The 71070-nt window shown below is 36.3% G+C and overlaps 6 protein-coding genes across 13 annotated transcripts; 4 read left to right on the forward strand and 2 right to left on the reverse strand.

The window, feature by feature from the left end:
- Positions 1-8131: 8131 nt before the first annotated feature.
- Positions 8132-21532, forward strand: Naxd (NAD(P)HX dehydratase). Its single transcript, XM_066405399.1, is given in 14 exon segments — positions 8132-9822; positions 10277-10486; positions 12579-12833; positions 13687-13915; positions 13963-14133; positions 14135-14319; positions 14374-14515; positions 14569-14787; positions 15075-15284; positions 15341-15406; positions 15486-15686; positions 18879-19113; positions 19170-19492; positions 20753-21532. Coding segments are annotated over 14 exon segments (2868 nt in total). The 5' UTR covers positions 8132-9649; the 3' UTR covers positions 21002-21532.
- Positions 19540-20592, reverse strand: Kdsr (3-ketodihydrosphingosine reductase). The gene has a single exon (XM_066405395.1). The coding sequence runs from the start codon at positions 20572-20574 to the stop codon at positions 19612-19614; it is 963 nt and encodes a 320-aa protein (XP_066261492.1). The 5' UTR covers positions 20575-20592; the 3' UTR covers positions 19540-19611.
- A 2059-nt stretch (positions 21533-23591) lies between the features above and the next one.
- Positions 23592-33287, forward strand: LOC136419512 (uncharacterized). 2 transcript variants are annotated; one of them, XM_066405904.1, is made up of 16 exons: positions 23592-23972; positions 25806-25905; positions 25961-26092; positions 26150-26323; positions 26380-26718; positions 26942-26996; positions 27046-27196; positions 27255-27440; positions 28016-28146; positions 28209-28330; positions 28630-28867; positions 28922-29999; positions 30117-31026; positions 31376-31657; positions 31714-31806; positions 32835-33287. In XM_066405904.1, exons 1-16 carry the CDS (start codon positions 23944-23946, stop codon positions 32955-32957), a joined length of 4143 nt encoding a protein of 1380 aa, XP_066262001.1. In that variant the 5' UTR covers positions 23592-23943; the 3' UTR covers positions 32958-33287. The 2 variants fall into 2 exon arrangements, with proteins under 2 accessions (XP_066262001.1, XP_066262002.1); XM_066405905.1 differs by having other exon boundaries at positions 32820-32956.
- An 802-nt stretch (positions 33288-34089) lies between these two features.
- On the forward strand, positions 34090-36257 carry Rad9 (cell cycle checkpoint control protein Rad9). The gene is made up of 6 exons (XM_066405489.1): positions 34090-34246; positions 34308-34558; positions 34614-34884; positions 34932-35112; positions 35166-35289; positions 35783-36257. The coding sequence occupies exons 1-6, from the start codon at positions 34213-34215 to the stop codon at positions 36167-36169; spliced, it is 1248 nt and encodes a 415-aa protein (XP_066261586.1). The 5' UTR covers positions 34090-34212; the 3' UTR covers positions 36170-36257.
- An 811-nt stretch (positions 36258-37068) lies between these two features.
- Positions 37069-38587, forward strand: LOC136417170 (uncharacterized). Its single transcript, XM_066402720.1, has 6 exons — positions 37069-37193; positions 37263-37381; positions 37475-37709; positions 37762-37911; positions 37961-38196; positions 38250-38587. Exons 1-6 carry the CDS (start codon positions 37140-37142, stop codon positions 38545-38547), a joined length of 1092 nt encoding a protein of 363 aa, XP_066258817.1. The 5' UTR covers positions 37069-37139; the 3' UTR covers positions 38548-38587.
- Positions 38588-39584: 997 nt separating this feature from the next.
- LOC136416742 (uncharacterized) lies at positions 39585-49753 on the reverse strand. 7 transcript variants are annotated; one of them, XM_066402112.1, is made up of 8 exons: positions 49541-49753; positions 48607-48720; positions 46152-46290; positions 44075-44493; positions 43767-44020; positions 41412-41712; positions 40963-41362; positions 39585-40856 (listed from the first exon to the last, which is right to left on the reverse strand). In XM_066402112.1, exons 2-8 carry the CDS (start codon positions 48627-48629, stop codon positions 40494-40496), a joined length of 1899 nt encoding a protein of 632 aa, XP_066258209.1. In that variant the 5' UTR covers positions 48630-48720; positions 49541-49753; the 3' UTR covers positions 39585-40493. The 7 variants fall into 7 exon arrangements, with proteins under 7 accessions (XP_066258209.1, XP_066258204.1, XP_066258173.1 ...); XM_066402107.1 differs by having other exon boundaries at positions 49537-49753; XM_066402076.1 differs by lacking the exons at positions 48607-48720; positions 49541-49753 and adding an exon at positions 49068-49156.
- Positions 49754-71070: the final 21317 nt, after the last annotated feature.

Below are 71070 nucleotides of genomic sequence, written 5' to 3' on the forward strand. Positions count from 1 at the left end.
ACAGCCGTTATTTCTGTCCGGGAATTTTTCATGTCATACCACAGAAAAGCTATTTCCTCAAGCTTTTCGTATACCTAGTCCTGTCATATAACAAGTGCTTCATTACTTTCACCCACGTGAAAATATTCGGGAAAAGTCACTATTGTCTTAAATTGTCCGTTCATAATAATTTTTGAGTGCACTCACACATAGAGGGAAAAGCTGGTCCTCCTTGAACAGCATATGTTATTGTGAGAATTGAAAGCTACAACGGTCCATTAAATTTTCAATCTTCCGTGCCTTTTCAGGTGCTGCAGCCCCCCTTTTCAATCCCCAACTTGCTTTTAATGTAATCATAAAAAATGCAGCAATTTTATATTTCCCTATAAAATCCCTAGGGACTATAATATTCACTTCATTTTGAAATTTTACCCCAAAACTTCACTTGTATAAGGAATAAACATAATGCATACTTCAAATATCGCTCTTGTTTGTTGGGCAAACAAACTGAAAGTTAATTTTATTGTTTTGGGGAACATGCCACTATATGGGTAAGCTCGAGGGGATGAAATGTTTCAGCTTAATATGATTTACATCCCCCTAATGTATGCCGCATTTACAATGTATGAGGACGATATTAAAAACGCTCCTCCTGGGGGTTGGAGACGAACAGAAATTTAATATCAAACGCTAATACTGCGAACAAATATTATGTATATGAGTCCATAAATAAATCCCACGGCTAATTTAAATCTAAATTGCGATATGTATTAAATTCCCCAATCAGTGCAGAGTTGTGTATTCTGATGTGGAATTATCATCAATAATGATGGGGTATAATAAATACTATTAAATACCGTTCGTTGGGGATGTGTGTAGCTAATAACGAGAATTTGGTATTTTTACAAAATTTGAACTCATCCATCAAGCCTCTTGATTAAATATGCAATATTTAGCTAATTAAAGGAGCCATACAACTAGCTTGCGTATATAATTAATGACTGGTATGCTTAGTGCCATTAAGTCAAAATTAATGTAGCCCGTTCATTTGTTAAAATTTTCAATGAGAGGTTAAGAAATCCGTTCTAAAATTATTCTACTCAGAAGAACAGCATCAGTACGATCTAATACATGATATTCCCGTCAGGTAATTTCCAGGAAAACCTGCAAAATTTCCCAGAAAGAATGGCGTACAATTTATCCTTCACAGTCGAGAAAATTGCAACTAACACGCTGAAAAGTTTCCAGCCAGCAATTTCCCATTTCCCGTTGTTACGTAACACAAAAATAGACGTTTACGACCCTAGACTGGCATCACAAATTTTTATTGGAAAATCAATGTTCCATTCTTCTCCCATTACTTCCCATAATTTATTAAGAGTAGTGGCGCCATCTGATACTTAGTAGCAGAAGGTGTGTTAAGATCGAAAATTAATGGGCAAGTTTCTATAGCAGCTCAATCAGTAGTACGTGCCATGGGTGAGAGATGATGACAGTCTTCAATAAATTAAAATTTAAGGGCAGATTTAAAATCGTGATTAATTATGTACCCATACAGGGTGCCCTGAATTGTAGTTGCCAAAATTCGCCCACTTATTTTAGATCAAAAAATAATACCAGTTTGCTACATAAACCATTTTCGAAAGACACTCTGTTACTGAAATAGAAGTTGTCAAAGTTTGGCTTAAAAAAATCCAATTTATTAATTGTTGTCCAACGGCTAGAGACATTTGGACGAAAATGCCAACGACGAAGCATGTTGGGCAATAAAAAACATATTTTTGTTTTGCCGGAGGGCGTCTGTACTAGCACGTCACTGTAAATATTTGAAGGGAAAATTGATACGCCACTGCTTTTTCATGAAATTAAAACCAGTTTTAGATTCCCCTTTCAATTTGAAAGAAGTTCGATTGGTTGATTTTGGAGGTGGATTAGCGGAATTAGTTATTTTTGTAATCAGTCTTAGTGCAATCGGTTTTGTTGTTTATATACATATACTGTTTAGTTTTTCCCTTGCATTTGCCCTCACTACGTGACCATACCCTAATAATGGTCCGCAGATGAACTTGTATATTTTTATTGCAGTTTTTGTACTGATTTCTTTATGTTTATACGTCAGCAATCGAGAAGGTTTTGTCCGTTTAGTAATTTCTATTCTCATATTTCGACCGTGTTAATGAGTTCCAGTTTTTTGTCGATTCTTACTCGCAGGTATTTCATGTGGCTTTTTGGTTTAATTGTGTGCCCGTCTGCTATTAATGTTAAGGATTGTGCTTTAATATGGTGATTTAAGAGTAAATGTGGATTTTTGGTGACGTTTGGCGTTAGCCTCCATTTAGTAAATCAGATCATTGTATTGTTCTTCAGTATCTGAAGTCTTTCTTCTGTTTTTCAGCCGTTTGTGTACCTTAACATTCTGCCTCAACTGCCTTGAATACTACTCTAAAACTGCACACGACGGTAATCCATTAGTCGCTGGTATGTGGTTAGATGGCCTGTTATTAGTGGTATCAAGAATGTTGGTGTTCTTCTATGTCTGAAAACAAGTCTTTTACAGAGTCTGATTTGGAAACGCAGCTCTTCCAGATGCTTTAAAAACCAGTCCTAACTTATGTGTAGGTCAACCCTCGTGGTTACAACTGAGTAACATGATCATATCCCACGATCTGAGTTAGTTTTGTATTGTAACCGTGTTGAGGCCTAATTTTTTTCTCTGTGAGCAATAACAGCGTTTCAATAGTTTTGGTCTCGTGGATGGTTTTAGACAAAAATCTCGTCTCCGGCTAAATGATTATGAAAAGAAATGGAAAAACTTAATTCGAAGAACATGGATGCTGTCTGGATTACGATCTTCTCATTTGAGAGAAAACTAGACTCTCATGGCGACTGTAATGATGTTGAACCTCTAGGAAAATTATGAATATAGCTGTTGTAGTATCCTTTCCATTGTTTTTGTTATTGTCTTGGTAGTCGCTTCGTAAGCTTTGAGCAAATCCAACGTTAGTCTTTTTTTCGTTGGTTTCCTTCTTCTTCTCCTTCTTTTGGGCGTTTGCAAGCTAGGAGGTTTGGCCCCATTCGGGTACTTGGGAGTTCCCAAGATACATCTTTCTTTTCAAAGGACCCCTATATTTATCGCCAAAGCAACGAAATGTTTCCTACAAATTCTCCGAATTCTTTTAGTCTTATAGACACGAAGCGATAGTTTTAATACACGCTCTGTAGATACGTGTTATCTGCACCGAAGTGGCTACAAGACTCCTTTGAATATAATTTACGTTGCAAACAAGTATTTATTTTTCGATTTCGTGGTTAAATTGTCGCAAGTAGAAATCGAGACACCCTGCAGCGTACCGATACGCTTCCTCAAATCAGCTGTTAATTGTGTCTTCAAACTAAAAGTCTTTTCTTCTAACGAATAGTGAGTATCCAACTATCTCTGTACCTCTACCTACCTCATCTTACGGTGACGTCAGTGTGGTAGACAATAATCCCAACACGAGGGTGCAAGTTTTACGGGGTGTTATTGTACGGCATCTGCTCTAGCTCGCCTCGCCCTTATCATCCCTTTAATAAGTACCAAATTCGTTAAAAGAATCTGCGGAGGGTGGTGGAAGCTATGCCAAGCTTTTTCGGGTTAACGGGGTCCAATACAGGGACAAACTTGATCACTTTTTGAATTCAACTCTTGAAATATCTCGTCAGAAACTACCAAAAGTTTTCATAAAAAAGTGAATTATTTAATTTGTGTGAATTATTAACTCTAAAGAGATGGGATGCGAATAAGTGGTGACTGAGGGAAATTTTCGTGATTTTATCTAGTCCGTCCCTGCATTCTGTTGCATCCCTTGCAGGTCTCAAAATTTGCAGTTGTAGTATTTGGGCCGAAAGAAATAGATTCATCACTATTGCTTCGAACTTATTTGTTTGCACTTTAAAAAGAATCCAAAATATTCAAACTTTCGAATGCGCTTTAGTGACTCAAAGGGATCTAGAAGTGAGTTTGAAATTCACGCGGCCAGTGAAAAATAAAATAAGGTTTTTTTAAATCGCCTGTGAACGTAGAAGTTTCTTGTATTGAAAAACTATAAATGATTCAAAATTTCTTCTGAACAGTGTTTTCGTTAGTAAATAATTACAGGGTGGCTCAAATAACTGACCAAAGGATTTTGACGACACCGTAAGTAGATAATTGTGTTTATGCTAAAGGAGTGAGTAAATAGATAGAACGATTTTTGGAACATTTGTCTAGCGAATATAACTCGACCTCATGTTTTATCCGATTTTGTCTGTGTGTTAATTTAAACATTGTTACCTAGCAAAAGCATTTAACATTTTAGAAAACAAAATTAAGGTGCTCGAATTATGTTTTCCTAATCTTCCAGGAGAATCATATGTGAGCTGCTCTGTATAGAAAAGGATTAAATTTCCCGATCTGAAGAGAAGACCGTAGTAAATCTTCCTGTTTCTTGAACTTTAAAACTTAGAATATGCCGCAATGCTACGTAGAATCCTGTGGAAATTATTACGAGAAAACCAGAGGTAGCAAAACCATCATCTACCACATGCTCCCTGCAGATCCAGTCATGGCCCTGAAATGGGTACGTGCATGCGGGAAGAAGGAGCAAAAACTGCCGTACTATGCCCGGGTTTGCAGTGAGCACTTTTCTGATAAATGCTATCAGAGAGACTTGCAGCACGAGCTTTTAGGTAGTATAAGAGTAAGATAGTTTTTTGAGGCCTGGTTATATGAGGAAATTTTTCAGGGTTGCCATTGAGACGAAAGCTCAAAGCAGGAGCTGTACCTGATAAAAACTTGCATAAACCCAAGTCCAAATCCACTTGTGGTATCGTGACGAAAGTCCCCACTCAATTAAAAAAAAAAAACCCTTCTGCATCCAATAGTACTAACAAATCAGCAGCAGAAAAAATCATTGTAATAGATGATGATAGTCCAGAACCAAAGCTTAGTAGTCCATCAAAACCCAAAATCTACAATTTCCTCAAAGAACAATCAAAAAAAGAGCGTGTGACAAAAATAAGCAAAGTTCCAATGAGGTCCAGTTACAGGATAGCGAAAAAGAAGTCGATAGAGTCCTTGAGTGACTCCTTTACGGAAAAAGTGAATAATAAATCTCAAGACCACAATGGACGTGAAAAGTTCAGTGATAAGTTGAAATTCATGGCGAAAATGCAGCTAAAATTCGAGAGGAGGATGGATATGGTGCCTTTGCCAAAATATGGGCTGGAGAAGTCTGTGGAAAAAATTACGAAGAAGGAAGGATTTCACAGGTAACTGAATATTTATACATATTAGGCCAAATTATTGAAATTTAACACGGAAATAAAGTTTTGGTTAATTCCGAAATAATTGCTTTGTTGCCATGTACTATTTGCATGTTATAGTTACATACAATGCAATTATTTAGCACTTAAAACGTTGTTTCGTGTGTTTTTACATTTTGTTTCTTGTGAGATTGGAAAAATTAAAAGAGATCCGTTTCCTCATCTGACTATGAATGTGAATTATCTGACGAGAAACCATTAGATCTAGCTCACTCTTGAAATTTCACCATCTGTCATGTGGCACGGACAGAATTTTTAGGCTTTCTTAATCAAATGGTGAAGGTAAATTATGTTCATTAACATTACTATTGAAACGTTGAAAGCCCAGGGCCATTTACAGTAAAACTGCAGTTTAACTTTGAAAACGGAACCAATACAATCAATTGTGATGTGTTCTGTTGTTTAAAGTATGTGAATATTGTTGATTCTAAATTAATTTTATAGTTTTCAACCCTGTAGAATAGGAAAAATTTTGTGCGTTTCTTGATCCGATGGTGAAGGAACGTGTATGCAATATCGTTATTCGTTATAGTAAGGTTATAGGAAAACAATTAAGAACGATTGATATTATCAGTCAGGTCAACAGGACAGGTCAATAATGCAAAATTTGTGTTGTTTGATCGTGACTTGACCATGTGTACTAATGTATGTTACAATATTCTACCTGACCGATGGTATGATTCGTCTTTAATGGTATTGAAATGCTACAAAATACTTAAGGGTCACATTCATTATTTGCTGCAATTTAATCTTTCCAAAGTAAACTGTGAGTGTGTGAATCTTGTTGATTTCAATATGTCTTTACCGGTCTATCTAAGAGCAAGGTTTCAGACGAAAGGTTTCTATAATATGATTCAATGTTAGTTTTTACTGTCTATCAAATTCATATAGGCAGAATTTCTTCATTTAGTATGACTTTAGATCGATTTGCTATCCTCCTCAAATTAGTTAAAAAAAAATACTTATGGTGCGATACAAAATCGTTTCATCAAGACCGGATATCAATTCTCGTTTACCTCACTGTAGGTGGAGTAATGCCACTATTTCAACAAATCTATACATTTAATTTGTTATCAAAAACAATGTGCATGCGGTCGTCACAGCAGCAAAGTCACGTAGAGGTCAGACTAGGCCTGAGCCTCGTACTACTTTGGCCTGGGTTCAAGGATTAGTCCGGCCGAAGCGAAATTATTTTGGTTTCTGGGTTCGCGTTTTAGCTGGAAGACTATTCGTACGATCAGCCATTAAAATACCAACTTTATTGGCAGGGCGACTACTACATTCTCTTACCGCGAAATGTAACGAAAGATATCTGGAATTGCGTCACACAGACGTGCATCAGTCACCTCTATCTAAAACACATATTACTAATCGGTGCATGAATGTGGTACACTGTTACACAACTAACATATTGTAATCGCGGTTCTGAGAGCTCTTGACTGAGTCAGTCAGTAATGAAGTGTAAAAAGAAAGCAGTTCTACAGTACCACCCTCATATGAATTCCGCGTAAACGACAAGAGTGTTACCAATAAAGTAAAAATTGTTCCTGATCGTTTGGTTAAAAAGTTTTCAAACAGATTAATTCCCAGTTCGTTCCTTCAAGCTTAAAAGGGATCGTCCTCGGCTTTTCATCCTCACAATATCGATCGTTCGGTCCAGGCTGCCAGACAAATCATCATTAATATTAAGGGCCACGTATGGTGCAACTACAAGAGACCCCTTCGTAAATATTTCATCAGTTGCGAAAATTGATTATCGATGAAGAGGCCTTTTAAGGGCCCTTTGAGGTCAAAGGTGATTAACGAATTTCAATAAATGCTGAAATTTTTGGGGAAATCTTTGGATTTTCTTAAGACAATCGTACTGTTGCAGTATGGCAAAAATCGATCTTCGAATTCAAGCCGCACCCGTGACGTCAGCGGTGCTCAAGTTAATGATAGAATATCAAGGCCAGACGAGACGGTCCCGGAATGGCTGCGTTCCAGAATGGAAATTGGAAATTATGGAGAATTTCAAGTTATTAAAATCGCGGTGGGGAGAAACTATGGTTGCCTCTATTTGTCTAAAATTAAATTAACATAGAATGGCGCTTTAAAACGCATTTCGAGGGCTGTAGGAACTTTTGAGTTATGGATAACTCATTCGTGTGTTATCTAGGGTCAATCCAGATGAGTCAATTAATGTGAAATACAGCACAAAACTTCTAAATTTTCCTTAAAATTTCCAAAAAGGCTTCCCCTCTTTTTACCAGCTTTGGGTCTCTTCAAAAATTTGAGCGCCGGCTTCTCGGGAACTCGTAAAGAAATTTGCTTTAAAAATAGCTCAAATTAATCGTCGAAATAAGTCCTATAAACCGCAGCATAAAACGGGTTGCAATTTCTGTTTTAGTTTCTGAGACATCATCACAAAGAGTTTATATAAATACTTTCTTCTTGATATTGAATTTGAACCGTGAAAAATCTGAATTTTTGTTCATATATGTACAAAGTATATGCGTGGGTACCAAAGTATACGGTTGATATTCGACTAATTACGAACAAAATGTATTATTACAGAGAAATTTATTGTTGTCTAACAAACGAAACTTTTAACATGGTACCTCAAATTTCTCATTTTTCTCTAAGAGCTTCTGAGAATAAATTCTCTGGGACCCTTTCAGAACCAAGTTCATAAGCAACGTCTCATTCATTCTGTTTTACTCAAAAACCTTCCAATTTCCTGTCAACCGATTAACGCAAGCAGCAAATCTAAAAAAGATCCTGGAACGCACTCCCATCCAGGATCGCTGCTGACTTTACTGGATGTCTGGTAAGGACCAAAGCAGAGCCGCAGAGCGTTATTGGAGGTTCACCAACGACGTATGTTGCATATTCCAACCGGGAAAAACAATTTAAACTGTATGTGAATCACTTCTGCATAGCCCAATATTCTTCGCTGGCATTCGCATCGTGCGGTGGTACCGAAGTAGCAATCGAACGCGCAACTTTGACGTGGTTTGGTGCTCGACTCGCACATGAGAAGGTACCAGTCAGTGTTATCGTCTTATCGCCTTTGAATAAAGATCGCGATCCTGTACTGTTTTAGTGTAGATAATCAGTGTGTGTGCGGGCGGATGTGGTTAATGGTTTAAGTGCTCAAGTCGGGTGGTACTATAGTGGCACCGTGTGCTGGTACTAGGAAAAGAAGAAGTACTTTTTACGTAATCGTTGTTAGTTAGACAACAAAGACTGCTGTGGGTAAAGGTAAATCAAAGCCGAGATAAAATTATTATCAAGTTGAGTCACTTATCTCTCTTTTGCTGGTGTATGGGTTAATTGTAATAAATAGGTAGAGATTTTTTTTGCAAGGTGCAGCCCTTTTTTGAAAGGGGCTTATCAGTGCAAATATGTGCACTGATAAGTCCTTTTACTTCTTAGGAACTTAATAATGTATCCCCTGACGAACAATAAAAGGAAACTACAGAGGTGGACGCCCAGTACCCACCTGAGACCTCACATTATCAAACAAAATAATTAGACTACAATACTATTCAAGGATGATCACCTCAATACACGCAGGTATAGTGGCGACTACAATAAACGTGTGATTGTGATCGTGACCTTATTTTATTATCTATACTGCTGCATTGCTGCTATATGGCAAAACAGGTTATTACACTATAATCGGCTTCTTTACACAAAGACCGCAATTAATTAGCCCTTATCAAAAATGCCTACGCGCAGCTGCAGCAGCCTTGAAGAATTCCCAACTACATCGATTCTTAATTAGATGAATTTGCTGAATTCAAAGTCTCTTAAGTGACATCAACCTTTCGGATTCGTCTGCAAAACAATTCAAGGTCGGTAGAAATGATCAGGTACGACCATGAACTATGTACTGTACAATGGTACCAGCTGGAGTGAAAACGGGGCACCTTCTTAGACCTTGGGAGAGCCGTTTGGTGATAACAAAATTGCTTTAGAGGTTGTCAGTAATTACTTGTTTGATTTGGGTCCGATGGTTGTGGGCTGCATATTGAGTTGCTGCTACCAGAAAATCAAAATCATGACACCTTGATTTCAGGTCACATCTCCTTATGGGAGTAAACCTTAAAGAGCGGGTAGTGCCTTTGAATATTTTTAATTAAATTGAATTAGTTTACATCGTTCTCTTGGTGAGCAGATATTCATTTTCCACCAGTTTAATTGACAGGAGCAAAAAGAGGTACATGACTCAACTTCACCCAAAACTAGTTAACTGTGCGAACTTTTATGAAAAAACTCAGTGAAACTGTGAATGAACAATTGCAAGAAAAACTAATGCAGACATCCAAATGTCACAATCAACATGCCTCAGTGTGCTGTAGTGGGTTGCAATAACACCCACCGAAGAACCAAAGGGGGTTCCGTCAAGTACCACCGTTTCCCTGGTGATATTGGGACCAGGAACCAGTGGTTGAAAGCCTGCGGAAAGAACCTTAACAATTGCTCCACTGCAAGAATTTGTTCCAGACATTTTAGGTGAGTTTTTTGAGAGAGCATGACTGACGAAGAGAGTCGTACTGTGATTCTTTTCTGGATAGTGGTGCATTAGATTTGAAACGGCAAAAAACTTGATTTTCACCATTAAGATTTAAGTTTCTCCTAATCAAAGTTGTCAAACAAAAGGCCGCTGTAACCAAAAGTCACTGTCAATGTCAATGTTCATTCTTTTTTGACACTTATTGGTCTATTTTTCTCAATTTTAACTACCAATGGGGTATTGGGAAATATAAACAATTATGGAAAACTTGTCAAACTACTACTACTAAAACTGATTGGCTTGAAAAAGCTTGAAACTCAATTCATATTTTTCCCAGCACATGGCCACTGGAATATTCAATTTGTTGCTTGGAAATCACATTGACAGTATTTCTTTAGTTTCTTTTTCTGATTTACTTGTGTGGTCGCTCCATTTTTGACAATGAGTTTTCAGCCAAGGGAGTTACGAAAGAGATGTTCAGCATGAGCTTCTCGGTCTGCCCACCAGGTGTCGCCTGAAGCGAGGAGCTATCCCCGATAGAAACCTCCCTAGCGATTTTTTCAAAGAAGACAAACCAGTCGATAGCGCTATTGCTATTTTGCTGGCCGTAGGGCTAGTTCCTGCTGCGAAACAAAGTGGGAACAGCGGTGGTCTTCCAGAGGAGTAAGTAACTGAGAAAAAATGAGAATAAAAGCAAATTTGACTGAGAAAAATGCTCAATTTAACCCCTTTCAATCACTCCCCACCAAGTAAATACACCAAAGGTAAATTTCAGTGAAGCTCATGTAATGAAACATCAAATAGGCGTTCACAGCGCATATGCATAATGCGTTCCTTTGGTTTCATGTATTATGATGATGAAAGATCCCCTTTTCCCCCTCTTTACGGTTCGTTCGCCCACAGGTCCGTGACCCCCCGGCCACCCGACCTATTTTCCAACGCGGAGAGCTTAAGCGATGTTGTCAAGAGTATTAAAAAAAATCCTTAATTTTATGAGGAATGTAAATCAAATCAAAACTCTAAAGTTGACAAAAAAGTGAAAAGCCTTGGATACCCAAACTGCTCTAGTAAGACTACTCCACCTGAGAGATGTTCTAAGTACTTGTTATTCGTCGTAGGTGTTTTTTTGTAAGTGACGTCAGGTTTACTCATATCGATGCATGAACCCCGCCCTACTAGGACTTCTCCATCTAACGAGTGTTTTCAAGTTCAGTATCAAGATTACTTTATTATCCTCAAAAGGTGTTAACAACGTATTTCTAGCTGCATTTATCGATAAAGTGTTTATTAGTAAATGACGCCACTCTTTGCCAACGTTGATATGCACACTCCACTTTTCTAGGATTGCACCATCTAGGGAAAGTTTTCAGTACCTAAAACTACTGTGTGCGTTGGTACTTTTTAGGTGCGCTTTTAATTGAGGCTTTTCCCCATAGCTGGAGACACACTTACGGAAACCCCGGCGGAACGGGATGAGATTTGGGGGCGCTGTACTGAGATTGACCAATTTTTTATTGTTTTAAGAAGGCGCTGCGCGTAATTATTGAGGACTACTTTTTTTGCGCTGTTTTTCCTGAAAATTCGTCTATTCTGATATAAGCGACAACGTTGCAAAAAGCGCCAACTACGATGCATATTATTGTACACGGGCAAATAGCGCCGAACGCCGTCGATCCGTTTCTCCCACGTCGGCGGCGCTCAGTTGTTTTAACGTCGCGACGACATACAGAGGAGATACGTGCGCGCATTCTCTATTTATTCTTGTTTATTGTTGTCCCGCATGTCGACCGATCGTGTACGTGACATTTGCGGACGCATGCCTGTAACGAGCACGTGGCTGGGCCATCGTAGTGGTTAATTTTCGATTTTTGCGTCGGTAGAAGGGACTTTTTGCGCCGGATTCATCAAGGTATTGTTTACGCGTTGATAGAAAAAAAAAAAAAGTTTTGCGCATATGATTTGAATGCGCACTTTTGCGATTTTTTGCGCCATACGCATGCTTTGTTATGTACACGGGGTGTTTGACTGCACCAGATTTAAAGTGTCTTGAGAGTGGACGGCTTTTAGACCGTTTTGCAGCCTCCAAAGTGGTTCAACAACATTAAACTTTTTGATAAAATATTACAGAAATACTCTGCTCAGTTCACTTCCAGACATACAAACATTTTAAGCCTCCCTGTATATCAATATCTTCATCAGAAAGTGGCTTGACTTTGACGCCCAATTAAACCATCCTGTACACGCGGATATAATGTTTCTTTAAAGCGAAACAACGTGTGTGTTTCTTCAATACTGATATTTCTACGATACTGCTCCATCCTGTATTTCATACCTTTTTGCAGAATTTGTTTGGTTTGATTCACATCGTAGAGTTCCGGGCGCCAATACAGAGAAACGTGGCCTATTTAACCGCATTATTACACATCCGCAATCATTAATTACTAACAAAACTGATTACACAAAATCAAAATAAACATCACGACTTCGTTTCAAACCAACTGAACCCAAAATAAAAACGAGCAATGAACCATTAGCCAAACTAGGTCGCTTATGAAATCACTCCATGGACGAGACCCAAAAAGCTAATCTGATGGTATTTCCGTTGGGCTTTTATAAGTTTATTTACTCACTTCGGATTTGTTATGTAGGTACTTAAAAACTCTAATTGGGTCAAAACTCAAAACGTAATATCACACATAAGATTAAGCTTGATTTAGCCTTGAGAATTATCTCAGATATAAATATACCGTTCCAGTCTCAACAAAATGCAGATAATGGAGGACGTAAGGGAAGGGTGCGACGCGAATCCTCCCTCATCCCCTGGACATGCGGAGCAAGCCAAGTGCTCCTCTGAGGACAAGAAATCCTCACATCCTGACGTAGTTACCGAAAACGGGATCGTTGAGCCTCAAGAGGAGGAAGTGCAGGTTAAGCAGGAAGAAGAAGAGGAGGAGAAGAGGAGTGTTAATGAGGCTGAGGCTGAGGCTGACGAGAAGCAGGAGGAAAATAGGTGAGAGTTTTTAACAAAGCAAATATGAGTAAAGGGGGGAAAGTTGCGAAACTAATTTATGGATTTGAGATACAGAGGGGAGAAAAGTCATTTAAAATTCAAGGGGCGACGGCTTTTCCCATTCCAAGGGACGAATGTTTCAGGGGTGAAAACCTTTTTACCAGAAAAATACATTACTATTATCAACTTGCACAGCAAGCAAACGAATGACACGATCCTTGCAAATGTAAATTAGAAATACTAACTTAGAACGAAATAATGATTGAAGGCCGCTCTTTTAACATTGACACAATTTTATGCTCCGTGTTTTTTTTTTAATAGATTCACACTTGTTACAATTTGTTATTATGAGTTCAATTTAGAGGAGTTTAACTATTATACTGTAAACGTATGTAATCTCACGTGCATATTGCCTTAGGTTGATGCTAATGACAGTTGATAAGAGTATAGAAATTCTTCTAGAGGGTCACATGAGGTATTTGACCTAAAGAAATTCATGTGTTTTTTAAATAAAAGTTTTATGATTTTTGCGGTTTTCTAGAAATTTATGGGTTTCATGTATAGATTTGTAATGGGGTAAAACATGCGACCCATTTTCTTAAAGCCAATTCTTTGGCTTTCAGTCAGTATATAGTAAATGTTACGTGCAAACGAGTTAGAAATCCACAAATCTGAAATTGTACCTTAGGAGCTACAAATCTTGAAGTTCTGGGCCGATCCGAATTCACTTCGGGTTGATGAATACTAAGACAACTTCTGGGCGTAGGGGGCAACCAAATCTGAAACAAATAAATACAATTTTCCAAATGTTCATTTTCAATTTTCATTACTTTAATTTACAATTTTTCGTCAGCAACCACAGCTCGTCCTCGTCAGAACCTATCAAAAGGAAAATAGACGAGGAAACCTGCAATCCCATTAAGAAACTGAAGACTGATATAGAAAACCACTTCCTGGATCGGGACAAAGTAATGAGCGAATTTGTCGAGCTTGCAGACTGCAACAACCTGGAGCAAATTCAATCCTTCAGCGAACAAGTTTTAAGCGAAATCAAGGTTTTGAACGAAATGGCTAAAGAAAAGGTAAAACGCATATTTTCTAGGAATAAAATAAAAACAAATTATTTAAGGAGCGTGAATGGAACCAGCTGCTTCACATGAAGAAATTCAAGGAGGAGCTCTTGATTCGCCTTCAAAGGAAAAGACAAGTGCTGATTATCAATGAAAGTGACCTCAATGAATTCCAGCCAGAAACCAATGGCAAGAAAAGCTTCATAATATATATAATAATACATAAAACCCTGCCAATTACCTAATATATTCTTAGGTCAACAAAGCTTATTGAAATGCAACCAAAAATTGAATATGTTGAGGGAATTGCGAGCTGCCAATTTAGAGAAACTGAAGCAACGAAACAGCCTGCTTCAAAACTCCCCCTTCAAGCAGAAGCCAATGCTAGACGTCCAGTCGATTATTGCTGATTACAGGTAAAAATTATCTTTCAGTCGCAAAAATTAGCAAGTTTTTGTGCTTTTGTACAGGCAAAGACACCCAGAAACAGTCCCCAGACGAGGTAGGCGCATAAGACATTCACAGATTGAAAAAAGTAGTATCTTAGGCGTTTCAGGTGGGAGTATGGTTGCTGGATTGGAGAACAATGACTGTGGGTATACGGTTAATGGGGTAAGTTTTTAATGAAGAAAAAAACATTTAATTCAGAACTGGACTCCCCACAGAGTTCCTCAAACAACCGTCAAGAGGATGTTAAGTCATACAAGGACATATTAGTGCAATTTGCCAAGTTGTCTCAAGCAGAGAGATCAGAATTGCAAGCGCAATTACAAAATTCTGGAAAACCTCCTCCTCCTCCATATCCTGAGGTTACAGTACATCCGGTTACTAGTACTAGTTCAGTGGCGCCTACTAATTCTTTGCTACATGGCATTTTGACAAAGGTAACTTCGAGATAATGTCCAGAATCTAGTAACCTGGCGAGTTACATTAATTTGTTTAGTTCTTCTTACATATATTTACCAAAATTTTCATTTCAATAAAAATGACTAAAATGGCCTTAAAGCATCTTTATCCAAAGGGAAGTTAGAATGAATGTCAAAAAATCTATTTGTATCAGTCTTACCCAGTAAATGCTTTGCGAGATATTCTGAGATTTTCATATATTTTTACGCGCTACATATTTAGATAAGTTTTTTTAGAAATGCTAAATTTTTATCTGAAACTTTAGGGTCCCGCACGACACTCTTCCAACACTGCAAACGGCAGCAATGCCCCTCCCAACGGAAGCAAGAGCTCCTTCAGTCCCACCTTGGCTAGATTGTTGACAGCCCCAGAAAAATCGGGAGGGAACCCCCTTACTTCCACCCCCACTATACTGGGAGCCAGTTTATTGAGTGCTGGAAATATGTCCTTGTCCGAGATCTTCTCTGGGGCTAAGGTGAATTTGATCCCTGAAACTTTCTCTATATCTAAACTAATATTGCCATTCTTTAGGTAAGAAACGAAATCACAATTACACCTGTAGGAAGCCACTATGAAATTTCAACGAAAACAGATCCGGTCAGTACTCTACTATTTTTCATTATAAAATGAAAATTATGCGCAAAGAAAAACTTTAAAAACACTTTTTTGTTCTTAGATGGAGGATGAATCTGAAGACCAACCAGATAGACTTATAATCGACGAAACGTCGGATAACTCCAGTAACATGAAAAGTAAGGAAGACAATAGATCGGAAGATGGTGAGGAGGTGCCCCAATGCCAAGGATGTAACCGAAAGTTTGCACAGTTTGTGTGTGCCGGTTGCGGGAATCAGTGGTATTGCAGTAGAGAATGCCAGGTGAAAATAGGAGAAAATATGTGTGTCTATTTTTAACAGAAGAATATTTTGGTATATAGGTAGCATCGTGGGATGACCATTCAGAAGTATGTTCCGGATAAATAAAGGTTCTGTGTGGTCAACTTTGGGATATTTCATTCTTTGAAGATCCTTCAAACTCTCTCAAAGTAACATGATGACATTCCAGTGATCTGACAAAGTTTTAGTGCGTTAAATATGTGCGTCTCAAGTTTGAATTAGGTCGATAAACTCTTGTTAATAGTCCAATGTATTATTTTTAATCGCAGCCGTAAAACCTAAACAAAGTAGTTCCTTTTGCCTGTCGCATGTCCTTTTTACGTATTCACCAAAGACATTTCAGTAACTAAGTTTGAATCTATGGATCTTTTTGAGACCTAATTTTTATAATTTATCCAATAATATTTATCTCAGGATTAGGATTTCTTAGTTATGTGTATTACCATTATTCCTAGTCATCAATTTATTCGTTAAGTTGCAAATTACCCCATTAGTTTGTCGTTCATGTAAATTCTGTAGAAGCATTTGTTAATATTTAAGACCCAAATGTGATGGTCATTTTTGTGTTCTTTCTTTATTAAGAGACTCTAGAATTAATCATACTAAATGAGGAGACTCCAAGAATGTAAAGAGTACCTAAGTATCTAAAAAATTCTTGTACAGAGTTCCATTAGATAAAGTACTTACGTACGAAATTAGCTCTAAAATGGAAACTGCAATTTTTGCTAATAGAGACTAGAAAAATGTGTCAATATTGTGTAGGTAATTTGGACTACTTTAATTTTAATTAAACAAATTTTATATTAGGACATATGGACAGTGCCATGTATAGAGTTACTGTAAGTTCATAATTGTGTACATGTATTTCTATTGGGAAGAATTTTTTCCAGCAACGCTCGCAATACATTTTAAGATTCAATATATTTTCTCAAATAAATCAATATTGCAGGAATCATCGTCGTCGAAGCTTATAGTTCTAAGCACTAATTATCGTTTAAGATAAAGTTCTGTGATATCCTTTTCAGGATCTACCATAATAGAAAGCATGAAATAAAGTATCTTTTGTATTTGCGGATAAATCAAAATGTATTTTTATTTTAAGGTAAAATTAAAATAATATTGTTTAACAGATAGTGACATATTTTCTGTAGGGATTTTACTCAGTATACTTTTCAGCAGACGTAATATTGCGCCAATTCTAGTAACAAAAAGGGACTTTTTAGCGAATAAAGGAGTGTTTTTTATATACATGTATAAACGCAGCAATGTATACGCAAACGAAAACCTTGCATAGTTTACAGCTCTTAATTTACAGTCTTTAAGCATGAAAGTTCACTATCTTAAGCATTTTCTGGAAAAAATGGAGAACACGAGTAATATTCTGAAAAACAATATTGCTCTTTTAGTCGAAACATGTTGAAAGCGCGCAAATGGTGATAAATGAATAAACCGATCGAGATGCACTAGCTTCGGCTAGTGATATGGACGCTCACTTGAACTCGTACTAACAAAAAAATCGAGAAACTACATATTGTCGGTCAACGGAATAGAGCGAGTTCAATTTATTCTTTCATGTCGGAATGATCAGACGAAAACGATCTCTTCTCAGGAATAGAAAACAACACCACAAACACACCAAAACAAATTCCAGGGCTTCAAGGAACCCCGGTTCAGGAAAAGAATAAGATAATTTAAAAAGTTAGAATCAGAAGAAAACTTTTTGTTGAAGAAACAAAAAGGTTTCCAGGCGATGACCATTGTGTCGAATAACTATTTATCAGCCGGATCAATAAGAATGCCACGGAATCGATTATTTGTAAATACATAGTGAATAAGCCCGGTTATGATTGATGGTGAAGATTACGGTAAAATTACTCGTTTTAAAGGACCGACTCAAGTATTTTATCATTGATGCCCTCTTGGGCAAAAATGATGAGTTATACAACATCGATTTCTAGCCGTGAAATTTTGGTACATAAAGATCTCAGTTAGGAATGATATAGAATGTGTTGGAGCTCTATGTTAACGGTTTTTAACAAGAAATTTTCAGTAAAGGTAAGATATGTCAAAATGTGAATAATACCTCAGCTGTGCTCTTGGCTGTCTCGGATACGGAATTCTCTGGGTAGTAGTGTGGATACAATGAGCCTACTTGGCTATAATGGCACCTCAATTAAGGTTCAATATCACTAAAATTATTCTGCTACTCTGCAAAAGGCCCCTAATAAAACCTCTGTATATTTTATGAGAATGAACGATAGATTATTGCCAATTTGAGGTAGTGTTAAGCTTTGGGCATTTGCACGGACGCTAGATTAGCGTGAGAAGAACATATCAGCAAGTTGCCGCTCAAACTGAAAAGTTTATGTGTTTTAAATATAAAATTAGGAAATTCTTTCTTCTTAAACATCATCAAATATTTACCTAGTTTGCATGTAATTTCAAATTAGTTGCAGTATGAAATTTAAGATTTTTCTAGGTCGGCCATTAATACTTTCCGAAAACAGATACGAATAGTAAGATGAACGCTTCAGTTATATCGTGGTACATTTTGTCGAAACTATTCTACCTTTTTTGTGTGATATATATCGTTATTATTCTTACCTATATTTTATTACTTTCTGCGTTTGGAGTATACATTTTGCTCTTTTCCCAATTCTCTTTGATGTTTTCTGACGCAATACTTGTTTGACTAAAAAAAATATTTTGATTTTAAAATAAGAACAACGGGTAGGAGTTCCCCTTGCTCTTTATGAGGTTCAGAGTACTCCAAGCAGCAGATACCTGCTATCCTTTTCTATGCTATTCAGTGAGATAAGGAAAACAACTTTACACATTTCGATTCCAAAATCTAAAAATGGAATATTCAAATACTATTTTGAGGTTGTTTGTAACTTAAGCCGATGGCAAGTGGCTTGAATTCAAAGTTTTCTAAATGTTTTTGCGGTTCTAGTAATATACTCAAAAACTTGCGTTTTTTGCCCTTTGGTCTTTTCTCCTCGAGCAGGTCACTTTCCAGTACAATGTCTAGTCTTACAGTGTCCGATCCCACTCTTATTCAGCAAGCCAAAAATCTTGCTCCACCCTTAGTTAGTGGAAAACACAAAGGACAAGTAAGCAAAACCACTATTTCGTAATAAAAGGCGCTATTTAATTTTATGAAAATTCTCTTAGGCTGGAAGAGTGGGTGTCTTTGGAGGCAGCATTGAATTCACAGGCGCCCCTTATTTCTCTTCTTTAGCGGCTTTAAGGGTGGGAGCTGATTTGAGCTATGTGTTTACCATTAGAGATGCTGCCTTTGTAATTAAATCCTACAGCCCTGAACTCATGGTTTTACCATTTTTAGATGACCCTGATGCAATTAATAAAATTAGCCCCTGGGTGGACAGGCTGCACGTCGCCCTTTTGGGTACCTTCAGCTCTTAATACCAAAAAAATGAAGTTTTAACAGTGTGTGTTTTCAAGGACCTGGCATGGGTCGTTTAGACTCAACTAAAAAAGTGTTTGAGGGAATTGTGCAGCTATGCAGAACCAAAAATATTCCTTTACTGATTGACGCAGATGGGCTCTTTTTCATTGCACAAAACCCTGATATAATAAAAGATTACCCCAAACCAGTAATCTTAACTCCCAATAAAATGGAGTTTAAAAGGATTGTAGGGGAAAATCAGCCTGATGCTCCTAAAGTAGAGCTGGCAAAGCAGTTTTTAGAAAGGGTTGGTGCTAATATTACAATTTTCTGTAAGGATGCTGTAGATGAAATTATAACTCTGGGAAAAAGTATTCAGGTAAGCTTTATTTGCTCTTAATATTAATTGGATATTACTAAAGCTTTTGTAAAATCCTTTAAGTACATATTTTCTAACACTGGAATTCTATAGAATCTAACAGTGTGAAAATCAAAAGGTTAACTTTGTTTGTCATGATTATAACACTTTCTCACAATTCCCTCAAAATGCTTCACATAAAAAGCAGCAACAAGTCTTAAAGGCCCCATCAGTAAGCTTTGCAGAAGTACATCAATAACATTGTGAAAAGGGCTCATTCCTATACAGAGTGTGGTTAAAATAAAGCTCTCAAAGCCAATATAACTGAAAAAATATCCTCTGAGAGCATCATCTAATAAATGCTGCGCGACACTTTCTGGTGAATGAAGCCCCCCTGATTCAGATAAAAGTTTTGTTTCCTTGGGTTTTGTCTTGTTTTCAATCTCAAATCCAGGAGTATCAGTGTCAGGTGGAAGGGCAAGGGTTACTGACACATTATAAGGCTTCAGCTCCATGGAAATTGACTCTGCAAGGCCTCTAAGAGCAAATTTACAAGATGAATAAACTGAGTACCCAAACATGCCCATTAAAGCCACAATTGAAGCTGTTAAAACTACAATCCCTTCTTTACGCTCTTTGAATTTTGGCAGAATAGCTTGTATAGGATACAAAGTTCCTAGCCAGTTTACATTAATCATCTGCTTAATGTCACTTTCAGACATATGTTCCAATTTACCACATATTGCCTGCCCAGCACAGTTGACTAACATATAAATAGGTGCGACAGTCTCATCTAGTTCCAGAAGTCTCTTCTGAATGTCATCTTTATTGGAGACATCTACAGAAAGCATGGTTATAATTTGGTTTTTATTTATGTGTTTCTTAATTTCCTTTTGCGCCTCATCGAGTTTATCCATATTTCGAGCTACAATTGATACGTGGGCCCCTTTTTTTGCCACTAATATTGCAAGGGCTTTGCCAATTCCACTGGAACCTCCAGTTATTACTACATGACGGCCTTCTAGAGATTTTAACGAACGGTGGTTTAAGAATTTTAAGGTGAAGCCGATAAGAACAAATACGAGGAGAACTACATAAAACATGACTTTAGAGGGAGTGTATTTATAACAGTGTGAAATCGGTAATATGACTGTTTCTTAAATTTTTCCCTAAGACAATATTTAACCTCAAAATCACTGTCAATGTCAATCTCACATACGTGTAGATAATGTAGTCAATAGTCACATTCAAATTTTTAACATATATGTATACGTTTTTTAGTTAAGTGGTGGAGGCTCAGGTCGCCGTTGCGGTGGTCAAGGTGATATGTTAGGTGGTGCAATGTCCACTTTTTTAATATGGGCGCTGGAAAAGGGATGGGAACCTGCAGTGGCATGCTATGCAGCCAGTAAATTGACTAGAGATTGCAACGCGAGAGGCTTCAGCAAGTACGGAAGAAGCATGGTTGTTACTGACATGCTCCATGAGCTGCCACAAATATTCAAGGAAAATTTTGAATTAAAAGAGTAATTTTGTTGAATCAAGGGAAATTGTTAGAACTAAGGAGATTTTCTGTTTTATTTTATTTGAAATTAACGCCTCATACTCAAATAGGAGTTGTTACACACCATTCACCCTTCGCTGAGGCTGTAACAAACACCATCGTTAACGCTTCGGTGACAAATATGTAACGTTTTCAAACCCTCATATCGTCTTTTTAAAAAGTTGATATAAGGTAAATGATTGGTATTTCATCATTATACCTAATTTAACCTGTTTAGTTTTAAAATTATGGTCTGCATTCGTGATTACGTGGTATTTGTTAGTGTTTATTGTCATTATATTTGCCTGAGGTGGACTTTTTATTCAAGCATAGGCCAAGTATGTGTTATCCATGCTTACTGAACAATTGGTCACACAATTTTTATTAACTAAAATTTATGGTATGTTAAGAAGTAATCATTATCAAAGTAAAGTTATGAGCATCTCTTATTTTTATAATTTTTCTTAGATTCTAAAGTTGGTGACAATTTTGGCAATGAATCATTATCAAGGGTTTTTGTCTAAGCCTTTAGGAAAGGGTAAATGTTATTCTTAGTTTTAAGTGATACTAGTGTGCAGTTCCACAGCTTCAATTGTGACTATTGCTTCCATAATTAAATAAAGTGGTAAATTTGACTTATTACCTAATAAATGGAATAATTAACAAAAGGCACTTAGCAGTGTAGATTAATATTGCCTTACATTTTCTCTCTATAATTTTAATTTTCTTCAATCATTTCATTAAGGGTAGGCTATCATGTCAACCAAAATGATTCCCAACATCTAGAAACCATCCATGTTTAAAAAATTTGCAAACTGTTTACCTTGTACCTTGCATAACTGATTTTATTCCAAGAAATGGTTTTTATAATGTGGTACTTCCATGTTCCCCATTATTTGCGTCACTTAGTTTTGATGGCATCCTTGTCAAGTCTCATACATATAGCCATCACTCTTAGTATAAACTAAACCAAATTCCTCTTCATTTTTTTCCACTCTTTTTCATTATTCAATCTAAAATGACATATCAACAGATTACTAAGTTGGTGATTATTAAGTAATTTTTACCTTTGAATGTCAAAACCAATGAGGAAAAAAATAATAATATGTATGGCACCATCTGTAGACCATTTTTTAAAAAGACTAACTGCTAGGCAACTTCAACAAACACTCTTATGCCAATAATCCTGACAGTTGCCAACAGCTACTGTAATGCATCACATGTGAAGTTTTCTAATTGTTACAGATATTACAATTGGCTTGTTTCTGAGACTAGTACATGCTTTGAAAGGTTAAAATACAGAAGGGGATCTTACATGATTTCTCAATCTTTGACTCACTGCTCTTTACATCTCTCATTAAGCTATTAAATCTTTGGAAAGGGTCCTCCAATTTATCTCTTTCCAGATTTCAAGACTAGCACTTTCTTTTTCAGTGTTAATTTTGTAAAAATGTGGTTTCTTTCAAACACATCTTCCAAAAAATGTATTACTTCTTTAACTGTATTGGCATCCTTCATAGTATTTATAGACTTATTAGTTACATACTGGATACTAGTAACTTGATCTTTTTATCTTTACTTTTGAAGCCAAGGGGAAGAATTGAAAGGATTTAAAACTAGGGATGCAAAAGCCAAATTTATTATTATTCAGTGTATGCAAAGCATCTAGATGTTTTAAAGGATTCTAATTTAACTAAATAAATGATAAAAGGCTTGTAAAATGTATTTGAAAAAGAGCATTTTTACAAAGTTGCCCTCTTTTAATGTGGACACGTCGATAAATTGGAGGAATCACTTACAATTTAACAGTTTAAAAGGGATCCAAAGAGCTTTGACTCAAAGATAAATGAGTAAGCAAAGAAAAGGTGTAATCTTTTGTCTTTTAATGATAATTATAGCGCAGTAATTATGGCAATTGAAATTTTCAACACGCATTCCATTCATTTTCAGTTATCAAATCTCATTAAACTCAATTGTGATAAGCTTATTGTGGAATTTACCTTTACATTATGCAGTTTCTGTAGCAGCCTCGCTACTCCATATAGAATTCCCTACAGGCCGAACTTTCACTATGACTTAGACCTAGGAGCTGTGACAATTGCTTCCTTAGTTAAATAAACTCTTTAGTTTTTTTTAATATTTAATAAAAAGAGTAATTAACAAAAGACACAACACTGCAAATTAATATTTTTGTTGCATATTATCTCTATATTTTTATATATTTTATGTTTATTTATCTCACATTATTCTAACGTACATTCTCTGAACATGGTATACAATGTAAAATCATCGCCACAATCTCTACTTGTATGCAAAGGGTTATTCTTTAAGAAATTGGAAGAAAAAATAAATTATTTGCCTCAAATATATAGAACATATTTAGAGAGATTAAGGATAAAGATTAATGGTATTGAGATATTTAAACTGTGTTATATTAAAATGAAAACTGATTAAGTAAGGATTATTATTTCAAGTAGAAAATGATATATATTTTACATTTTTTACCTAGAAGCTTTCTTCACATTTGGTAATTGGTAATGATTTATCCAGCGAACACATATTTTGGTTGGCAGCATTTGTTTCCCTACAAGTACGATGAAAGAAGTGGCCGAGAAAAGTGTTTGTGGGAGCATCTTTAATTTGTTTTCAGTTTTTCGTGCTCATTTAATCGAATTTTCTTCAATTTTATGAGGGAAAACCGAAAAGAAGTTAGTGTTCATTAATGATAAATTTCTAAATTGCCCTCCGGGTTAAGGGCAAATAGTATATCCTCTATTTATTTGCGACTACGTGAAAGCTCGTGTTTGGACAATGGCCGACGCCAATTTCTGATTTCATTTTAACGTGATTTTTCCGGTAGTTTAGACGATTATTAGCACGTTTTAACACGTTAGGAAAGGTCTTCTTTGTTGTGTCTACATAGGTGATCATGGGGGATAGCAGCCAAAGATGCCCCAAGTGAGTAATTATAAGGAATTTTTGTTGAATACCAGCAAATAAGATACGCTAGCACTAGAGGCTCTGATGTCTCTGTTTTTAAACTTGAATACAACCAAGAAAACTTACGTAACAATTACCTTAATTTTGATCTTAATATTGGGGCGGATTTGTGGCCCCATCATTACATAATATAGTATCATAATTTGAATTGTCAATGAAGCAGTAGATATTGCCCCAAAAGCTTGCTCACACTTATCCCCTTAATAACTACCAATTAGGCCTACCAATAAAGCCATTACTTTGTCTTATTTGCTTAATTATTTGGTATATTAACTAAAAGGAATTCATGAGGGTAAGGAGGTACTTACATTGATTTGAAACTCCTCAATCTATTTTGGGTTTTTAAATTTATAGTAGGGTCAAGTGGAGTAATTGATGGCAAATTTTACCTTAAAAGCTAAATAAGAAATATATTTTTTATTTTCAATTTGAGGAAGTAAAAGAATAGTTTCTTAAAATTCTATTATTATTTTATATTAAATATATATTATTTCAGTACTTAGTTAACTTGATGCTTAAAGTTACAATTTGGCAAAATTTGTCTTATAAATCTAATAGTTTTTGAGATATATATATATATATATATATATATATATATATATATATATATATATGTGCCTAATTGCATCTTAAGGATAGACCACATGCTCAGGTAGTTTACACATAAAAAGAGCAGCAGAAAAAGAAGTTACCACCAGAGTTTTACTTAGCAAAAACAATGAAAGTTGGACACCTTGTAAAAGCACTTATTAGCAAGCCATAAAGAATTTCTGTTAATTGCTATTTAACTTTCTTTAAAGCCCTTAGTTAATGAGTAATATAATATCTAAAGCAGATTAAACATTTTAATGTTCTTTTTGTTTTGCTTTGCAAATTATTTACTTTAAATTGTTAAATAGCAATGTGGATACCATTCATAAGATATGTATTGCTATTTACAATTATTATTAAACAATTGTATCATATCTCAAAAAAAGGCCCATGGTTAAAACAAATAGTAAGTCTTAAGGTTAGGACAACATCATTGATAAATAATGACAAATCAAGCCCTCAAAATGGCTTCACTTGTATCTCACTCTAGGACCTGAATCTGCTTAATGAAATATGAAGAACTGAGTGAACAAAGAACATATTAGTTCTAATTGAGTATCCCCCACACATCACATAAGTCTTAAATAGCATTTTAATTGTTACTTTTTTGTATTTTTTTTATTCACACATTTCTAGTTAAAATATAGATAAACAATCATATATTTCTCCTTGACCCTAATCTCTCTTTTGTAAGAAAAATATATTCAATAAATCACATAATTGTTCATCTATGGTTGTCCATTTCAATTTCAAATTACATAGATGATCTGCTTCTCTCAGCAGTTTCAACTTCAAGCTTTAAAACAAAATTGAGGAAAAATTATTGGAATTATAATTTCATAGCAATTTATAAGAAGGATTAGTGGAAAATGTCACATGAAAGATAGATATTTGTGGAAGATAGAATGAAAACATAAAGCAAAAAAAAAATTTTAAATAGTATTACAAGAATTTCAACTTTTTGGTTTAAGGCTTATTTAATTCTCATGTGTAACACCACAGGTACAGGTTAACAATTTCTCTACTTGATTTCATTGTATCTGCAAAGAAATCTTAAATTAGAACATGAAAATTAGTAAAACTTTTATACTTACCTAGCATTTTTTGGAAATGTTAAATTACTAATTAATATTGTGTTACAAATTAATGTTATTTTTACTATACCAAGTTACAGATAATATATTCTTTTCTCCTTGAAAGGATTATGGTGTTTCGCCCCACTTGGGAAGAGTTCAAGAACTTCGGCAAATATGTCCAATACATGGAATCTATGGGAGCTCATAAAGCAGGGCTGGCAAAAGTAAGTTGCCTTAATACCTTCAATTAACAGCAATTTTTAATTTCTTATCATATAGGTTATCCCGCCTCCTGAATGGGTACCGCGAAAAGGCGGTTATGATATCGAGAAATTGAACGTTACAATTCCAGCTCCTATTTGCCAAGTTGTAACAGGTAAACAGGGGCTCTATCAGCAAATTAATATTCAGGTATTTTTGAGTTAGCTCAACTTAAACCATTAAATTAATTACACTTTTTATGTATAGAAAAAAGCAATGAGCGTTAAACAATACCGCGACTTGGCAAACTCTGAGCGTTATGCTACTCCAAGACACTTTGACTATGAAGATTTAGAGAGGAAGTATTGGAAAAACATAACATATGTTGCCCCGATTTATGGGGCCGATGTTTCTGGAAGTATTACTGATGATGATGTCAATGTAAATTTTAAAAAATATATAACAATTTTGCGGTTAATTATTAAGTAAAATTTTAGGAATGGAACATAAATAGGCTAGGAACCATCCTGGACTATGTTAATGAAGATTACGGGATTTCTATTGAGGGAGTCAACACTGCTTATCTGTATTTTGGAATGTGGAAAACCACATTTGCTTGGCACACTGAAGATATGGACCTCTATTCCATTAATCACCTTCACTTTGGGGCGCCAAAAACTTGGTATGCCATACCTCCCGAACATGGCCGCAGGCTCGAACGATTGGCAAATGGTTTTTTCCCGTCTTCATATAAAACTTGCCAAGCATTTTTAAGGCACAAAATGACGCTCATTTCGCCCCAAATTTTAAAGCAGTATTCCATTCCTTACAATAAGGTAAATTTTGTTTGATATGGTGAATTCAGACAATTGTACCAGTGCAGCAATATGACTGAGTTTGTGTTTTGGTAATTGTTTAATTACAAACTCGTTTTAGATTGTGTTCCTGTTAAGGGTAATTTAGGTTAATAGTAAAGCTCACCAGCCATATTGCCACATTGATTGCACACTTTATAGATTCCCGAATTTGCCAATAGATTTTATGACTTTTCTAATTTAGATTACTCAAGAGGCTGGAGAAATTATGATTACCTTTCCTTATGGTTATCATGCAGGTATTTAATTATTGAGGTACAAAGGGAGATTTTAATGGTTGTTATGCAGGTTTTAATCATGGGTTTAACTGTGCTGAATCAACCAATTTTGCCTGTGAAAGATGGGTGGAATACGGGAAGCGAGCTTCGCACTGCACATGCAGCAAGGACATGGTTAAAATATCTATGGATACTTTTGTTAAAAGGTTCCAACCAGATAGGTATTGTAGCATTTGTGTATTTAAGAGTTTTCTTTCTATATTTGTTCAATTTTTATAGATATGAAAAGTGGTTGAAAGGGGAGGATGTGGGGCCTCATCCAGAGGAGCCTGACCGTAAAGTGGCGGCACCGGTTCCTTTGCCTCAGGACATTTTGTGCAACAAGAACAACACCAGTTTGCCACAAAGTTATATGGAGGGACCTTTTAAGAAGAAAAAAGGGAGGATGATGGCTGGATATCCTAAGTGAGTTGATTGACATAATTCAATGGTTCCTACTTTCTTGATATCAATAGAAAAAGGAAGTTAAATATACGAGAAAATAGCTGCGAGATATGATAACCGTAACGTTACAGAACTTTTAAATTCACAACTAGAAATAGCTTTGAATCTGTTAAATAATTATTAATGGGAGCCAGTTTTATTCTTATACACTTCTGATGTAAGAAAGAAATATTTTTTGTACTTTGGTACTACCCAACTTTCTATATTACATGATACTTCCTGTATTTATTACTTCGTTGCTGCCACACTTCCCTTATTCTGGGCATTACTTCTCATCTTCCTTTTTTATTTGTATATTACTTACATACATTTTTAAGATTATGTAGAGCGGACCCAAATAATTTTCAGAAAGTAAATGTTATCTCTGTCACTTAGTTTGTTGAGAGGTTTTTTTAGCAGTATTATTTTTCAGATTTAAATTCTTGAGGTCTCCTATAATAGCTTAGCTAAATATAAGGAGAAGGATGTTTTTTGTAGAATCAATATTAATTGACAAATCTGTTAAGTAAAATTCACCTAATACTTTTTTTTTGTAGTTTCGCGGAGTTTCCAGCAGATTTGCAGCTCCAATTAATTGAGGAAGACAATCTGGCTTTTGAGGAAATACAACCGGACGAACAACAAATGGAGGTCTTGGAAGATATCTGGTTGAAAGCCGGTGAAATTGGTAATAACCGTCATTTGCTCTACTAAAGATACATGCTAAAATATGCGTTTTTTCTTGTTTAGAAGCCGAAGATGTGGATATATGTGATGACGGGTATAATGTGAAAAAAGGGAAGAGAGTAGTGCCGAAGAAGCGCCGATCCGGAGGGTCAGGGCGGAAACCCAAGAAAAAGGAGTGCAGTGAGGTAGATTTGATTTTTTAGTTTTAAAGCATCTTGAGATATCAGAGAAATGAAATAACTTGCATTGTATATTTGGTATATGCAGTGTGGATACATTTGTCACAGGGATTTCTCCGAGTCGAAATCAGTTGAATCGCAAGTTCTTGCTGACATTAATCAATTTTGAAAGCAATAAAAAAAATGAAAAAAAACTTTGTTTACCATAATAATTCACTTACATGAACTTACTTCCACATATACGTTGAAGCTATAAAATTAAAATAGTTGACTTGACTGAAATAGTTGCTAATTGTTTTCTTTAGTCTGAGGACGAGGATGCACCTGCAGGCAGTAGTAGTTCGAAAGAGCCGAAAGCCAAGAAGCAGTGCGGAAGAATCGTTTCTCTGAACAAATCGGAAACATCTCCTGCGAGCCCGGGCACAGATGAATTGGTCAAATCGCTAGTGGCCCGCGAGAACGATTTCATAAACAAAAAGAAGTCCAAGCCTAAGGAGAAGGATCCAAAAGAAAAGCTTAAGAAAAAGCTAAAAAAGAAAGAGCGTAAGTTTTCCTACCTCACATCATTTTGTAAATTTCATAATTTTCAAATTTCAGTAGGGGAAAGCCCGGGCTCAAAATCTGAACCATCATCATCAAGAACGACTCTTATATCACCTGAAACGGAGGGATTTGAAGTGGCGAAAGCCAAGGAGGATATAGACAGCATTATAAGACAGGCGGACCAAGAATATCAGCTGGCTAATTCATTTAAAGAACCTTCTGTCGCGGCTTCTACTGCAAGCATTTGTCCAGTTAAAGAGGTGGAGAAGAAGCCTGTAATTCCCTCCTTAATTGCTCCTGTTCCCAAAACAGTAGCGAAACCTCCCAATGCCATTCAAGGAAATCTAATCAATCTGGTGGGCAATAAAGGATTCGAAAATGCCTATTTGAGCTTCCTGCAGCGAAGCAGGCCTGTGAAAAATTGTGATAGAAATAAAACTGTAGAGCATATGATTAAGGGCGAAGTGAAGAAGGAGAGTAACGTGATTACAACTCCAAAAGCTCCAGTTGAGAATTATAAGTCTGACGCGACTTTTACTCATTTCCCGGTTATGCCGAAGATTGAAGGCAAATACGCCAATTTGGACTCGTCAGTGAGTTTGAGCCCGATCAAAACGCAGCTCAGTGAAATTTCCCAGACGGTAAAACCCAGTGCTGTAGTCGTGGACGTCTCTAAGAATATATACAATAACACCCAGCAGCAACAGCAATTCTCAGTTGAACCAATTGTTGGAGATTTAGATTTGTTTGACGAACTTCAAGGACCAAGTTCACAAAATTCTCACTGTAGTAAATCCCAGCCTCCAGGGCTTACTTACACAAACTTGGTGGTTAATAAAGTGGCGCCTCAGACCCAAACCAATGATAACACTATCACTCTGTATTCCGCCCCCACCAGTAGTGAAGTTATTCCGCAGTTTACGGCCGTAAGTGCGCAGCAGCAATACGGTGTAGTGGCGAATGCAGTGCCGCAGCAGAGTGCCAGAGCAGTGCAGAATATAGTGGTTTTGAATCAGTTTCCAACCGCTGTGATCACCAATAGCAATGGGTTGAAGCCGCAGGAAGCAGTTGTCCAGAAGATTATTTTGCCGCCAGGGATTACGTTAAATCCTGTGCAGGCAGCCAGAGATGGGTAAGTGAATTTTTAATTGCGTTTACATAACTGGCTTTAGCTGTTAATTCAATTCCTATCTTTAAAAATTTGCCACATATTTTTTCAAAGATTAGCTAATAATAAACAATATTTCAGCAACAATTATCAAAATTTGCAACCCGCCCAAAAGCCCGTCTGGACCAATCAAAACTGGTACAGTGTCAACTCCTGCCCGAAAACGATTTACCTAAACAAGGACCGATTCTATCCGATGACGCAACAGCCCATCAAGTTGAACAAAGACGAAAAAGTGATGCAACAAACCAATGATATTGAAGAATCGCCCAACGAAAAAGAAACTGTGCCTGTATTGTCAATAAATGATGTTGAGGATATAGCCCTTGACATGGAGGTGGGGACTGAACCTGAAAACGGGGAAGAGATAGTAATTCAGGCTGTGCAGCTAGAAGAACCCAGAGTCATAGTGGAGAATATAAACTTGAATTTCTGCAGTCAATTAAGTGAAATCAACCCTCCACAAACGTCGCCACTAAAGCCACCCAGCAGTAATAAAGTTGCGAAGCAGCCAGGAACACTTAACCTCAAAAACAAGATGTTGCAGCTTTTTCTAAAGTCCAAGCGCATGTGCGGCGACGCAGGGACGATTGACCTTTCTACGTTGACCGGGGTAAAGCGTAGCGGGAGGGCCTCCAAAGTCCAGAAGCATCGCAACTTAGAGCTATTAAAAGAGCTTATCAGGTTCTGCAAAAACCACGCGACGAGCACTAAAAGTCGCGTGCCTCCAGTGCCTTCCGAAGTGTTGACGCAGCCTCGGTCGTTGGAGCAGCTGCGTGAAGATTTGACTCCTCTCAATGTGGCGGTTGAGGTTGAGGACATTTTGAGTCACTTTTCTCCCAGTTTGCAGAAGAGAATGAAGAAGGGATGCACACTGTATAACGTCAGTTCGTCGCCAGTTTCGCGTCTAGTGAGTAATTGCGAGTCGGATATGCGAGGGAAGAAGGAAATCAATGTCAATAATAGAGGACGACCGCCGAATTGTGAGAAGGTATGATAAAAATACCTTGTGATTGTTAAAAAAACCTTAAGTGGATGTTGAAATGTCAGAAGCATGTCTTTGATAAATTCATCTGTTATCTATTATCAATATCAAATTTTTTATAGTAAATAGTACATGGCTTAATCAATTCTCTATATTTACGGTTCATCATTTATTGCAAAGTTTTTTTGTTATGATCACTCATTACATACAAAAATTACGTTCTCTTGAAAGTAACAACGTATTCTTCTGTTGCTTTCTAGTCGAGTGCGCAATGTTATCAGTTCAAACATGTTAGTTGTGTTCAAACTGAAAGTTTAAAAAAAAATTTCTTGATATTAATGGCAATCAATTTCAGACGACCAAAAGAGTTCCCATATCCGTGGAGGAAGAAGTATGGGCCAAACACAAAAACAACCGGTACTACAGGGCCAAAGTGACTGAAATTAAGTTCAATCTAAAGTTCTCCGTGTACTTCAGATGCGACCAAAGTTTCTCCAAAGATATTACGTTAGATCATTTGGTAGATTGGGTTGGTGTTTCGGGACCTAATTACGGGGATATCGTTAATGTTCGCTGGACTGATGGAGAAATTTACGAGGCTGAATGCGTGGGAAGGACTGATGAACCACTTTATACTGTCAGTATTATTTTGTTTGATTTTTATTATAATTTAGGCTTATTTACGTTTTTCAGGTGGTATTTGAGGATTTAAGTCACCTAGATGCGCGAAGAGAACACATTTATTCACTGACTGAAAACATTCCTAAACGGCTAATAGCGAAAATGGTAAGTGCAGTTTCATAAGTGAGTACTGGAAATTATGAGGATAGTCCCAGAAGTACCCGACCTGATATATAGACGACGATTATTCTGTTAAAAATTTGCCTATATTACAAAGGCCTAACCTTAAAAGGCTAATGTCTAAAGTTTGAAGGTGCTGTGTTGATTTATGTTTGTTTTGGAGCCATTTTTAGTGAACACTTTTAGAGTTTTGTTAACACTAAAAAAATTGGTCATCGATACATAATTCAATATTTTCATTTAAAAGTTCTTGATCTATCCAACATAAAAGCGGAGTTAGATTCTACACTGGGGGGAATCTGGTTCTTCGTTAACGATTGTAAAATATTAGGTGGCAGAGTTTAAACGCAATTGTACGAGCTGCTAAGACGAACTTCACAGTAGTCGATCCAATGAGACAATCACTTCAGAAATTGTGGTGAAAATCCGCAAAACTGTACTGGAAGACCGTCAGCTAAAATTGTACGAGTTAGTAAACGTGATAGACATTTCAAAAAGTACTGTACGTCGCATTTTGACCGAACAATTGTGATAGGTGCCACTATTACTCATAATTAAACAAAAACACTCGAAGCTTTTTACTATAAATAAGGTATAGAAGCCATAGAACATCGCTGGGAAAAGTGTGTTATTTTTAAAAGAGGCTATGTTGAAAAATAATGTAATATTTTCCAAAAAAATATTAAAAAATGTGTGTTAGATTGGGTATTTCTGGGACTATCCTCATATTTGTTTGTGTTCTTTTTGGTTGCGTTTTTGTGCCTTGGTAGTCGTATTAATGTCGGTGTTGTAAGCAATATTTTTTTTTAAGTTGCAAAAAGGACAACGGCACTTGAATTTTGTTGGGAATCTAAATTGAGTTTGCATGGGGACAAAATTTGTATTGTCTGTAACGGGGTTTGCTTCTAATTTCTGTGTTGAATTCCAGTGCATATTAAATAAATTACATTAACCAAAAAGGACATGTCTATACTTTTATTAACACTTCATTGCATTAGCAACATTTCTTCTAGTCCTACGCTAGCGACATGCATTACCGCGAACATCTTTATGATCTGGAGAGGCCGTTGCCGGAAAAACGTCCGGTGAAAAGAAAAGTATTAGAAGACGATTTTGATATCGACGATACCCAATAAGCCTATAGGCAACGTTGTACCTACAATTTTTAGTTGAAAAGACTGACGCAATGAAGTTTTTTAAATTATCTTTAGGTAATAGTACAATCCTCGAATCATAGGATGTAGCAGAGGGATCGAAGTATTACATTTAATTAATGCAGGTTTTTGAGCACCAGTGCTTTTTTATAGCATCTTTCGACCTATACAAAAGACATATACTTTAGTCTTGTGTGAAAAACGATTTTTTTCTTTATTCAGTAGTAAATACTTTACATTCAAAAATTAGTTTATGACCGTTTATAATTTTGATTGCCTCCGTGAAGCAGTACAAGTGTAAATGAGTTAATTTTCTTTAAATAAAATTCACTTTAATTTGTGCTCGAAGCAATGTTGCTCAAACTACGTGTTTGAGCATATTTTTATTTGTTTTTGACCAGTATCAAGATATTCTAAAGTATTTTTAACTAATGCCCTTCTTTTTTAGTTAGATTACGGTTTATGCATTGTAAGTTGGTCGATTAAATCCCCAGTCTAAATAACAATAATTAATTCATGTGATTTAATGACAAACGATTGTGCTTTTTTAGTATTCTTTCCAGTTTTGAGCACAATTTTTTGTTCCGTAGATTCATGTGTTTGTGTGTGATAATTGTTATCCGCTTCCAGCAGATTGAAAATGAGGCATTTTAATGTCTTTCTCTAACTGAATTTATATTAAATAATGATTAATTGAACCAAAAGGACCGCCCGATTTCATCTGTTGGCAGCTCGACCTACCTATATTGTATTTATATTATACATAATTGTATATATTTAAGTATCTTTATTTGATGCAAAAATTATTATTTTGTGCCGTAGAATTGTAAGGCTCAAGTCATGTCTTAAATAATTTAATTAAACGTTCAGATAAGCATTTTGAAATTTATTGTTTTGCATATTTGTGGAATTACCAATTTCTAATTACTATCTTGCGCATCTTGATGACGTTGAATTTTCATTGTGTCCAATTACGATTGAAGAGCATGCGCATTGTTTACACCTATTATTGACCGTATCGACAAATATTTACAGCAGTAACAGAACAGCTGCCCGATAATGACAATTCATTACTTCTTAACCTAACTTTTCATTTTGAATTTACCAATAACATTCACAGGTACATTTGAGGAGGAAAAACATGATATTTTTCAATAAAAAAATAACAAAAAGAAGCTCATTTTTGCATATTTAACAACTCAACTCTTTAGAGCTTTACTGCAATTCCTTATTAGCCATGAACTGCATCATCCCCAGTCTAAACATCAAAGGTAAATTGCCTCTTTCATTTCTTAATTAAATGTTTTAAAATGCCTTTCGGGCTCGCCCTAGTTTTAGCACGGGCAGTGCACGCTTTAGCAAAAATAGGCGATGAACTTTTTATTGAAGCCAAAATTGATAAACTCACCTTTCTAACATTCAATCAAAGCAAGACAGTTTGTGGACAGTTTCACATGCTCGATAGTTTTTTTTCCTTATATAACGTGAAGCAGGGTCATGTCAAAGAAAATGCAGCCATCAGTTTAAAGATTCACATGAAGACTTTGTTGCCATTATTTCGGGGAACCCATTTGGATAAAAAAGTGAAGTGTTAAAGATATTAGAAATAAACACATAAATCCTGTATTATATTTTCAGTTAGAGTCACTAAGAATTGAATATATAGATCCTAGTGATGTGATGAAATTTAAAGTTAAATATAAGGCAGATGATATTGTCATGTCACATGATCTGTGTCTCATGGATCCTGAAATATTAACTATAGACAATTATGGACAATCCAGAAATAACAGCCTCTGTGCGGGCAGTGATTTCTTTAATGGTTTTCTCAATTTATTTAGTACGTCAGATGACAGTATTACCTTTGAGATAACAAAGGCCAAAGTAGTAGCCAGAAACTACTATATTGGTATGTTGTACCATTTTATTTCTGGAGTAGTTAAATAAGTTTTCCAGGAGCCCCTCATAACCCTAAATCTGTTAGAAGTCATGTGAATTTGAGCTGTTCAGAATTTGCATTGTTCAAAATCAGTGAAGAGACAACAGTTAATTTTTCACTGAAGCCATTTAGAACTGCAATAGCATTTGCAGATTCTTTCAATTTAAATATTGGTATTGATTTTGATGCAGGAGGCCGGTATGACCACTCTATTTCTGCTCTGAAATTGAAAAAAATAAAATATTCTTTAGGCCTCTTTCAATCAGTATGAGAAATCCTACTTTTGAAGTACTCTTTGTGGTAGCTACAATTAATCCCTACACAGATGCTCCATCGACTATAGGGCCTACCTCTTTGCCTGCAAAGATAACACAGGTGAGATGTAGTAACAGCTTTATTGAATATTGTATATTGTGAAAATTATGATCCGACTACATAATCAAATTAAAACCAATTCTGTGAATTTTGCCTGACTTCTAAATGAGAATAAACAATACTATTTCAAATACAGAAACAATCTGAATGAAATAGTAGCATAATTTTGAAATAGAACATCCACACTTCTAAATTATTACTACCAATTGACGGAAATATAACCATATATGCTTAATAAACTGACAAAAAAATATTCATATTAATAAAAATCATTTAAATTATATGTTAATTCTCAATTTGCTTTTCACGGCATGCATATTCGCTTAATCACTTGAAAAAGAGGATCAAATTGAATCTTTCGACCCATTGAAATGGTGATCTTATGATCGTATATTGATTATTTTTAAAAGGATTAATCTCAACCTAATCGTAAAATCAGATTGAGGCTTCCGATGTACACGTACTCAATTCATCTTAATTACTGCATTTGCAGGTAAACATAAACGGCACTCATAACTTGACTCACGATGACTTAGAAGCGATTGCAAATGAAAATTGGGACCATTTTGAAGATGATCCAGTCTCAAAGAGTGACAAAAATTCCATATTAAAAAATAATAAAAATGGTGCGTTATCCAATAGAGATAAAACAAGTACTGTGAGACAAAAAAAATTTGTGTTAGAGGAAAATGATAATTTATTCAATAACAACAGCAAAAAAGATGGGGAAATAGATAATGACGAAGACAATGAAGTGCCAGGAAGTCCTGAAAGTCCTAGAAGCAAAAGAGTGAGATATATTTTTAAAAGATCTTTTGAGCCAACTTTTCATGCTTCCATGATAAATAATGTGCTATTAAGGGAAAGTGACTCTGAATAAAGTTAAAAAGTTGCAAATTTGAGTGAAAAGTGAGTGATTCTAGTTTAGTTTGCAAAGCTTAAGACTTATTATTAAGACCGTTATAATATCATGTTTATTTCTTAATTAAAAATGGTTCACACAGAACATGCATATTTCATTTTAGTAAAAACGTTCTATATACACACATCTTATCTTAAAGTTAACTATGAATTCCAAAATATATAAAGCCTAAATTTGAGTATTTCTAATAATTTTTATGGACTAAAGATTATATGTACAAAAATATAAATACATCATATCAAATCAATTTCCTCAAGCAACATTAATTCTTTTCATTATTAGCTTCTTTATTGTTCTGTTTAATTTTCTCACATAAATTACTAAGCCCAAATGAAACGGTCCCCCTGAAAAGAAGTTCGCTAGCTTCTCTTTAGGGTATATTGTTAGCCTTTATAATTTTTTCCTTCCTAACAAATAAACCTGATAATCAATATATGAATTTCCCAAACACTTGAATGGAGAAATAACAAATAAAATACATCTTACTCAACGATCGGTTTAGAATGGACTAATTAAAAATATTTAGTAAACGGTATCTAACCTCACCTAATTTTTATGACAGATGGGAAGCCGAATTAGACTTGTCAACAGTGCATTTGTGTTTCTTACTTAATTGTCGCGTTACATTCTGTGAATTGATTTAATCATTTTTAATTAATGTGCTTAGACCAAGTCAAATTTTAGAGAATAATTTTAATGATGCGTGAAAGTTGTGGGAAAAACAATTTAACTTGATATATTGGGAACAATGAAAATATTACAGTAAAATGGCGGACAGTACGTTCATCTTCAATGTTGCCATATTAGTCACATTAACTTCAATGCCTTTTGCGCTAATCTCAAATATAACCTCAATAATTAATTATAAAAATTGTTTAAAATTTGTTAAATCTTCCAATTTTGTATTTATTTTAAACGTATAATTAACATGTTAATTGAGCAAATTTATAGAAGAATTAATTACAATTCAGTTTCTAAATGTGTAAGCATTTAACACCTACATTTTTGTCTTAGTTTGTATTATAATTTTTATTCTTTATTGATTCTTTAGATTAGGCTCCTTTGCACGCATTCTAACGTTGATTTCTATGCCAAAGATAATTTTACCCCTGAACAACACTGCAAAATATTACAAACTTTAAACGATTCCCCACCTGAAATTTTGTCTCGGTAAGTTCACATTTTTTATTGAGCGTCAAACTGTTTATATTAAATCGCTAGCAAAATTTTGATTAAATTTACCATAATTTCGCCTTTATAAAGTTATAGAATCTCAAATGCGAGGATAAAGTCTCTGTTAGAATGGAAACTGAGACGAGGTCATTTTAAAACCTTGAAAGAGGTTTTAGAAGTGGATGGTTTTGGTGAAAATAGCCTAGAGGATGTTTGCAAAAGAATCGTGAATAATAGTTTATCAAAGTCCAAATCATCTTCCCTGAAATACAATAAATACTTTAAACATCTTGTGTTTCCTGAAATGGACCCACATTTATCTACTGTAATATTAAAATAAAGTCATAGATTGTTTTTATTTTAAAAAATTATTATAGGTTTTAAAAACTGCTGTAGCAATCTATATAGATGCTACAGGAATTGGATGGGTCACCTTAAATCGAAATGCCAACACTGTATCTGAATGGAAATACAAAAATTTATCTACCTATCCTACACAAATGTTGCCTACAGACACCTTTGGCTTGGTATTAATAACTTTCAATTAAAACTTATACTGACAATGAATCAATTTAGGCAGTAGAAGCCTTGGAAATGACCCCTTTGGGAGATGTTTACATCTTTGAGGCGCAGCCCAGTTTAAATCCTCAAAACAACCCCAATAAAGTATTCACTCACAACCACCAAGTGGAGATAATGTCCATGTTATTAGCATTATTGAATACTAGTGTGAAACATAATCAAACTTTACAGAATGAAGGAAATAAATTTGAAAATCGAGTTTTTTATTTGAAGAATAGATTACCAGCCAGGTAGGTAATTTTTTCTTATAACAAAAATTTATTTTTTAGATTGTGAATTGTAGGCTATTTAACACTCTAATGGGTTACGAGAAGGTTTCTGCAATACCAAAGATTATTGGCATGTTAAAGGGTGATACAGAGGTCATGCACTCACTTCCATGCACTGGTGTTTCAATTGACAATAGTTTAACTCAATATTTTAAATCTGAAAACTCCATGAATAAAGAGTTGTTATCTCAGGCTTTGATGCTGGGCATTAGTTTTATGGATCTTTGTGTATATAAAAACAAGAAGAGTTTTGAGGCTTTAACAGGGAAAAATCAAAAGGGAAAACAAGATAAATGTGTCAATACTACATAAGCTCAATGTCAGTTTTAGTTGAAATTGTTTTGAAATATTTCAAAAAATGTTTGTTTATTTGCTGTTATTGTTCATTGAATAAATTCTTGTTTTAAGTATGTGTGTTATTAGTCCCATAATTTTGCTGTACCTGAGTACAAATGATTTCCCAAAATAGTTCGTGGTGGAAGTAGCTGTTACACAGATGAACTGGATGGTGCTGGTCTATGCTGGCTATGGCAAAACGAAAAAAAACATTATTCTGAGGATTCATGCTAAGTGGTTTCAGACCGAAGTGTATGCAATTCTCGTATGCGGGCCCGAATTGTTGACTGTGTCGGTAAAATTTGGCAAACCTTAGGGATTCGGCTTATTAAAAAACGTCTTGGGTGCGTTTCGTTGTTTGAACAATAAATAATTTTACCACTATTACAAATTACCGTTCCTTTCCCTATTGTGATTTGATTATTTTGACCCGAGTGTGTGACTCCCTTAATACCACAATCAAATGCAATGTAAAGGCCTTTTGTATCCTGGTGAGTTTTAGCAAGGGTGAGGATTATTGATTATTATTATATATTATTATTATTCAAATCCCGCATGTGTGGGTGTTGAGAACGCATTCGTGCAGACACATCGTCAGACACGGTCTCTCTTTGTTCAAGCCGGTTTTCATACTACTAATGAGGACTCTTACAACTCCCTGTGCAGATTAACTTTTCCCAATTATATTCGAGTACTTGCTTTGCATAGTGAAATTATATACCTAAGAGAGGCAAACACGAGTCTGTTGTTCAGGTTCAGGTCACCTTTTGAACTTGGTGCAAAAGGCCTCGTTGAAGATTGCATTGACCCGTCCTGGAAAGTGATAAGTAGACATTGTTAGCAGAGATAGAGCAACTGATGTTAGAAAGCACGAGTGAGTTGTGCGAACCGGTAAAGAAGATTAAGGAACGAGTACCTGAATATCTTGTTAATAATACTAGGAGTGAGAGTAGTTTGGATGGTGAGTGCTACGCCAGGCAATGTGGGGTAATGGCTTACAGCAATACACTTGATAATATAACAAGTATTTATTTATAACAATAACTGCAGTAAACGATATGATGTATAAAGAACTATTTGGAATACCTACTTAATTCGTATAAATATATAATTAATGTTATCGTAGGTAATTACTACAGAGTAATGAATAGCAATTCTTTGGTGACTTCAAAGGTATATTCTACCATAAAATGGTAATAAGACATATATTAAAAAAACCTCAGAATACTGGTAAAAGGAATGCGACAGTGTTCTATTATGTGCTTAATACTAGTAATATTTTGGAGTGTTTTACAGGTTGTAAGGGAATCTGTGCAGTTCCTACTTTTTGACGTCACTCCAGAAAAACCTTCAAAAACCCATTTTCAACTCAGAGCTATACATAGGGCGTCTCAAAAATGAAATTGTCTCAGTAATTTTTTCTTACTTCCATGGCCAAGATTAACCACTTTAGCACTTCAGGTACATTACGTCTGTTATTGTCGAAAATAATTATGGATGGACTTCTCCCTCTTTGGAAGTAGTCATCACATGAAGCAATCTTAAAACCGATCTAGTCCATATTCCCAAGGCCCTTTGTATCTCCTCATAAATAGGCACGCATGTGATAGTATAGCACAGATAAAGGACGGCCGGGTAAATTGTACCAGCGCACTGGCAAAAGCCGATTGTGATTATTGCGTTAAAAAGGTGGATATGTCTTAAGACAAAAAGCAAAAGATTGTCAGTCATTAATGCCCAAAAATTCCAACGTGCTTTTGGCTTAACTTTCATTAAAATGTATAAAATTCTTAAACACTATTCAACAACTTTATGAGCACCACAGATAGGAGTCTTTGGCATGACGAATGATTATGAACTTTGGATAATGATTATAATGTAGAATTAGGTAATGAAAACCTCACATTTCTGACCAAAGGTCGTCAAGATCTCGGTTTAGGCACATTTTCCGCGAATTGACCCACGAAATTGCCCTTCGGTTCGTAATTGCACACCACGTAAGTTTGGCCCTTTTTGTTTTTAGCAATTCCCACTCCAAGGTACTTAGAGTTCTTCCAAATAACTTGGGTGAAGTGGAGGCTTCCTTGCGGTACTCTATCGCTGCTGAAGTTGTGACTTTTTATTTCGTCGTACCACTCTTTCACCGCATCTCTTCCTGTTGGAACGTGACTGTAATCGGAGGAGTACATGCAGAAGATGTTTTCTCCATATTTGTTGTTGGCCCTGTGTTGTAGGCTGGAAGTTCGGGCACAAGTTTCCGCCCAGTTCTGGGTGAATCCACACAACTGAAAAAGAAAAGAAACATGTTTTTTGGCCCCTCTTTGAGGAGGTGAAAACAGCACGGATATTACAGTGCCATTTTCGATGTCGAAATGTCATAACGCTACTTGCCTCTGCATTTAAAACCAAATCCGGTACCCCATGTTTCCTTCTATACTCATTATGCACCTTCAAAACTTCTTGCTCAAATGCCATAACATCAATCTCCTCATTTTTGTTGGGGACACCAGCTGAGACCGGACTAGGACTGGAAATGGAGCTATTTCCAACCGTTTTACTTGGTAATTCAATTCCGTAAAATTGCGGTTTAACTGGAGGGCAATTCTCCTGGAAATGTCCTACAAAATTCCCCGCCGGAGAATAATTTGCCACCACGTAGATGCTCCCTTCTCTGGATTTGGCAACTCCCACTCCCACGTATTTACTGGATTTCCAGATGACTTGAGTAAAATGTCCAGATTTCAGGTCACTTGGCTCACGGCTGAAGGCGTGATTCTTGATTTCCTCATACCTGAGTTTAAATGTTCACAATTGGCACATAAGAGAAGTCTGCGACTTACCAGCTATCCACAGGAGTGTTGCCATTGATCTTGAAGTTGGAATCTGAGGAATAGAGGCAGTAAATATTCTCCCCATAGTTGCTCTGAGGCCGATGCTCTAGTTTGTTTTTGGAGGCCAGGTATTTAGCCCATTCCTCAGCCACTTTGGATATGGATTTGTCAAGTTCCAGTGGTGGCACTCCATGCCTCTTCCTGTAGTTGTTGTGAGCTTCCAGAAAGTCTTCCTCGAAGTTTCCTTCGGTGGCCGAGTGCAGGTCTTTGGTTGAGCCTCTTGAGCCCAATGAGAGACGGTTTAGGTTTCCTGAAGAGGAATATTCGTGTAAGTAATCCCTATGATAAACGGGGAGAAACAAATATGATTTTTTCACTTTTCAGGAGTAGAATTGAGCTTTTGTGCAGTTGATATGGCTCATTGCAACGCTCTAAATTCAGTGGTGTAATGTCGCCAAGAGCAACGAATAGAGAAAATTCGTGAATGTGGAAGTAAATTTTGTTTAGACAGTTTAGTCAGTTTAATTGAAATCACTCCGACTCTGATTTTCTCCAACTTAATAAGCAAAATTGCGAACTTATAAGGGTTCATTTTGGCCTATTAGAAAAGTCCAGTATTGGTGGCATGCCCTCTAAGGGTATTTGCCGATTGCTTAAAATTGCAGATTTATCACAGAAAAGGGGTAGGAAGGTGGGATTTTGAATATCTTTATCCGCAAGCAATTTTCTTAGCTAACATCCAGTAAATACATTTAAATTGAGAATATAAAAGGAATCGAAAGTAATAGAAAGTTTATTTCAAATAAAAAATCAATTGAGCTAGTGTCTATTTATTTTACGTGTTTACTTACCTTAAATGCAGTAGTATACGAGTATTTGCTCAACATGAGAATTCGGCATTTACTTGATGCAAGTTACAGTTTCATTTCTATACTATTATTTACTTAATAGAAATGTAGACAAAACCATAACGAAGAAATTAACTTTCCCAATTCAGGATTCTATCTCTTGTGGCTATATGTAAAACTATTCAATATGATACATATTCCATTTAATAATATACAGGGTGTCCCGATGGAAACTAGACACCTCGAATAACTTGCTAATTAGGCAATTAATGAATGTTCAGTAGGACATGTTGATTATAGTTTCAAGGGGGACTTATTTTAACGCACATGATAGCTACTTACTTTCATCCCTCTTCCCTAGAGAGCCACCATTTTAAAAGATTTAAATAAGAAGTAGGGCCAAGTAATACATTGAAAGGGTATTCAATAGCCTAAATAACGATAATTATGATTTTTTATTTTGTCGGCTTTATCTACCAAAACGGCCTTTTGTTATTATTTACAGTATTAAAAGGTGAAATTAAAATACAAAATTTATTTTATTTTACTTATTGTTCAAAATGAGCTCCATTAACTTCTTGACAATAATACAGCCCGTTTCGAAATTCTTCTCTTACATTTCAAAACATCAATGGTAAAAGTGCGAAAATCTAATATAATTCTTTGACTCAAAGCTTCGACAGATTCAGATTTGGTCCTATAAACCTTAGATTACAAATACCCCCATCGAAAATAATCCAAGGGAGTAAGGTCGGGAGACTTCGGTGGCCAGTCAATAGGACCTCTTTTACCAATCTAGCGATGGAGAAAAGAGGTATTTAAAAAGTCGCGAACTTCTACATGAAAATGTTTTACAGAATTCAAGACGATAATTAGGATCATCGTCGTTTAATTCCTGAACAAATTGGATTTTATATCTTGCCGGACTATCATTTTGATATAAATTTCAGCCAATTCGGTTCGTTCTTAAAGCGAATGAACCATTTTGAAAAATTGCGTTGCATATGAGATTCGGCGTGAATAAAATTGGAACTAATAAAAATCAAATATCAAAACAGGTTTATTGGCAAAAAAGTACTAATACACTTTTGCCTGCATACCAACACAATCTTACAACAAATAGGTCAACTTTTTTACCCTTCACCTGCTGATATTGTAAATAATAAAAAAAAGACCGCTTGGGCAGATATAGCCATCAAAATAAAAACTTCTGATCATCGTTATTTAGGCTATTAAATACCCTTTTAAACAATGTATCACTTGATCCTACTTCCCATTTAAGCTTTTTAAGGGTTTGGCTCTGCAGAGAGGAGGGATGAAAGTGAGTAGCCATCATGTGCGTTAAAATGAGTCCCCCTTGATATTATAATCAACGTGTCCTACTGAATTTTGATAAATTGCTTAATAAATAAGTTATTCGGGGTGTCTAGCTCTTGCTGGGACACCCTGTATATACTGGTTACAGCCATCGAAGGGGTGAACGTGAAGGCCCTTTTATCCGATTCTTTTTCCTCACCTGTAATCTCTGCAGCGTTGTTATTATTATTGTGACAACTGAGCAAAACCCCCCCGGGAGGGGGTACATTTTTGGCGAAATTCCCCACATAGTTCCCTGGAGGATAGTAGTTGGCCACCACAATAACTTTGCCACCATTTTTCGCAAATGCTACTCCCAGCTCTTTGGATTCTTTCCAGATAACCTGAGTGAAATGCCCTGAAGCCAGACTTGCGGGTTCCACTCCAAATACGTGAAGTTTAATTTCGTCGTACCTAAACAAGTAATTCTTGGTAGAAGTTTTGTCACGGAGTTTTGGGAAAACTTACCATTTATCCACAGCTTCTCCTCCGGATACCGTAAAATTGGGATTCGACGATTGCATCATGAAGAGGTTCTCCCCATAGTCCTTGTTGTTACTATGCACCATCGCCCCTTTCCTGATCAAGTGGTCCGCCCATTGTTGGCTAACTTTGCAGATTTCCTTGTTCAGTTTCAATGGAGGCACTCCGTGCTTCTTTCGGTACTCGTTGTGCGCCTGAAGACATTCAGTAGCAAAATCCATTGTCGGATTCCGTTTTTTTTTGACTCCTGAAGGTTTTTTAGCAGTCCTTGTAGCAAGGGCTTGGATAATCTCCGGGGGGCACTTGGGCTCAAAGTCCTTCTTTTCGGTGGTGACCTTACACTCAGTCCTTTGCCCTCGGAAGGTTTCGATGGTTTCTCGAGTGACAGTTTCCAAGGTTGGTTCCTGATTATAAATAAGTGTTATCAGAGATTAGCAGAGGAAAAAAGCGTAAACATTGTAAAGAGGAATCATACATTTTTCCAGCTCTATCTAATCTAGGCTATACTTAGCATAAGTGTTTAGAAAGGGAGTTTGAAGTATCTTTAGGAGCTACTTTTGCATTTTGAATAGTCTTATTCCGAGGTTAACAAACCAAGCCTAAGTTTGGTGGTTCAAATCGCGGTGAATTTTAGTTATTTGATATGGGTGATGATTTCCGAGTAGAAATGATGATTTCACTGAGGGAATGACATAATTGTAATGTTTCCAGCTACAACATATCGATTTTTCCAACAAATAGTTTTGTAAGGAAATTCTCTGACATTGTTTGAAATCATTAAACGGTTGACTTGATCCAATTGCAAATAACCGTACGAAATTTGACCTCCGGTCTTGCAGAATTTATTGTTTTTATATAAATTCTTGTTTGTTAATTGTAAATAAAATTCGAGGAAGGTCTCTGCAGTTGAGAAATATACAAAATAGGCAATTTTGATGCTCATTCCAGGTGTGAGCATATGAGCAATGTGGAGGGACTTAAGGGAAATGCTGATTACTAGGACGTGCTCACGAGCGACATTTTTGGGGTGTAATTTTTCCTGAGTCTTAAATTAAAATTGCTTTTATCATTCAATTCCATGCAGAGTGCATGGGTTTAGATGGAAAAAAATATCAAAATATCACAGCATTCCTCTGGGTTTGTGAGAGTAGCTCATGCGCAATATAATGTCTTACAATCCCTTTCCGGGGGTTTACCGACCGCGAAGGACTGAATAAGTTTGATGTTCTTAGGGCTCCCGCAGGCTCAACCAAAACGACTACTTTCACAAACTTCAAATCAAATTGAGGAGTTTTTTAGGTCTTCAATCAAACTTACGTGTATCTTTCTACCAACTCAACTAATTCAAACTGGAAATACGTATCTGTATTTATCGTGTTTAGAGCATCTATTTATCTCTTCGAAGTGGCAATAATTAACGACTCCTGCGTAGATAAGATATGGCGAAAATGAATAATCCTAAATCAATAAGGGATCAAGAAGGATTAGCTAATTAAGTAAATTATCGCCCTTTTGCAACAGGCCCGTGGCATGTGCGTGGGAATATGAAAAATTGACTGGAGAAGATCAAAACGATGAAAAATACTGAAGGCCTCATATTGATAGAGGTGTTTCACTTATTGTTAAGTACAGGCAAGACTCTTACAAGAGTTGCTACCATTCATTTATCCCGTGTTTGCCATGATTTTTCTATAATTTATTAAATTTTAATTCATTAAAAATTAAGATTTTCTAATAGTATATTTTTACTAAGAACAATATTAAAAGATTTAAATTTTTTGCAAAATAAATCTTCATTAAGATAAGTGTTTGCTTTTTCAACTGATACCATAAGTGATTAGAGGTATTTGTGATTCAACTATATATATGTATAAGCAAAATTGCTTCTAGGAAATATCAAGCTGTTAAAAATAACATATCCATGGTGAATATACAAAAAATAATCATTATTTGATTTTTTACATAGCTATGATTGTTTATTGCGTCTATTTGCTGCAGATTTGTTTCCAAGACAGATTATCTATGAGATACAACGAGGAAAATCCATATCCACCCTACATACCTCTCCATTTTTGCTATTGGCGAAAATTCGCTGATCAGTTTTCCGTACCATGACGATCCTGCTGGACCCATCGTGTCCATGGGCGGTTTTCCTGAACCTGTGCAAATCGGTGAGAGAACCCGGAAATGTGGGCTTTCGCCTGAAATATACATTAAAAAATAATTAATCATTACTAAAGCAAAGGAAATTCCTCATGATGCTGCATATAGTTATAGTTTCGTGTTTTGGCACGCGATAGTTTCTACATAAAGTATTGTAACTCGACTTTGGGCGGGATTCAAATATTTGGTGCATTGATGCATGATACTCACATCACAATGCAACATTCAGTCCTCATAACTATTCACAATCACAGAAACACTAGTGTAATCGGTGAAGTTCTGTTTGGAACTGCACAGAGTGCAGAGAGCGTTTTGTTTAGCCTTTCCATTCGTGGTTCCGTGTTAGCGACCATGTGTAACCAAATAACTAGTACCTACCACCATTCCTAGTTTAACGATTTCGATTTGATCAAGTAGCGATAGTTTCAATTAAGTCGGGGCTGATGAATTTGATTATTGTTTGACGGTTTGAGTACCTGCTGGAATACTACCTCTTTTACTCATAGTACCCTCTTTTACTCATAGAGTAAAAGAGGGAACCTCGGTTTAATTGAACTAGGAAGAACTCTTCGAAATTCACAAAAAAATCTAGGAATTTTTGGAGTTTTAGTACCCCACGAAACCAAACCGCAATTTTCTCATTAAACAAATTGGACATAGTCCCTTGGCCTAGTGAAGAATAATCTTTTCGACCTTTTGGTTTTCAAACTGACCAAAAAAATCCATGAAATTGCCATTTATGGAGATCCAAAACGATTTTTTGAGTTGTTTTTACCTTCGTACCTACGCTTAAAGCAGCATTTTTGCCAATAACACTTAGAGAATGATCCGTTTGTAATGAATCACAATCCAATTACACGCCTTGTAGGTTTTAATTCATTATAAATTAGAAATTGTTCTAATGGCAATTAAAATTTATTGTCGAATGCCTCCTGCGGGGAATTTCCTCAATTATCCCTCTCTGTTCTATTTATTTTAGATACTTTCTATGAGGTTTTAGTGGTGTTTTAACGCGTCCATTGCAAGATTATCTGCCGAATAATTTCTATGTTATTATAAATTAATTATTTATTCCTCCTTCGCTTTTGTATCTGGCGCTTATCTCCTTGCTTAGTGAAAGCAGAAACAATAATTTTACAAATGAGCACCAAGAAAACTGAAATTTCTGTAATAAATTAAGGAAAACTTGATGCGTGGATTAATTTAATTAACTGTGGTGTCCAAATTTGCATGGGAAAGTCAGCTAAATTTCACTTAGTCTTTAATATAAATAAAGGAAGCCATGTCGGCCAGGTTCCTTTAAGAACAACTCTAATTTGTGGGGGTAAAGGGGGGCATTACCTACTCCAGAAAAATATAGATTCCCATTGGCATATGGCATGTCTCAATTATAATATTTTCACCTTTAAAAGCAATCTAGGGGTCACAATTTATTTTATATGTTTATTTATTTATATTTGTTTGTATTCTTGAAATAAGTATGTATATTCAGAAGGATCCTTTACAAATATTAAATATTTCGTTACCTCTTTGAACTAAATTAATAAATTAATTATGAAACAATAAATTTTCTCTATTTTGTGGACAAAATGGCGAAGAAAATAAATTTTTTTCCTAAAGGGTTTTGACAAACTTACAGCGTTTTTGACAAAACTTTAGAATTTTTTAAAATTTAGCTAAATCTCATGTTTTTACTGGGGTGAAAATCAACCGAGTCCGGTAAAAAACTTTCCACTCAATATAAGTTCTTGCCATGATACACTTTTTTTAAAGTTCGTTCGCATGATAGAAGTGAATCTGAATTCAATTATCGTTTAATTATATTCCAGAAAAAGGGATCACATAATTACCATAACAATCAGTTAAAAAAAATTATACAGAACGTTGGCTTATTAATTATCATTAAAGTTATTACATTGTAGTTGAACCCTACTCAGGAATAAAAATGGAAAATTCAATTTTTATTTCATAAATCGTCATCTAACTTAAACACCGGCTTTACACCCATTTCCTGCATTCAATTTTCAATGACATAACCGACCATATGACCCAAACAAAACAAACCTTCAAAGAAAATCAAAACTGCATGCAATTTACCTTGGAGTACTTGAAGCCGACACGGACATTATATGCACTGAATGCACTTTCCCAGTATTGATTGAGACGTTATATTTCACTATTTGTCAATACAAGAAAACGGCTTATAAGCAATTTTTCCGGGGGTGTTTTCACCCCACAGGGATGAGTGGGAATCGCTAAATACGCAAACTGGGGGAGACATGCGCCCCAGTTTATCCATGTTTTATGGATAATTTAGTGAGGGAGCAAACGTATTTGATCATTAAAAATATTACCTGGCGGGTGGTAACTCTGTCATTTTCTCCTGGTTGGGATAAACTCACAGTAACTTATTGTAGATTGTCCACAGAACTAATGAAAGAGTGCGCTCCTTATTTTCAATTAAACAACTGCAGGTCCAATTAATTTGTTATTGTACTCGTATCGGGCTTTTTCGAGACACTGTGTAGCTTTATAGGCACAGTGTCCCAAAAAGCCTTATTAACGAGTATGATCCAATAATTGCATCGTAACACTTTTTAATGCTTTCTTATACGTTGGTATTTGGAAGTCTTGTATTTTACTGGCGATGTGCTATTGGCGACTTGCATTTCAAGTAGGAAGAGATGCAGACTTTTGGTATGAATTTTACGTTATTGAGAATAACAGGAATTCAAAATTCCCATGACTGTGTCCAATAAACAACAGATTTATCCATACGCAAGGAAAGGGATTTGTCAAATGCACTAAAACTTACATGCCGGAATTTATTGATTCGATTGACCCTGTAGTGAAACTTCCCAGGTCGCTTTCAAAAAAATCCTCCTCCATTACTTCTGGAGTTTCCACTCTGATTGAGAAATTACGCCAAAGTTGGAAAGTTTTAACATTGAAGAAAAGTGTGGGAAATATCATATACAAAATAGTGAAGCTAAACTACTTGGTATCTTGTTATTGACAAAATACGTGTTTAATTGCGAGTATATCTTAATCCGGTGGTTTTTAGTTATCGAAAAGTAACAAATATACTGGTAATAAAGTAAATAAGCATAGATAATCCATTTAATCACAGGGCATTGACTAAGGTAGTTCCAGATCTTTACAGCGCGTTCCTGAACAAAGTCAATAGGGGTCATATCTTGAGCATCTTCCTTTTCCATGTGAGCACTCGCCAGTAAACTTAATAAAGACCCAGCAAAAGCAAAAAAAATCCTTCACAACTATACCCACTTTCCCGTTAATCACTATTCACACTTCACTATTCCCGAATACACCTTCACGTTGATTCTTCTGGAATTTTATGGAATTTGCATTGAGATATTGTCGCATTAAGTGCGTTTGTTTGTCATGCCAACAAACTATAAAACAAGTGTTTGCCAGGCCTTGTTTAACCGCAAAACGCCGGCGATAAGCAAGAAATCTGCCACAATGAAGTTAAAAATTCGTATACGATTTTATACGGAAATCAAACACCGCACATGAATCTGATGCCCAACGTTTATGTATGGCTAATGCATTTATCGCTTTTTCATACAGTGTACAATATAATTATTTTCATGCTAGAGGTCATGTTCTGGTCGGTTTTGCATGACATTGTGGGGCTGAAATGGTCGATAGAAGGTTCCCAGATTTTCCAAAATTTTTGCCTTTGTATTGTGACTCTAAGGTCAAGTGGAAAAAAATTCTCCATGAATGGTAGGAGACCTTTGGATTACCGAAACGAGCCAAATTGCTCCGTTTGAGACAGAAAGTTGACTTAAAAAAATGCATCAACGTGCCGTCATGGAAGTTCTCAACTATACAAAGTGTTTTAGGGAGAAAAGGCCATAGATTAAGGGTGGATAGATCATCTAAAATGTAGTTAAATGCAGTCAAAGTGTGGGCTCCAGTTTGACTGTTCTTCGAAATATGATCATTCTAGTAAATTTCGTCGAAAACCCGACTTTTCATCTAAATTTGCTATTTCTCCACTTTCTATTACTCAAAACACAAATGTGACTATATTTTTAAAATACATATTAACTTTCTTATAAGATAGGATAGTTTTTGTTGGCAAATGTACCCTTTCAAACCCAACATAGCCTCTGAAAGAATAAGAAGATCTGAAATTCCATACTTCTTGGTATTACTCAATGGTGCTCACGCAATGAATTTCTCAGCTACCTCTTTGGGGATTTCATCAATATAGCCCTATTTAATATACTTTTAAACGGTATGGTCTATGGTTCTTTCTTCCTGAAATACTCTGTATAATAGATATGTAAATATCAATAGATAACTCAATACTGCTTCCATGTAGTGCCTTCAAATGACACATTTGTTTATTGGATTATTATAACGTTGATAACTGATGTTGGTGATATTATCACTTATTCAATTCTCGTTTTTGTTTCCGTTTAAATCTTATCTGCCCCTCGCCATTTACTGTTGGAAAGTGGGGTTGTTCGCATTATTTGCATTGCGTGACTCTCCAGCACTTAATCAAAGCTATTAACATAATCGCACCCCACTACAGAGATTAACTTTTGGGTTTGCCTATCCGCTGGCCTTAACCTTGATTGCCTTGCAGCCTTGGACTTGTAACTTTGATTATTGTTATTGGATTTTTATGGTAAAATTCCACTGAATTTAGTTGCATTGAAAGCAGAGGAGTTTTAGTATACAATCGGGTAGATTGCAGACAATCAGCGGATATCCGTTGTGTAAATCAAAAAATTTGTGAAGTTAAAAAATAGTTCACCTAGTCGGTGTATTATGATATCTTATTGTGATCTCGATTAAACCCTAAGCCTGCGCCAACTGTGTTCTAATATCTTTTTTACTTTTCGAGATATGTATAAGAGTCCGATCTATTTCCGCGATTTTGAGAGTATGTACCTAAGTAGTCTAAAATAACCATACTTGAGTTTAATATAGGATTCATATTATTCATAAAAAAGCGCGAGAAATTTTCTAAACTGCTAATATCTCGGTAATCTATTGACTAGTTATTTTAAAAAATGCCTCAAAATATATAATTTGTTATCAAGAATCCACCCCTGAGTTTTTCGCATTACATATTTGAAAATCACCCTGTATATTAAAACATACCCTAAACTTTTTATTAATATTATTACCTCTGGCGGCATCTATAGGACATTGATCGAATGAAAGCTTGCAATTGATCCATGTGGTGGGCCATCTTGGTAATAAGGTGCTATTCATGAAGGAATCTGCGTTGACAATGCAATGTTAATATAACTCATTCATAGATGGCACTTAGTGTGTTGGTTTTTTATTTGAGATTATTATCATACTGAAATCATTAATGACGGATGGCAAGACTAATTAATCTTATAACTACTCAGGTATTGAGACTATCATGCTTAGTCACCGAAATCGTTTTATTCCTCGGAATAGTGAGCGAATTAGACTTTTTCAATGCATTTTTTACGTGTTTTTATACGAAATTCGACATTAAAAAAAAGGGATTTTGCGTATAAGTATTTATAATTACAATTAGTTTGTTACCTTTGTGGGGTTGTTCTTAATCCTTTTTTCTAAAAGAAACCGTCTTATTGTAAACTGTAAACAGACAGCTTCCACCAATTGACTCATCATATCTTCTTGTAAAATATTTCTTTTAAAATTTTGAAGAGTATGCTGACATATCTAGACGTGCGACATTACCTTTGTTCATCGTCCACATCGAAAAACCCTAAAGAAATATTTGAATGAAACTGATTTATTTGCTGACATATGATGGACACGGACTGGCCCACGTCAAAGAGGAGCCTCAGTCGTCAGCTACCAGAAACCCACCGAGTTCGGAGAAGAGATATCCAGCTAAAAGAGGCAGACAGCTACACGCATAGCGACCCTACTACGACTAAATGTTGTTAATTCAGATAATGAAAATACTGTAATACGTTACTATAAACGTTTTTCCTGCATTTTACATTTAAGCGATTTAGTAAGGGTCGGTAGGAGAGTCTGTAATAGACGCTGAAAAAATAATTCACGCCAAAATATGGCTGCCATATTATGATACCGCTTTCCCTCGCTTAATGAATACGCATAAACAAATGCTTCCAATGTCGTCTAATCGAACTGCATAAGTTTTATGAACTCTATACCTGTTTGCTCGTTGGTTTTTGAAAGGGTGTTTTCGAAAAATGAGGACATCACAATTGATAGCTAGGTATGGCTTTGAAATTTGAAATCTTTTGTTGAAATGTCGGAGAAGTGGATGGGTGTTTGTATACAAAAACGTCATTATCGGGGCAATTGTACATATATTCCTTTTGTTGGGAAGGGAAGGAATCTTGATGTCTGCAGGGGCTTAAATCGACGTCAGGCATATAAGACGGTCAGCAATATAAAGAATATTTATTCGAATATCTAAAATGTAAGCAAAATTTAAAATCCGAGATGATTCAAGCAATCGATAAGATTTTTTTGTGGATACAGAAGAACAATAATTTTATTTGCTTGGAATTTTTGGACGTTTACTAAAGCTTTGTTGTGTGGTCCTTGTTGCAAACTTTGAGTATAGATTGCTCTTAATGATGAAAACAATTTAAGCATGAACTTGTTCGCAAACGTCTGATGTCCATTATGCAGATTGCCAAAGTTAAAAATTTATTAAGTTTTTGTTATTAATTTACTAAAAATTTCGGGTTAATGCGGATTAGTTTAGGTTAGGCGAAAAGTTCCGGTTCGGAGAAGGTCTTTTTCAATTCCGAGTTTTTAGTGGATAGGCGCCTCTTACACTATCCGGCCGACAAAACATCAGGCAGGGTGTTTTTAAAAGAATTTCCTCGTGACAAAAAAAAGTTTAGGTCAGTTCAAGTTAGTTTAGGTCCACTTCGGGCTGTGTGGACTCCACACCTGATTTTAGAGGAGAATATTCCACCATGTGCGAAAGAAAACCTGCCGACGTCTTCATTAATACCTTCAATAATTGTCTTATAAATGGTGAATTTCCTGAAATATAGAAGACATCTAAACTGATTCTATTGAAAAAATCGAAGAAGAATTAGTGAGTACCCACAATCGACATCATAACCTACTGACCAATTTGCCTATAGAAACGTTGGGAAAAGTCTTGGAGTCACTATTAACAGCAGACCTAGAGGAACAGATCGAAAGGAAAATTCTGTTTAGAGACGAAGTACGGAATTCGGAAAGGCAAATCTACAATATACGCTGTTTGTCTTGTCTAAAAACTAATCGACCGGTTTAATACAACAGCACAGAAAATTTTGTGTTCTCATCCTTTTGGGCATTAAGAACACTTTCAATCCACCTTCATGGAAGAGTGTGGTTGAACAGAAACATGTGCTTGATAACCAACATTGCTGAAATAGTAATAAGATTATATGGGGTAATCAACCATTTGACAAGAATATTAGCAAAAATTGGAGTACCCAAATATTCAAAGCGAGTGGTACTAGGAAAAACCATGCAATCAGTAATCTGTATGGGGCGGCAGCTCGGAAAAGGACCATGAATTGCAAGAAATACCGGAACCTATTACAGGGGTTAACAGAAGACTGGCACGGATGCTCATCTCTGTATATCGAACCAGCCCAACAGCGGCAATAGTGGCAATCATTCGTTCGTCGCCAATTGATCTGCTCTTGGAAGAGGGATCACAGCTCTATCCACATGTTGGAGCATATCAGGAAAAGAAAATTCAATTCCCAAACGAAACTCTAAAGAAAAGGCCACAGCAGCAGCGAGAATATACAGGATGGGTAAAAATGGGCAAATGCTTATAAACAAGACACGGTGAAATGGACCATTATCTTACCTAAGCAAGAATTGGATGCGCTGAATTCGGCATCTGAAGAGGATCGGCAGACAGGCTGAGGATAACTGTTGGTACTGTCAGAAAATGGACATTCTTGAGCACCGCACTTTCTACAGCGACTAATTATGGAATGAACAGCTAACTGACAGCTGCCACTGCCGCTGTCAGTACTTTTACTGTCATTATTGGAAAGCGATTGAAAAATTGAAAAATGTCTGGACAAATAGTGAATCTAATTTTATTTGTCCGGATCTGCTAAATGTGTTTTGTGTTATTAGCGGTTATTAACCAAATTGTCCGTTTTTAAAAATAAACATAAATGGCATTTATCAAAATTGCAAATCAGCAGTGTAAAACAAAATTGCGTCTGCGACTTCAAAAAGCCTGCGGCAGCAAAAACAAAAAAGTGTCGCCCTCATCTCACCCTCCCACCCACAACTCTCCCCTTTTGTTCCCTTTCAGCGTTTGGCAAAAAAAAGTCACACGAAACAAAAGACAAACTTCTGACAGCACGCTCCGGGTACACCTTGATTTTATAATGTTTTGAATAATTTAAAAGGCGTATTCCTAAATATAGCCATAAAATTAACTAAGGATCGCTCCGTCGTTCCCCCCGCGGGGCGGGAGAGGGCGCTCGCCTGAAAAGGTATCAAGAAACATTTAATAATTCATTCCTCAAAAGGTCTGACAAAACAAGAGCAAAGTGACAGTGAGCCCGCCCCTGATATCTGGGGACCCCAAGACAACTTAGGGACTAGACAAATTGCATCACGCCTTAGCGTAGATTTGTGACCAATCAGAGCGCGAGAACTGACGCCATATTGAGCGCGGGGAAAGTGGCGAACGCAGCGCCGTCGCGGAAAAAAACCGAATTACGTCAGAGAGTGCGATTGTCGCGGGAAGGAATACGCGCGGCTGCGATCGCTTTCTACTAAAAATTACGAAAATCGATCGCGAAAATCGATACGAAAATTTAGTTTTTGGAAATTACGTGCCGGCGGAGGTTCCTCTGTGGTTCTGCGTACGCAAAACATGGAAAAGTGACGAGTGAGCGGGAATTTTTCACTTTTTGGCTGCCGTGGTCATGGAGCGGACTTGCGGCGTGAGGGCTTGATGATGGTGTTGGGGGTCAGAAACTTTATTTCGGACTTTGAGTTGTAAACAATGTAAATGGAAAGACGGTCGATTTTTGGACTGCTTGTTTAGTTTGGTGAGTAGACAATTGTCCCCGGTACAACCATTGGGCACTGCCAAGAGGGTCATGTGTAAGGTCAAAGACGAAATATGCTAGTAGAAAGAGATTTAATTGCACTGATTTATTACTCCCTCGCTCGTCATGTATAAGTAATACAGATGAAGAGATAGAATTGTGCTTAAAAGTGTCAACATTCTTACCCTCTTCTACATCAACTACATTTCTGCACCTAGAACCTTTATCCTTAAATCACAAACTTCAATTATGATTTCTTCTGCTGACAATAGCTTGATTTTATAATTCGCTCAATTTATGGTTTTTGTTGTTTTTCATTGCTTCAATATTTCAGTTTTTCGTAGACCCAATTAAATGCCTTCAGCCCACCTCTATTTGCAGGTAAGCTGGACATTTTGGTATATAAATAACGTCGAATCGAATTAGTATGCAGTAAAAACGGAGTCATAATTTCAAAAGCCTCTTTTGTTCAGTAATGCTCATTTCCGAGTTTTATTTCAAAAATGGCTGATAATTATGGTCATGGCCATAGCCACGTGTAACTGGCCCATTTATTTGACCTTAAACCTTGCCTTAACTTGACCATAAAATGGTAAAGTATTGATGGTCAACATGTCTTTATGTCGCAATATGGTCAATATGTCCGTCATTATCAAAGGGTAAACGACTGAAGCGTTTCTCGAGCTCACCACCCATAATTCCTGACTTTTTACCACTTTGAAAAATTTGAGCGCCAATATCTCGGGAGTTCACGGAGCAACTGCCTCAAAAACAAGTTTTAGTTAATCGCCTCAATGCGCTTTAGACAGGATGGACAATAAGTTTGGAATACCGCCAATATCTCAAAAAATGTTGAGCTAACGAAATTTAATAAAATAATTAAACAAAAATGCTTCGGATTTTTAGAGCTTCGCGAGACCGAGCCTTCAGGGCTTGCTTTTATTTTCATGTGATGTTTGAGAATCTCTCGGGGAGTACATCGATTATTAATTGCCAAAAACCTCGGGAGTTTGCATTGGCCAAGCGATATTAATCTTGCCGAAATGAGAATGAATAGTACACGGACGGCTTTCCCGCATGGGAGACTCTCACATGACACATGGGAATAAGGGTCTTGTGGTCTTGATCTCGGTCTTGGTCTTTTGTATCGAAACTGAAACCGAGACGTACCTAATCTCGGTCTTGACTTCGCAAAAGCCCAGATAAGTAAATGTAATAAATCAGACATTTGGTCTTAAGTTTTGGTCCCTATTATGAAACTGAGACCGAGAATTATGTGGCATCGCATCAAAAACTTCTGGGTCAGAATGCCGTGAATCACTGGAACTGATTGTCTAAAATAAACTTTCCATTCGGGACCGAGACTTCTGAAAGTTTCGGTTTATAGTCTCGGTCTGGCACACCAAAACCGCAGCGAAGTCTCAGACTTAGTCTCGAAGCAAAAATTACGGTCTTGGTTTCGATCTTGTATGAAAATGATGTTCGACTAGTGTCATGGCTTCGTAAAGTCCTAGAATTGTTACATAAGGAAGAGAATAAGCGTAGTTATTTTTTACGGAGTACCCTGTATATTCATTCAATGGAGTTTATTAAGGTGATTGGGATCATATATGGTTGTTTTATGTTAATTATTATAAAAAGGTTGGAAATAACTTTCTTCTGAGTCATCGACCCACGTTACCCCCTAACAAGGCGTCCCTGACGCTTACTCGTTATCTTCCCAGGAACTCAACATTTTCAATGAGCATTTTTAGTCATTATTTTTATGCAACCCCCTTCATCAAAATGGGATCTTTACTTAGCGCTGCTGTAGGAACATTTTTTTTATTAGACAGTATTTTAGTTTTAAGGACCTCATTACCAATCTTAGGTTTTTTACTCAGTAAAACAGTTGGAATTAGCAAATTAAAACGAAGAAGAACGCTGACTGAGGGCTACTGACCAGGACCTATAGGAGGAAACTTAAGAGGGGTATTCCTATCTTCGAGCAGAACCTTAAGGACGCCAGATTCAGATTCTTGACAGCTTCTGAACATGCCCATGAGCCTTTGGACATCTCGAAGTGAATGTGACAACAGCAAAGTCCAAGCCTCTAGCGAGAGCTCTAAATTCAGACTCAAACGTGATTCTAAGAATTTACTTTCAGATACTTCAGGGACAACGATCATCAGTATCATTATATAAAGATAAGTAGAGGCTGTACAGTTTTATTTAAAATGTTTTAATTTCTCCGAGTTCGCTTGAGGTCTTAATGATAGAGCGGATGCAGCGTTCTGATGGCAGTACGCTGACAGCTCACTTAAGGATGTTAGGAAAAGTGAATTTTAAGGACTCCTCTAAGACTTCAGGACTTCAGGCGAAGAAAAGTTGCGATAAATTAATTGTTAAAAAGCTGTTGCCAAAAAATGATAATGATTTATCGGAAATTAAAAATTATTCAACGATGAAACTGCTCATTCAAATCTAAAGAGAGTTCTCTCGAGAGCAAACTGCGAATGTAATGGAAAGCCATAAGGGAAAATTCTCTTTTTCTACAAAAGCTCTTCTTCAAGGAATCTTTCTGCACAATTCAGCGAATAATTGAACAATGCTCTTCATTTTGCAAAACACTAATAGTAAATCAACAAAACTTCGTATTCGCCACATCTTTGTCGCGACACTGGACTTCCTGCAGCACATCCTGAAATTCGTCATGTAACTTTTGAATCACCCTGTATGCCCTAACTTAATTTTGAGCTCCACACTCTAATTCGTTACTGCAACATCTAGGCATCTTTTCTCTTTCTTCCTCACAGTACGAATTTTGCACCATTGGTCCTCTTTGCTATTCACATCAGTCATTCGACCAAACTTTATTAGCTCTTCGGGCTGGATATACAGGGTCGAAAAGGTAGAAAATCATAATTATAAGATCTCAGAGATTTCTTAGGGACTGAAATTTCATTGCAAAGTGCCCTACCATAGACCAAACCGCTTCTGGAGCGGGGAAATCAAGAATACTCGCACATGGACTGGGGTTGAAGACCGAAGAAGTGGCAATTAAATGATATCGTTAAAGCCATTGTGCTGAGAAATAATTGACGTCTGTAATGTTATGTAAACGAAGAATACAGTTTTTTCATACGTTACTAGTGTAAATTATATTGGAGCTATCATGTAATCTAGATCGAAAAACGACTATGTATAGGCAATTTAATTTTCCACACGAAAGCATAACAGAATTGCATGAATTTTAACTATATTAAACGACTTGTTTATGTCTTACACCTAGGTTGGAAATACATAATTGCATATCCTAATAATAATTACTATGCATTCATTATATACACGTTTATGTGTGTTGCCCCAAGAAGGTACATAGTGCAATTTTTTGCACGTTTGACACAAAACCGATGCATTCTATACAGGGTGATTCCAAAATTGGATATATCCTTTCACTAGCGAATAGGGCTTCAAAAAATAAGATTTTTTTTCTTTTGGTGCTTTTTCGGAATATCAACATCAACGGAGATACAGGGTGTCAAATTTTTATTTAAAAAATTAAAATTTATTAACAATTGCCGAACCATTTGAGAAAATTAAACATCTTGTAGGTGTTAGTGATAGTCAAATTGCACTGGAATTATCACTTCGATTATTTTTACCAGAAAACAAGTTTAAACAACTTTTTAGTTTTGACTAAATATCTAAATAACAACTAAATATACTTTTAAAAAATATGAAAATCAAAATTAAAATTTAATTTAGTTTGAATAACGTGTTCAAAATGAACTCCGTTTTTTTCTACGCATAGTTGAGTGCGACATATTCATTGGTCGGTCACCGCTCGAAGTAGAGAAATTGGCTTTCTTTTAATAATCGTTGCAGCTTCTTTTATCCGCTGAATTAACTTCTCTATGGTTTTTACAGGAGTTCTAAAAACTAGTGACTTCGTGTAGCTCCACAAGAAGTCACATGGAGTCAGATCCGGTGACCTCAGGGGCCACTGCACTGGACCATATTTTGATTTCTTTACTCAAAAACGGTGCGTCGTACCAAAAAATAATAAAAGAGCTATTCTTTTTAGAATTGAACAAGGAATTCAATATTAATTTTAATTTTTAGAAAAATTAGTGGCATACCATTTTTTTTACAAAAAATATTAAACAACTTTTTTATACGTGCGTCACTGGTAAACCCAAAAATAATTTTATTTATTGAAGAACTTCCCTTCCACGTAGCTATTGACACCTACAAAATTTTGTTTAATTATCTCAAGTGGTTTGACAATTATTAATAATTAAAATTTTTTAAATAAAACTTTGACACCCTGTACCTCCGTTGACGTTGATATTTCTAAAAAGCGCTAAAGGAAAAAAAACTTTTTTGAAGCTTTATTCGCTGGTGAACAGATAACTTCAACTTTGGAATTACCCTGTATAAAATCTATGGGAGGCAGATGTCACAACATAAATGTTAAAAGTCGCAATCACTTCTGTTAATAATATTATCGTAAATATTTATATGGCATCTTAGTGCAGATTAGCTTTACGAGCCGTAAAAAGAAACTGAGAATCAGATTATTACGCAGAGTGTGCTGTTTTGCGGTTGTGTACGGGTGGATTACCGCATTACTTACGACGATCACCTATGAAGAATTTAATTAAATGGATGAGTATTGCATTCCAAATATATTACCTACACCTTTTACGTGCACATGATCCAAATCAAAGTCACCATCCGAATCAGTTCAGAGACTAAAGAAAAACCGCATTCCAATTAGCGCACCATTTTGTTAACAGTGTGTTAGACCTAATTAACTCCTCATTAGTAGATCATACGTACTTGAAGTTCCTGGCAAGCATATTTATATAGACACCTATTAAAATGTGTTTTTCATAGTGAACTTTTTTATTTCCATTATTCAAATTGTAAAAGTTGTGTATAAAATATAATTAGGCATAATTGGTTGGCAAGTTTGCATAAAACTGCCATTACCCGAGTTATTTATTCAGATCGGGCCGATAAATCTTCTGTTTTGCATCAATTTGTTGTGGCGGCCACTGGAAGTCAATCCACTTCAAGAGCCACCTCGTTATGTGCTTTAGTAAGTATGTATAAAGAGTGTAGGTAGATTATGACTCCATTTTCAACGTGTAAGTACATGGATTAGTGATTGGGGCTTCAACAAGCATCAATCAATCATAGATCTTCCAATTGGGGCAAAGTTTCAGTTTTCCTTCAAATGGAAGAGATGTCATCGGGGAGTTCTGATCGCTTCTGAGATCTCTCTCCTTGAGTTTCTTCAGTTTCTTTATGCTCCAAATATCTCTACAAAAGAACAGCAAAAACAGCAGAAATCCCATTTTTTCCTCTCATGTAAGAATGTGGCCTCAGATCATCCCCTCTTTACTATATTCGAACTTTTAAAGGCGAAAGTCATGTTCAGGACTTTAAACTCGAGTTAAACCTTCAAAACTACTTTTCCAGCGCTCTTCAAATCGCCAAAGTGTGGCAATTTGCGCTTCAGATGTCTTCGGTCTTCGGATGGTTCCAAAACATACGCTAATTCAAAAATGATATTTTTGGTAGGTGTTGAAATTTCATTAGTTTTTTTTTATTTTGGCAATTCGGATGGTTTCAATTTAAAACGACGAATAGTGGCTTTTCGACCACCTAGCAAAAAAGTCGTAAAAAATTACGATTTGGTTTCAAAAATAAGAAACGGCAACATTGAGTCTAGCATTTGGTTTGAATGTTTTCGACTAGATAAGGAGACAGGAGTGTTTCCAAAACTTACCTTTTTAATTTCACACAAGGACGTTTGTTGTGAGTAAATTTTTGGATCCTAATGGTTTTTTCTTGAAAATTTTGAGTACTTTTTGACGACATTTGTAATTTGGCGGTCTAAGTTAGTTCAGGTTAAAATGACCATGGGCTACCAGACAAATAAAAAAAAACTATTTTGACTCAAAAAAAAAGAAAAATGGCAACGTTGCGTTTGGCAGTTGTTTGCAAATTTTTTCAATCTTCGAGGTCCAAAATCAAGGGCCCAAGGAGGACCTGCCGCTCTCCCCCCTTCCCATTCGCAAAAAAAGTACATCCAAAACTTCTTTCAAAACTTAAATTTTCAAAAATTGTCATTTTCAAACTTTTCGTTGTTGGTTCAGAATATCAGGGTCTGTTCAGACTGTCAGGATATTGCAGTGTTTCCGTCTCAAAAATTATATCGAAACATCCTTGATTTCGATATGCTGTCGTTTCCTACGGATTGCGCGCGCAACGGTAAAGAAATAAGCGTATTTCCCACGGCTTCGCACCGGTATCCATAGTAACCAGGCAAAACATGTTGAAAAATTGTTGTAGGCGTAGCAATAGATTGGATAGCGTTTCCTACTGGTTGGATAATGAGATATTTCTCACTGGTAAGACTGTTTAGTTACTCGAGCCTAAGGCAAGTGCCAACATGTTTTACGATTTGTTTACGGCACAAGTTGCATAATATACTGTTACGGCTGGCGTGCGGTCGCTGCAGGTAAAAGACAGAGGCAAAAAAGGGTTCATCGTGGACTCTCGACCGAGTGATTTATTGCTTCCTTTTCCGTATGTGGAATATTCTGGTATGTCTGTATATGTTAGTGTTTGCATATTTGTAAGAAAATCGTGGAATACTTACTTTATAGTTATAATAACGAAACGATTATAATAAGTGATAATAAAGTGAGTTATACTGGACTATTAGTTGGCGAATTGTATGTGTCTTAATTTGTTACTTTAATTAATTGCGTTTAGATTGAAATCGAGTTCATCGAAGTCATTCAAATCCTCGAAGTCGCAATAATACGTGTCAGAAGGGAAATTCCAGTGGGACATTTGAGAAATCGTAGGTTAAGTCAATGACTCAAACTTTGCATGAAGCAATGGAGGGTCAATTTGCTCTCTATGCCAGAGCATAAGGAACAAGAAAAGCAGGAGATGCGACACCAGGAGCAGAAGGAAGGACAGAAGTTGCTCATGGAAGAACGGGAGACACGTTACCAGGAATAGAAGGGTCTCAAAGATGAATCACTGAACCATCTCGTAGCAAGATAGCAATAGATGGAAAACAGAATACTGGAAAAAGTGAAAGTCTTTTAGAAAGTCTTTGAATCAGAAATGAAATTCTGGAAAGTCAAATGTAAGCGACAAAAATTTTGTAGAGAGTTTTCGCAAACCCACTTTGGAATGTTTCAATTTCTTATCATGTTCTATAGGGTGTTTCAGGAAGAAAAAGTCATAGGTTGAGAGTAGATGAGTCATCTTAAATGCAGGCAGAGTGAGGGCCCCAGTTTGACTCTTCTACGAGATATAGTCATTCTAGTAAATTTCGTCAAAAACCCGACTTTTTTATCTAAACCTGCTATTTCTCCACTTCCTATCACTAAAACACAAATATAACTACCATTTAAAAGTATTTTAAATAGGATTTTTTAGATTTTCCTATTCTTTCGGCGGCTATGTTGGATTCGAAAAAGTACGTTTACCGGCAAAACCCATATTATCCTATAGAAAATTTAAAGAGAATTTTACAAATGTAGTCGTACTTTTATTTTGAATGGTAGGAAGCAGAGAAATAGCAGATTAAGATAGAAATTCGGGTTTTCGACGAAATTTACTAGAATTAAACAAAAAAAGAGTTAGGCTAGGGCCCTCATTTTGGCTGCATTTAACTACATTTTAGAGGGTATATCCAGCCTCAACCTATGATCTTTTTTTTCTGAAACACTATGAATAGACAAATCGTCGAATAGCGTTAGTGCAAATAAAAAAAAATGTTTTAAACAACCTTAACACATTAGTTATAAGAGGATATTATAAAGTAGTATAGACCCAGTATATATAAAGTTAGTTTTGCATCATTAGCATTCATATTCAATGAATTTTTCTGTCACGAGAAAAATCCTGAAAAGATGGGTAAAGTGGGATTCCCCGAAGCGTCTAACCACTAAAACATCGGGATGGAAAAACCTTTTCTGATTCTGGAATTGTCCTTGATGGATATATCGTCAGGGTATATCCCTCAGGGACAAGAGGACTGCGAGTAGCTTCTATCTACTCTACTCGTCTTCTACTAGTTGATTCCGTGCTCCCGTGCATCCGTTGTAGTTTTACAACATCTACTGCTTCTTTGGGTTATTTCGCTCCTGTTATACTTTTTTTCGCACAATGCATAGTCGGGAGGGCCTTCGTGAAGGCTTCCCAGGCTCGATTTGTGCCCTTTCAAGTTGTGGAGCAGCCCCAATCTTTCTCCCTTCAATCGTTTTGTCTATGCTCGTCTAGTTCCGTATTGTGTTGTTACCAATCCTGATATACATCCGACAGAATTTTTTTTTCGTCGATGAAAATTGTTCCTGCATGTTTGCTTTTTCTCCTGAAATGCTTTTTCTTGTGTTGTGGCATTCGTACGTGTATGGGTGTTTGGTCCCTTCGTTTTTTCATCTTCACCTTCTATGGGCTTTTTTGCTTCGTCAGCTCTAAGGGCTGGTTTCTGATCGTGCGATAGGTCGTCTCTTGGGCAGACCCGCGTACATTGAACACCCATCCTTTTGTTTTTCGCGTTTGTTACCGCTCTCTCCCTCCTACGGGGTTGGTTATCCTTCGGGAGAGGAGGCATCCAGGGGTCACCGCGTGGAGGTGCGGATAGGTCTTTAACCTCCATATCCACTGGACTAGAGGCCTTCTAAATTTGCTTAATAACATATGGTCACCAGCATGACTGTTAACATCATAAAAAAATGGCTGCATCAACTGTACTTCGAGTTAACTACTGTATAAGTTCCCCTTGTCTTGAACCTGCCATGGGGGTAGCAAAGAACTCAATAATTAGGACAAAATATTATTAGCGAACAGCATTTTAATGAATAGACATGTGGTAAAACATTGTTATAAGGATAATAACGCAACTTGGGTGATAAACCGTTTCCTATAGAAGCCCAATTATTTTTTTTCGCGAATGCAGGTGTATGCTACAGAACGATATTGATAGCTAGTTATTATTGGATTAATACTGTTTTTAGCACAATGGATCGAAGTGAAAATTATTGCTCACCTGGGTTTGAAAAGGGAACATAAAACCACATTCTTTGGGTCCCCGAAAGCGAGCCTGTGCCTCTACTAGCCTCATAAACATAATTTAAAATATCTGTCGTTTCGGTCTATCTAAAAATCCTTAAGAAGTAACATCTATTCAACACCTTTGTAGGTAGCCGCATACCGTCCTGTCTCGAATTTAATATTTAAATAATTATTAAATATTTTATGGATACGGGAGTTCAACAATGAATATTTAAATTAGGACCCATATGAATGACAAAGAAGTTGGTAATAAGAAACTCGCACTTAACGGGAGTTTTCCCGCTGCAAAAATTTGATCTCTAAGGACTTTTCTTATAAGAAGGTTTTTGCATTAGCTTAGCAGCCAACAGAACCTGTTATTTCTTGCATATGCATGTAGGCAGACATGTAGGGCTTAATTAGTTCTCCATATTAGAGGTGTGCAAAATTAATAATTTCGCTGAGTTAAGTGATATTTGTAGTCGTTTTATGAATATTTAAGAGCATATCGATGACTTTAATCAGGGGTTTTAAGTCTTATTTAACTTTTTAATTTAATTTGCGGGCCGCGGTAGAGTTTTCTAATTGATATTTCCAATTGCTAGTTGCGCCTTATCCACTACAACACGACTACGACTTAATTTTAGAACATCGATAACAAAAAACATCACAATCCACATTCATTATGTGCTTAATTGTAGGTATTGAACCATACGATAAGCACAAGACAAGCCAAAAATGTTATCAAAACGTTTTTGCCGTGGCTGAAAAACATTGTTTTCATTTCCAAGTAGTGAATGGATGTTCCATAGTGAATTATTCAGAGATAAAATTATACCTGAATGCAGTTAGCTTTAAAATCGAAACGGCTATATAACAGGTCGTAAATATCTCGGTGTGCAGCCACATAGAAATATCGCAATAAATTATTGTTAATAATTATTCCAAAATAATTCAATTAAAATGCAAATAATTCTCCGCTGGCATGCATATTTCATGGATTTGCGGAAATGGAGTGACGGGCCAAATAAAACAGCGTTCAATTTCTAAACTTGTGTTTAATTTACAGTTAAAAGAGTCGCATGTGTTTAAAAATCCATCTACGTAAAGAGTACAATAGTGTTTACCAGATTAAGTGAGTAAGCCTCACGCGAGGCTCACATTAACGTTGATAAAGGCATTTGTAGGATGTCGTGATTCAGTTTCGTTCTGTGCCTGATGTGGTAGTGCCAGTTTACGAGATACGTAAGGTAGAAATTGGCTTTTTTCGGCTGCTGGATCCTAATGAAGGCAAATGCGTGGCTAAATTCGGAAAATCCTGTTTTGGGCGCCGCTAATGTTTTGATATAAATTTGCCTCCCATATATGCAGTAAATAATGTGGCGCCTGTTACACCATGGGAAATTACGGACAAACGGTGATACAACTTCGAAATCAAATTCTTGAAACACTTAGGTATCACGCGTTTTTGAGTTCAATTTTGCTTATTTCGAGATTTCCTAGTCCAGCACAAATATATACCGGGTGTCCAGGCGAACGCTGGACATAGGAGATTAATATGGGAAATCGGTTTTTATTTTTTTTGCACCTGCACGGATTATCTAATTGAGAAACTTTTACACGAAGGTTGCAGTGCTCAAGACCGACCATCATTCCGCATTTTTTTCAATTTTCTAATTAGCGCCTTTTTGGCTAAAAACGCCAATAAATTTCAAAAATTTGAATGTCCCGCGTAACCGTTCGAGGCCACGATTGGTCAGAGTCAAGGTCAGAATTAAACAAACACAAAGTCGCCAACAGCATAAACGTAAAAACCTCATGTCAAATGAATTTTCTATTTTTGCTATTTAATATTTAAGCAATTTTTAATTTATTTACGAGTTAATTCGGTGAAAAATCAATGGAAAACTTGACGATAATTATTTCAGGTGATCTGCTTTGATATCTCCATAATAAATAAACAAGTTTCTTATTAACCTACGATGATAAAATAAACACTTAACCTACATCTTTTATCTCATTCACTAGACAAAATCTCTACGAGAAATTTTCAATTTAATGCAGAATACACATTTCCAGTTATGATCATTTTTGAAAAATTTGTGAAATTTGCATTCAACATGAGGTTTTTACGTTTATATTGTTGGCGACTTTGTATGTGTGTTTATTCTGACCTTAACTCTGACCAATTGCGGCCTCGAATAGTTACGCAGGACATTCTAATTTTTGCAATTTGGAGGTGTTTTAAGTTAAAACGACTCTAATTAGAAAATTGAAAAAATTGCAGAATAATGGCTGGTCTTGAGCACTAGGACCTTCATGTAAAAGTTTTTCAATTGGATAATTCGTGCAGGGACAAAAAACAAAAACCAACTTCCTATGCTAATCTCCTATATCCAGAGTGCGCCTGGACACCCGGTATGATTATTACTGAGATTTGAATGTATCGAAATAGCTCCCGATTTGACACTTTTAAAAAAGCACACTTAGATTTACAATCGTCAGCTTTACAGTACCCCTTAGGGTTGGATTGTTACCACAATCCCTTAATGGCAAAAACATTTTCATGGTGGAGCCTCATGAGCATAGAAATGGCAGCATGACGAACGTAAGAGCGGCAAGAAAAATAAAAGTTGATGATGGTTCTAGAAAAACGAAACGTTGTTATTTAACATTTTAACTTCATAGGCGTATTCCACTCAAAAAATCTTTGCCGATACCGATTAGAGACACTTTAAAATCACAGTTTTTTTGGTAATGCAGCCTTTTGGTTACCTCAGGATTTCTAAAAAACCTGAATTGTTAAGCTCGGGTTTTTGAAAAAAATATGGTGACCGCCGTGAAGGACTGCTCAAACATTTTACTACATTCAGAGCGTTTTTACATTAAATACATATATGGGGAAAGTTCATTATATCACGGCACCACTTTCCTAGAAAACGGTAGTTTTAGGGTCCGATGACTTTCCGCCATGGGTTGCTGTCACAATTACCTAGAGCTTCCCCCATTTAACTGACCTCGTAACTCTTAGTAGAGATTCTAATACACGTAGCTAAGTCTTGGATGTACTCTACATCCGGAAATAACGTCGAAATACTTTGGAAGGTGATTCTAGAGATTAAAATAACGAAAAAAGTTTTTATAAATATACCCCAAAAATTGCCTTTTAAAGGGCCTAGAACCATTTAAAGGGTAACTGTGAAGATGTTTTTTTCGCAATATTTTCGAAACAGTTTGTGCTAAAATTATTATTGCTAAATTAGGTGTACTTTAATAAGTTGGAATGTGAAAACTTTTTTGCGTGAACTAATGTCGATTTTATTCAGGGGCGTCACATCCAGGGGCCTCTTACATAAATGTTGACCTAATTTTTACGTTTGTGACATTTTAAATCAAATCACTGAATCGCAAATATTTTTGAGTAAAAAAGGTCTTCTTTTTTCATCTCGTTAGGATAGCCCGTTTTCTGGAGAAATAAGGTTTTATAAATCGATGAATGATTATGTGGACATCGATAATAAACTTAATAAACTTATTAAGCATCCTTGTAATAGAAACATTTTTTCATCACTCATCAATAACAAAACTAATATTGTTAAGGACTTATCACTTATTTACGACAAATGTTGAAAACAGCCTCCGTTAATCCCAATGCGTCCCCTAATTGGTTTCGAAAATATTGCGAAAAACTATGTTCAGAGTTCCCCCTTTAGGGAGTTCTAGCCCCTTTCAGAAGCAATTTTTGGGGTGTGTTTATTAAGGATTTTTTAAAATATTTTAATCTCTAGCGTCACCTCCCAAAGTATTTTGACGTTATTTCCGGTATTTTATTACGTACTAAAATGTTTTAGGCATTCAGATGCATCAGCGTCAACTGGAAATCTCGATACATTGATGCATGTGAGAGTGAGAATTAAAAAAAGGCCAAAAAATCCTGTTACACCCCACAATTGTCACATAAATATTGAATAATTCATGTCCAATGCACTTCAATTACTGGCTAGCGCACTATACTCGTACGAAAGCACCAACGAAATCGATTACTTCGGCCCACGTATTCGATTACTTATACATACGATCTAGTTTTGCAATAACTTTACAACTGACCGTAATTTAGACGAACTTATTGTCGCTCATGCCCAGATACTGAATGAAAAATCAATTTCCTCGTGTTCGCCATTGCTGAAATTCAAAATTTAAATGTCGGTAATCGAAAACACTCTCCCACATCTAGTCAGTAATAGGCCGAGTTTAGATCGAGTCCGCGTTCACCACACGAGTGTCAGCAAAATAAAGATGACACAACAGAAAGTGGAATCTTAATATAAATAGATTTGATGGGAGATACCATCTGGAACTATAACGAAGACGTTTTTGGCCGAGGGACCTGATCGATGCTCGATAAAGTCCTTCACTTTTGACGAGGATTTCCTCTTTTATCCGAATTATAAATTCGGGATTCCTGAATAAAAGCTATGTTATGTTTTGGGACATTATGCTAATTATGTTTGATTTCGTTTAGGTGTCAGATGTCTGGTTCCGAGGTGACGTCTCAGTTATCAACTTCGGATTTTAATTATGGCCATTGGGCAGTCGCTGATGGACTTTTTAATACCGGATTTTTGATGAGCGCGTAATTTCATTAACCTGAACACATTGTTATTTATCCTCAGACGCACCATATGTATAATTAAGTCACTGACATCTTTTTCTTTCTTCACAATCCAATCTACAAAGTCATGGCGGGTACGTACACCTAAATCGGCTTGTCATCTACAAAAAAAAAAAACCCATTCAAACGATTCGTCTTTAACTCGACAACTAATTTGCCTGAATGTCCGAAAGAGCTACCAGAAAAAAGTGGTAAAAAAAGATGGACAATTAGATGGCCTCGCGTTGAATGGGCCAAGGGTTCTTGTTAGTGCCGTACGTAAGTTGGTAGTTGAAAGCTGTCAACACGTTGATTAATTACTCACATTGTTGATGCATCACCGCAGCAGGAGCTTGTGAAATCTTCTATAAATAGTAATTAATGTTTTTTTCTGGCAGTTTTAATCGTGATGGAAGTGATTCTTACAAACCACCTGAGCACACATCAAAGCCCCACATTCGCCCTTAAATGCGATTCTTATGAAAATTTGCACAAATAATAATCGACAGCTACTATGACAAATCAATTTGTGCGTACAGATGTGAGCCCCGTATGTTTGTTTTGGACGTAATTCTGCGGGCCTGGTTTATTGTGCTCACTTGGTACATTGTAGAGCGCAACAATGGGTATAATAGAAAAGATACGAATTTTGTTTGCCTACATAAAGTAAATAATGTTAGGGCAGGATAGTTCTATTTAAGAACATAAAGAAAACGTTGGGTATTGGATGTTGCTCCACCCCATACCTCTCTGCGAGGAACATACCCATACAGGAGAGACAGAAAACTGATGGGTACTAATACAAAGGCCACGTTACAGTTAGACACTGAATGTGATACCATCACGACGCTCCAGCTTATTAATCCTGAACACTGCAGGGTCTTGTGGTAGGTCCTTTTGACGTCAAAACGTCTTTTTCTCGTTAATACCGTAGACTGCCAATCCTTTGTTAGGTCCCTTTGACCTCATGGGCCAGGGTTTATGAGTATCTGCTTTACTCTTTATTACATATTAAATAGCTCGCTGTAGGTATAAGTTTTAAATTGTTGCCACCCAAAGTTGAGAAATGAGTTGTGGGTAAGAAATCCCCGGGGCAGGAGGCAGCCGCAGCTATTATTCAAGAAGCACAAACTGTCGCCTGTCTCGCTCGATTAGCTACCCAATAAATTATTTTCTCACAATTATGGCAAACTGGCTCTTAACCGGCACACCGTTTAGCAACTTATAAGGAAAAGGGAAACATCAGCTGTACCGAAGGAAAAAACCAGTTGCGAACCCGAAATTTGTGTTCGAGAGGCTAGTTACGGACCGAATAGACGTGGTCATTATCAACTTAAGATGATAATCGAGGAGATTGCGATTAAATTGTTGAAGAAGCTGAGGTGGAACTCGATTAATCAGAATCGAAGGCTCTGCATGCCATCAACAAGGGACATCATCTAAGTGCCGGGGGCTATCCTGATTAAGTATTTCTGCACGCACTCTACGCACACTTATCTCGTAGATGTAATTTCTGAACAGGGCCATCTACCAACACTTGATCGCGTTCAGAAATTACATACCTGTATAGTGTAAGTACGTTATACATAATTCCATCTATGGACATAATAGAGCTACTAACATTCAAAAATTCTATCTTGAATATTGTCTATATCAACAAATCCCTGAACATATAGAAATAATCACTCACTGATGGCCCAATTCTGTTCTCTGGGGATTAAAACGTTCCCCGGGGATTTACGTCAAAACAGCACGTCAAAGGAACGTCGGTTACATAAACTCACGTCATTTTAACGTCATACTCTGGGGAATGATCTACTCCGCAGGGTATAGAATCGGGTCCCAGGTACCAAAGGGATAACCCTCAGAAAGAAGATCTTTATTGTTATCAAAAATTGTTTTGTCTAGTCAATTAAACCCTATAGGCTCAATTGTACAATCTCTGCTCAAAAGTCGGTTCGGCTAAACTCGACCGGTACTTGGAGCAATGCTTTGCCTATGGGTGGTTCAAGTATCAATCGGATTTAGTTGAA

Source organism: Euwallacea similis, chromosome 2 (assembly GCF_039881205.1).
Source record: "Euwallacea similis isolate ESF13 chromosome 2, ESF131.1, whole genome shotgun sequence".
Lineage (NCBI taxonomy): Eukaryota > Metazoa > Arthropoda > Insecta > Coleoptera > Curculionidae > Euwallacea > Euwallacea similis.

Excerpts from the sequence above, each read along its gene's own strand:
- Kdsr (XM_066405395.1), bottom strand. The coding sequence starts at position 20,574 with ATGTTTTATGTAGTTCTCCTCGTATTTGTTCTTATCGGCTTCACCTTA.
- LOC136417170 (XM_066402720.1), top strand. The coding sequence starts at position 37,140 with ATGTTAATTGAGCAAATTTATAGAAGAATTAATTACAATTCAGTTTCT. Across the intron at positions 37,710-37,761 it reads TGGACCCACATTTATCTACT|GTTTTAAAAACTGCTGTAGC; the intron begins GTAATATTAAAA and ends AAATTATTATAG. Across the intron at positions 37,912-37,960 it reads CTACAGACACCTTTGGCTTG|GCAGTAGAAGCCTTGGAAAT; the intron begins GTATTAATAACT and ends GAATCAATTTAG.
- LOC136416742 (XM_066402076.1), bottom strand. The coding sequence starts at position 49,141 with ATGGAGGAGGATTTTTTTGAAAGCGACCTGGGAAGTTTCACTACAGGG. Across the intron at positions 44,021-44,074 it reads GGAGAAGCTGTGGATAAATG|GTACGACGAAATTAAACTTC; the intron begins GTAAGTTTTCCC and ends TTACTTGTTTAG. Across the intron at positions 40,857-40,962 it reads ATTTGGTTTTAAATGCAGAG|TTGTGTGGATTCACCCAGAA; the intron begins GCAAGTAGCGTT and ends TTTCTTTTTCAG.
- LOC136419512 (XM_066405904.1), top strand. The coding sequence starts at position 23,944 with ATGGGGGATAGCAGCCAAAGATGCCCCAA. Across the intron at positions 26,324-26,379 it reads TTACTGATGATGATGTCAAT|GAATGGAACATAAATAGGCT; the intron begins GTAAATTTTAAA and ends GTAAAATTTTAG. Across the intron at positions 28,147-28,208 it reads GTTGAAAGCCGGTGAAATTG|AAGCCGAAGATGTGGATATA; the intron begins GTAATAACCGTC and ends TTTCTTGTTTAG.
- Rad9 (XM_066405489.1), top strand. The coding sequence starts at position 34,213 with ATGAACTGCATCATCCCCAGTCTAAACATCAAAG. Across the intron at positions 34,247-34,307 it reads CCCCAGTCTAAACATCAAAG|TTTTAGCACGGGCAGTGCAC; the intron begins GTAAATTGCCTC and ends GGCTCGCCCTAG. Across the intron at positions 35,113-35,165 it reads GATTTTGATGCAGGAGGCCG|GCCTCTTTCAATCAGTATGA; the intron begins GTATGACCACTC and ends AATATTCTTTAG.